The sequence below is a fragment of the Arachis hypogaea genome, chromosome 18 (genome assembly GCF_003086295.3).
Source record: "Arachis hypogaea cultivar Tifrunner chromosome 18, arahy.Tifrunner.gnm2.J5K5, whole genome shotgun sequence".
In the NCBI taxonomy this organism is placed as follows: Eukaryota; Viridiplantae; Streptophyta; class Magnoliopsida; order Fabales; family Fabaceae; genus Arachis; species Arachis hypogaea.
The window spans coordinates 53,322,999-53,395,087 of record NC_092053.1 but is presented as its reverse complement, the minus strand read 5'-3'; the positions used below and the strand labels follow the sequence as shown (position 1 = coordinate 53,395,087).

At 39.3% G+C, this 72,089-nt stretch overlaps 2 non-coding genes across 2 annotated transcripts; both read right to left on the bottom strand.

Moving 5' to 3' along the window:
* Nucleotides 1–1,537: 1,537 nt before the first annotated feature.
* LOC112773467 (small nucleolar RNA R71) lies at nucleotides 1,538–1,645 on the bottom strand. The gene has a single exon (XR_003188015.1). It is a non-coding gene; the product is annotated as a small nucleolar RNA R71 (small nucleolar RNA).
* A 37,237-nt stretch (nucleotides 1,646–38,882) lies between these two features.
* Nucleotides 38,883–38,990, bottom strand: LOC112773491 (small nucleolar RNA R71). The gene has a single exon (XR_003188038.1). It is a non-coding gene; the product is annotated as a small nucleolar RNA R71 (small nucleolar RNA).
* Nucleotides 38,991–72,089: the final 33,099 nt, after the last annotated feature.

The following is a 72,089-nucleotide window of genomic DNA, read 5'->3' as shown; positions in this document are numbered from 1 at the left end:
CTTTCATCATTAAAAATTCAAAAAAAAAATATCTTTCCCTTTTTCTTCTCATCAAATTCGAAAATTTGAGTTTACTTTTTCAAAAATTTTTAAAATCTTGTTATTTCTTATGAGTCAAATCAAATTTTCTATTTAAAAATTCTATCTTTTTTCAAATCTTTTTCAAAAATCAAATCTTTTTCAATTTCCTTTTAATATTTTCGAATTCCTTTTTAAAATTTTTCGAAATCTTTTTCATTTTTCTTTTAATGTTTTCGAAAATATTCAAATTAATTTTTAAAATCTTTTTCTTATTTTATTTTATAATTTTCGAAATTACTACTAGCATTTAATGTTTTGATTCAAAAATTTTTCAAGTTGTTACTTTCCTATTAAGAAAGGTTCAATCTTTAAATTTTAAAATCATATCTTTTAGTTTCTTATTAGTCAAGTAATCAACTTTAACTTCAAAAATCAAATCTGTTTAATTTTCTTTTCAAATCTTTTTTAAATTAAATTTTTCAATCATATCTTTCAATCATATCTTTTTCAAAATCAATTTCAAAATATTTTCTAACCTTTTATCTCTTTAAATTGATTTTCAAATCTTTTTTCAATCAATCCTATCTTTTTGTTTCAATCATATCTTTTTCAAAACTACCTAACTAATTCTCTCTCTCTAATTTTCGAAAATCACCTTCCTCTTTTTCAAAATTCCTTTTTAATTAACTAATTATTTTAATTTTATTTCTTTTCTAATTTTTGAATTTTATTTTAATTTCAAATTAAAAACAAAAATATTTTTATTTTAATTTATTTAATTTTCAAAAATTCTTCTCTCTCACCTCCTTCTAATTATTTATTTATTTACTAACACTCCTCTTCATCTAAGAATTCGAACTTACTCCTCACCCTTGTGTTTGGATTCTCCATCTTCTATTCATATCTTCTTCTACTCACATAAAAGAATCTCTATACTGTGACATAGAGGATTCCATATTTTCTTTTCTGTTTTCTTCTTTTTCATATTAGCAGAAACAAGGATAAGAACATTCTTGTTGAAGCTGATCCTGAACCTGAAACGACTCTGAAGAGGAAGCTAAGGGAAGCTAAAGCACAACTCTTTGGAGAAAATCTAAGTGAAAATTTCGAAAAAGAAGGAGACATGGCCGAAAATAATAACAATGCAAGGAAGATGCTTGGTGACTTTACTGCACCAAATTCCATTTTACATGGAAGAAGCATCTCAATTCCTGCCATTGGAGCAAACAACTTTGAGCTTAAACCTCAGTTAGTTTCTCTGATGCAACAGAACTGCAAGTTCCATGGACTTCCATCAGAAGATCCTTTTCAGTTCTTAACTGAATTCTTGCAGATCTGTGATACTGTTAAGACTAATGGGATTGATCCCGAGGTCTACAGGCTTATGCTTTTCCCGTTTGCTATAAGAGATAGAGCTAGAGTATGGTTGGACTCTCAACCTAAAGATAGCCTGGACTCTTGGGATAAGCTGGTCATGGCTTTCTTAGCCAAGTTCTTTCCTCCTCAAAAGCTTAGTAAGCTTAGAGTGGATGTTCAAACCTTCAGACAAAAGGAAGGTAAATCCCTCTATGAAGCTTGGGAGAGATACAAGGAACTAACCAAAAAGTGTCCTTCTGACATGCTTTCAGAATGGATCATCCTGGATATATTCTATGATGGTCTGTCTAAATTATCAAAGATGTCATTGGACCATTCTGCAGGTGGATCCATTCACCTAAAGAAAATACTTGCAGAAGCTCAAGAACTCATTGACATGGTTGCAAATAACCAGTTCATGTACACTTCTGAAAGGAATCCCGTGAGTAATGGGACGCCTCAGAAGAAAGGAGTTCTTGAAATTGATACTTTAAATGCCATATTGGCTCAGAATAAAATATTGACTCAGCAAGTCAATATGATCTCTCATAGTCTGAATGGATTGAAGGAATCATCCAATAGTACTAAAGAGGCATCTTCTGAAGAAGAAGCTTATGATCCTGAGAACCCTGCAATAGCAGAGGTGAATTACATGGGTGAACCCTATGGAAACACCTATAATCCCTCATGGAGAAATCATCCAAATTTCTCATAGAAGGATCAACAAAAGCCTCAACAAGGCTTTAATAATGGTGGAAGAAATAGGTTTAGCAATAGCAAACCTTTTCCATCATCCACTCAGCAACAGACAGAGAATTCTGAGCAGAATCTATCTAGCTTAGCAAATATAGTCTCTGATCTATCTAAGGCCACTATGAGTTTCATGAATGAAACAAGGTCCTCCATTAGGAATTTGGAGGCACAAGTGGGCCAGCTGAGTAAAAGAGTCACTGAAATCCCTCCAAGTACTCTCCTAAGCAATACAGAAGAAAATCTAAAAAGAGAGTACAAGGCCATAGCCTTACATGGTGTGGCCGAACCTACAAGGGAGGGAGAGGACATAAATCCCAGTAAGGAAGACCTCTTGGGGCGTTCAGTGACCAATAAGGAGTATCCCTTTGACGAACCAAAGGAATCTGAGGCTCATCTAGAAACCATAGAGATTCCATTGAACCTCCTTCTGCCCTTCATGAGCTCTGATGAGTACTCTTCTTCTGAAGAAAATGAAGACATTACTGAAGAGCAAGTTGCCAAGTACATTGGTGCAATCATGAAGCTGAATGCCAAATTATTTGGTAATGAGACTTGGGAAGATGTACCTCTCTTCCTCACCAATGAACTGAATGCATTGGACAGGCAGAAATTACCTCAAAAGAAACAGGATCCTGGAAAATTCTTAATACCTTGTACCATAGGCACCATGACCTTTGAGAAGGCTCTGTGTGACCTGGGGTCAGGAATAAACTTAATTCCACTCTCTGTAATGGAGAAACTAGGGATCTTTGAGGTGCAAGCTGCTAGAATCTCATTAGAGATGGCAGACAACTCAAAAAAACAGGCTTATGGACAAGTAGAGGACGTGTTAGTGAAGGTTGAAGGCCTTTACATCCCTGCTGATTTCATAATCCTAGACATTGGGAAGGATGAGGATGAATCCATCATCCTTAGAAGACCCTTCCTAGCCACAACAAGAGCTGTGATTGATGTGGACAGAGGAGAGTTGGTCCTTCAACTGAATGAGGACAACCTTATGTTTAAAACTCAAGGATCTCCCTCTGTAACCATGGAGAGGAAGCATGAAAAGCTTCTCTCACTGTAGAGTCAATCAAAGCCCCCACAGTCAAACTCTAAGTTTGGTGTTTGGAGGCCACAACCAAACTCTAAGTTTGGTGTTGAACCCCCACATTCAAACTCTAAGTTGGGTGTTGGGAGGTTCCAACCTTGCTCTGATTATCTGTAAGGCTCCATGAGAGCTCATTGTCAAGCTATTGACATTAAAGAAGCGCTTGTTGGGAGGCAACCCAATGTTATTTAATCATATCTATTTTATTTTCTCTTTCTTATTTCATGTTTTATTAGGTTGATGATCATGTGGAGTCACAAAAACTACTGAAAAATCAAAAACAAAATGAAAAAAATAGCATTGAAAACAGCACACCCTGGAGGAGAGCAGTCTGGCATTTAAATGCCAGAAACAAGCATCTGTCTGGCGTTAAACGCCAGAAATAGACACCAAGCTGGCGTTTAACGCTAGAAACAAGCATCTGCCTGGCGTTAAATGCCAGAAACAGGCTACATTTAGGCGTTTAACGCCAGAAACAAGCAGCAGTCTGGCGTAAAATGCCAGGATTGCACAGTAAGGGCATTTTACACGCCTAATTGGGGCAGGGATGTTAAGTCCTTGAAATTAGAGAAGAGGACCTCACTAAGAAAAGGATGGAGCAAATAAGAGATCATGGACCTCACCAAGAGCATTGCATCATCCTCCATGAAATTAGAGAAGATCAAAGAGCTATGAGGGAGGAGCAACAAAGACAAGGAAGAGACATAGAGGAGCTCAAAAGCACCATTAGTCCTTCAAGAAGAGGAAGACGTCACCCTCACTAAGGTGGACTCATTCCTTAATTTCCTTATCTATTTATTTGCTGTTTTTCAGTTTTTGAGCCTTATGTGTTATTTATGTTTGTGCCTTTACTACATGATCATTAGTGTCTAAGTGTCTATGCCTTAAAGTTATGAATATGAATCCATCACCTCTCTTGAATGAAAAATGTTTTAATTACAAAAGAACAAGAAGTACATGGTTTCAAATTCATCCTTGAATGAATGCTTGAACAGTGCATATGTCTTTTGAAGTTGTTGTTTATGAATGTTGAATATATTGGCTCTTAAAAGAATGATGAAAAAAGAGAAATGTTAAATGGCAAAAAAAAAAGAGAAAAAGAAAAAGGAAGCAGAAAAAGCCAAAAGCCCTTTAAACCAAAAGGCAAGAGCAAAAAGCCAATAGCCCTTAAAACCAAAAGGCAAGGGTAATAAAAAGGATCCAAGGCTTTGAGCATCAGTGGATAGGAGGGCCTAAAGGAATAAAATCCTGGCCTAAGCGGCTAAACCAAGCTGTCCCTAACCATGTGCTTGTGGCGTGAAGGTGTCAAGTGAAAACTTGAGACTGAGCAGTTAAAGTCAAGGTCCAAAGCAAAAACAGAGTGTGCTTAAGAACCCTGGATACCTCTAATTGGGGACTTTAGCAAAGCTGAGTCACAATCTGAAAAGGTTCACCCAGTTATGTGTCTGTGGCATTTATGTATTCAGTGGTAATACTGGAAAACAAAGTGCTTAGGGCCACGGCCAAGACTCATATAGTAGCTGTGTTCAAGAATCAACATACTGAACTAGGAGAATCAATAACACTATCTGAATTCTAAGTTCCTATAGAAGCCAATCATTCTGAACCTCAATGGATAAAGTGAGATGCCAAAACTATTCAAGAGGCAAAAAGATACAAGTCCTGCTCATCTGATTGGAGCTAAGTTTCATTGATATTTTAGAATTTATAGTATATTCTCTTCTTTTTATCCTATTTGATTTTCAGTTGCTTAGGGACAAGCAACAATTTAAGTTTGGTGTTGTGATGAGCGGATAATTTATACGCTTTTTGGCATTATTTTTTTACATAGTTTTCAGTATAATTTAGTTAGTTTTTAGTATATTTTTATTAGTTTTTAAATAAAATTCACATTTCTAGACTTTACTATGATTTTTTGTATTTTTCTGTGATTTCAGGTAATTTCTGGCTGAAATTGAGGGACTTGAGCAAAAATCAGATTTAGAGGATAAAGATGGACTGCAGATGCTGTTGGATTCTGACCTCCCTGCACTCAAAGTGGATTTTCTGTAGCTATAGAACTCCAAATGGTGCACTCTCAATTGAGATGAAAAGTAAACATCCAGGGATTTCCAGAAATATATAATAGTCCATACTTTGCTCGAGTTTAGACGACGCAAACTGGCGTTCAACACCAGCTCCATGCTGCATTCTGGAGTTAAACGCCAGAAACAGGTTGCAAAGTGGAGTTAAATGCCAGAAACAGGTTACAAAGTGGCGTTCAACTCCAAGAGAAGCCTTTACACGTGTAAAGCTCAATGCTCAGTCCAAGCACCCACCAAGTGGGCCCCGGAAGTGGATTTTTGCATCATTTACTCATTTCTGTAAACCCTAGTAACTAGTTTAGCATACATAGGACTTTTTACTATTGTATTTACATATTTGGATTATCTTTTGATCCTTTGATCACGTTTTGGAGGCTGGCCATTCGGCCATGCCTGGACCTTATCACTTATGTATTTTCAACGGTAGAGTTTCTACACTCCATAGATTAAGGTGTGGAGCTCTGCTGTTCCTCATGAATTAATACAAAGTACTACTGTTTTTCTATTCAATTTAAGCTTATTCCTTCTCTAAGATATCCATTCGCACCCAATAACATGATGAATGTGATGATTATGTGACGCTCATCATCATTATCAACTATGAACACGTGCCTGACAAACACTTCCGTTCTACATGCAAACAAGCTAGACTGAGTATCTCTTAGATATCTAATACAGAGGACCGAGTCCGAGATATTAGCATCTTCGTGGTATAAGTTAGAACCCATGGACGGCCATTCTTGAGATCCGGAATGTCTAAACCTTGTTTGTGGTATTCCGAGTAGGATCTGGGAAGGGATGGCTGTGACGAGCTTCAAACTCGCGAGTGCTGGGCGTAGTGACAAACGCAAAAGGATAGTAAATCCTATTCCAGTATGATCGAGAACCGACAGATGATTAGCCATGCAGTGACAGCGCATTGGACCATTTTCACAGAGAGGATGGGATGTAGCCATTGACAATGGTGATGCCCTACATAAAGCTTGCCATGGAAAGGAGTAGGAATGATTGGATGAAGACAGCAGGAAAGCAGAGGTTCAGAGGAACGAAAGGCATCTCTATACGCTTATCTGAAACTCTCACCAATGAATTACATAAGTATCTCTATCCTAGTTTATATTTCAATTATGTTTTGATTATCAAATCTCCATAACTATCTGAATCCGTCTGACTGAGATTTACAAGGTGACCATAGCTTGCTTCAAGCCGACAATCTCCGTGGGATCGACCCTTACTCACGTAAGGTTTATTACTTGGATGACCCAGTGCACTTGCTGGTTAGTTGTGCAGAATTGTGACAAAGTGTGATTCACGTTTGAGAGCACCAAGCCATTGGCGCCATTGTTGAAGATCACGATTTCGTGCACCAGGTTCGCGTGACTTGGGGTTAGTGGATTTAAATCCACGCGAACACGTGGGGCGCGTGATCGCGCGACTAGGGTGAAATAGGTTTGACGTGGTTGCGTGGTCGACACAATCGCGTGGTTTGGGTAAAAGATGGGTGACGCGGACATGTGAGGCACGCGACCGCGTCACTGAAAATTGTGCTAGACGCACACTTCCAGCGTTGTTTCAGCGCAACTCTCTGTCTCCATTAGGGGGCCTTAATATCCACGCGACGTGGATGCGTCGCTCACGCTTTCGCGTGGGATGAGTATTTTGCAAGTGACGCGTTAGCGTCAGGGACGTGAACGCGTGGGCCATTTGTGCTAAACGCACACCAGCCGCACAATTCCAGCCCAGATTTCTGGGCGTTGGATCTTTATGCCGATTTCCAGGTCACGCGTTCGGGTGAGTGACGCGGCCGCGTGGGAGGTATTTTTCGCAACTGGCGCGAACGCGTTAGCGACGCGGTCGCGTGGGTCAACTTGTGCCAAAGGCACGCCTCCAGCCATGCTTTCGTTTGACTTTCTGTTCGCTTTCCTTTTCTACCTAATGCACTTGTGATACGGACGCGTCAGCAACGCTGTCACGTCGCGTGCGATTTTTTTTTATATATGCAATTATGTAGTATGTAATGCTGATGCAAATGCTAAGAATAATATTCAGGTTCAATGAAAATAATATAATATAAAACCAAACAAAACGAAATAAAATTGAATCAGGAACAATCATACCATGGTGGGTTGTCTCCCACCTAGCACTTTTAGTTAAAGTCCTTAAGTTGGACATTTGATGAGCTTCCTGTTATGGTGCTTGTGCTTAAATTCATCCAGAAATCTCCACCAATGTTTGGAATGCCAACAGCCTCCGGGGTCCCAAACTAGGCATGTAAAGCTTTTGAGTAGCTTCAAACAGATTCTCAGGCTCCCGGGGTGACGAATGTCAGAATATTTTCCAAGATCCCAAACTTTGCTTTTAAATCCGCCTTTGTCTTGATCTATATTCTTCCATCCGAGCGGTTTAGAAATTGTATCCTCACCAAGATGACCAAACATCTTCCGAGACTCATTCAATTGAACTTGATACCAATCCTTGCACTTCGAATTAAAGCGTGAAACCTTATTGAATCTTGCATGCCAATTCTGAGTACGAGCCATTTCCCTCTTACTCTTAAAGCTGCAGAGAGCTCTAAGCTGGCCATCTGTTTCAAGCAAACCATATTCAAGTGGAAAAGTAAAGATAAAGGTTAAGGATTGTACCCACTTGAAGCTCGTATTAGGTGGTAATGGCCTTGGGATAGGTGTTTCCAGTGGTTCTCTAAGCTCTGCTCCCTTGTATTCTTTTGTGAATTCCTCCACTTCTTTGCAAAATTCTTCAATTGTAACTGCGTCTTGATCAAAGTCTTCTATGTCTTCCTCGCCACTCAAGTCATAAGTTGGAGGTTGAGAGAAATCTACCTCAACATCATCTTCGTATTCACTTGGATGAGGTTTTTCAGGCTCAAGGATTTCAGTTGCAGATGCAAGTTCATGACTAGGAGAGCTTGATTCATGATCATCACTGCCTGTGGAATCAATTTCTTGGTATGTACCGTCCAATTTTTCACAAGGTATATGCTTTGGAGGTTGTGCACTATCCTCCTTGGCATCCATTCCGAGCTTCTCGACGGAATCCTTTACAGTTCTTGATTCCCATGGAGGTTCAGCGTCTCCCAAATCTTCAACCACTTCTTCTCCTACAACTATTATGGCTTCCTCCAATTGTTCTAATACAAAGCCATGCTCCTCATTGTCCACCGAAGTTTCTAGTGTCTCCTTCATGCTACGCTCTTCTTTTGATTTTTCACATGTAGCCATGGGAGTACTTTGAGTGCTCAGATGTCGGGAAGCTATTATATTTACTACCTCGGTTAAGGCAGTAGTGAGTTACAGTACGTCCCTTTGCATCTTCGCTTGCCCTTGAAGAAGAACACGAAGTTTGTCGTTCATTCGAGGTTGGGGCGGATATGAGGTTTCATTGGTTGGAAGAGAGGGTTCATAATAAGAATGTGGTGGTTCTTGGGAGTAATTGGATTGGGATTGTGGTGGATAAGGGTCATATGATGGTGAATGGTGAAAAGGAATTTGTGAGTGTGGTGGTTCAAAGCTACATTTAGAGGATGGTCTATAAGCACAGGGTGGGGCTTGTTGGTAATTACAAGGTGGTCCACCATATCTATCAGCTTGGTATGCATTGTAGAGTGGTCCTTGCTTATGATATCTTGGAGGGTGTTGTTTCCTAGAGGGTTGATCAGATCCTCTTGGCTCCATCCATCTTTGATTGCTTAGACCTTGATGCATATTCCTGTTATAGCTTTCATTCCCTTCAACAAATTTAGAACCAAACTCAAAGCAAGAGGGGTGAGAATTCATAGTAGCTAATAGAAATAAAAGGGAAAAACAAAAACAAATAAACAAGTAAAAGAAAAATATTTACAATAACCAATAATAAGGCACACGTTTGCAATTCCCCGGCAACGGCGCCATTTTTGAAGAACGAATGATTGAGGGTTTAGAATTCAGAATAAATTCTCGTTGCAAGTATAGTTTCTAAACCGAGCAATCATCCTTTCTTACAAATGTTTTGGTTGTCACAAGTAACAAACCCAATAAAATTTATAAACCGAAGTATTCAAACCTCGGGTCGTCTTCTCAAGGAATTGCAGGGAGGTGTTCTTATTATTAGTTATGGAAAATAGTGTTTTTGGATTTTGAAAGGTTTGAACAAGGAAAATAAATTGCAGGAATTAATAAATTAATATCTAATAAAATTCTTGGCAAGGTATGAAAATTCGGAAGTCCTATCCTAGTTATCCTTATGAGAATTGAGTTTAATCCCACTTAGTTAATCTTTATGAAAGCAAAGGAAAGTCAAGTGGACTAATTAGTTAGATTCCCAAGTCCTAGCCAACTCCTAAGGAAAGACTAGAGTTAGTGGAATTCAATTTAATTAGAAAAAATAACAATTAACAATCACGATAAGTTTGATAACTCAAGAGCCTCTAGTTAATCAATTAAAGCCAAGAATATAAAAAGCTAAATAAGAATCATAAATCTGAAATACCTCAATTTATATCAAATAAAGAAAATCCTAACATGAATGGTTCATAAGCCAATTTGGCAACATAAGTAATTAAATAAAAGCATTAAAGTATCTGGAAGTAAAAGAGAAATATAAAGTAAAAAGAATATTGAACCTGAGAGTAAGTTGAAATAATAAGAAATCCTAATTCCTTTAAGAAGAATCCTAATCCTAAAACCTAAGAAAGGGGAGAGAACCTCTCTCTCTAAAAACTACATCTAAATTATGAAAAGTGAATAATCCCAAGGCCTCCTCCCTGAATGGATGCATTCCCCCACCTTATAACCTCTAATCTATGTTTTCTGGACTTAGATCTGGGCCAAAAGGGCTTCAGAAATCGCTGGGGGTGTTTTCTGCTGTTTCTGGTGTGTGGTGTCTGTCACGCGTGCGCGTGGGTCACGCGGTCGCGTCATTTGGGAGTTTTCCTTGTCACGCGTTCGCTTTAGTCACGCATACGCGTCATTTGCGTTCTTCTCAAGGCACACATCCACGTCAATCACGCGTTCGCGTCGCTGCCTTTTCACGCTGGGCACGCGGCCTCTTCGTCCATGCATTCGCGTCGCTGCCCTTTTCTTCAAAACTCCATTTTTGTGCTTTCCTTCCATTTTTTTATGTTTCCTTTCCATCCTTTAAGTCATTCTTGCCCTATAAAGCCTGAAAGCACTCAACACACAAATCACGGCATCAAATGGTAATACAGGATGATTAATTTTAATATTTCTAAAGCATAGGAAACATGTTTTTCACATATATCACATAATAAGAAAGGGAAAGTAAAACCATGCAAATTACATGAATAAGTGGGTGAAGGATTGAATAAATCACTTAAATTGAGCACAAAATACATCATAAAATATGGGTTAATCAACGCGCGCGCGTCAAGCACGCACACGCATGACGCTCGGCACGTGACCCACTTAAAGGCAAAATGCTGGGGGCAATTTCTGAGCTGTCCAGGCCCAAATCTAACTCGTTTCTGAGGGTATTTGATGCAGAAATGAAGATTGAGCAAATGGGGAGCACTTAGTTAGTCATGATGAGCCTTTAGTTAGTTTTTTAGAGAGAGAACCTCTTCTCTCTAGGATTAGGTTAGGATTAGGTTAATTTCTCTTAGATCTAACTTTGATTACTTGATTTCATCTTGTTTCCTTTACAACTTCTTGTTTCTACATCTTGATTCTCTTAGTTGTAGTGTTAATTTCCCTTTTTATGCTCTCTTTTATGTTGATGAACCATTGTTAGATCTTGATTTCTTCTAATGCAATTTTATATTTTCATGTCTTCTTTTATGTTCATCTTAATTGCTAGTGTTGATTTCTTGCTTATGATGGTCATGAATTTTGTTAATTCTTGCATTTTATGATGTTTACTTTTATTGCACTCTAGGTGTTTGATAGAACGTTTCCTCTTGTTTTTTAGTAGTTTCCTTTACTCTTGGCCTAGGCTAAGGGAATTGGGTAAACTTGAGTCATTGGGTCTAATGGAATTGGTGATTTGAGAACCCTTAGTGATCAATTTGATAACCATTGACTCTAGCCTACTACTAAGTCAATTAGTAGCTAGGTTGGGACTTATGGATTGATGTTGATCAAGCCATTTGATGTACTCCAAGTATAGGAGTAGATATTATGTACTTAAGGCTTTAGTTAGTAGACCTAATGAGCTCGGTTCCTCATAATTGTCAATACACGATTTGTAGATAAGGATGGTGATCTCAATTACCTATGTCTAGCAAAGAGTTCTTACCTTGCCTTTCTTTAATTCTTGTTATTTCACTTTCTCGTCATTTATATTTTCTTGTCAATTTCCAAATCAAACCCCCCTTGCATCTCCACAGCCAATAATTGACCACTTTATTGCGATTCCTTGTGAGATGACCCGGAGTTCAAATACTTCGGTTATAAATTCATTGGGGTTTGTACATGTGACAAAATCAAGTTTAATTTGATTTTAGGATTGACTATTGGTTTGGACTATACTAACAACGGAATTATCTTGTGGAATTCCGAACCGGTATAAATCCTTGTATCACTTATCTAAGAAGGTTAGCCCACACTACTATAAATACACTGGAGCACCCATGTATAACTCATACTCTGATTCAACTCAAAATAACTGCTTAAAGCCCATGCTAACTTAAGCATCGGAGTCTCTTGCAGGTACCACCACCCTCCGGTGATCAAGGATTAGCAGCACCTCCAAAGCCAACAAGTCGGACACAACAGTTCCGGCCACCGCAGCAGATCTCATCCGAGATCGACCTTCAGTTTCAGGTAACCCTCGGAACACCGGGCATGTCCTCGGCTTTCCATGCGAAAAGGTCGGAATTGTCCCTTAGGAACTTTATTAGTAGTTCCTTTAGGTCTTCTTTTAGGTTCGCACCTATGTTTGTTGTCATATCTATGGTGTCTCTGATTTAGGCCTATTCAGTCTCGCCTTCTGGTTGAGGACGAAATTCGTCACGGACCTGGGTTCCCCCTAGTTCAATGGTATTAGCTTCCTTTCCTTTGGGGTCGCCTTTTAGATTCAATCTTTCGTTATAGCAGCATCACGCGAGCTTTTGGTCTCCTTTGACGATGGCTATACCCTCTGGAGTTGGGAACTTCATACATAGGTGTCGAGTGGAGACTACTGTAGCAAGCTAGTTTAGTGTCGTCTGACCTATAAGGGTGTTGTATGCAGAATTCACGTCAACCACGATATAGTCTATGCTCAGTGTTCTGGAGTGGGTTCCCTTTCTGAAGGTCGTGTGCAGTGAGATGTACCTAAGTGGCGGAGCGTCTCCTAGCCCGAACAGGCTGTTGGGATATACCCTGAGCTCTTTTTCTTGTAGTCTGAGCTTATCAAAGGCGGATTTGAATAGGATATCCGCGGAGCTTCCCTGATCAACCAGTGTTCGGTAGAGGTTGGCATTAGCTAGTACGATGGTAATGACCACGGGGTCATCATGCCCAGGGATGATGCCCGCGGCGTCTTCTTTAGTGAAAGTGATAGTGGGGAGGTCGAGTGACCTGTCTCCTTCTCCGACATGGTATACTTCTTTGAGGTATCTTTTGCGGGATGATTTGGAGATTCCTCCTCCTGCGAATCCTCCGTTGATCATATGAACGTGCCTTTCTGGGGTGTGAGGGTGGTGGACCGGCAGAAGTTAACCAATTAAGAGATTTTAAATAAGAGAATAGTGTTGAACGTATAGCTCTTAACCAGCTAAGATCCGCCTCACCAATTTAAAAAGGGTTGTCACAAATTTTAGAAATAAAAATACTGGGAGTATGAGTCCCAGGTCGTCTCCCAACGAGTTGCAGGAAAGAGTGCTATTTTATTAACTAGAATGTTTCCGAAGGTTTTGAAAGTTGGATAATAATGAGCAATTGATTAATCATAAATCAGAGCAACAAAAATGAACTAAGAATAATTATTGATATTATAAATAAAAAGGCCTTGACTGGGGGAATGATTAATTGGAAGTTCTATCCTCTTTGGAATCTTCTCAAATGTAGTGTAAAGAGGTTGTTGTTTTCACTTAGTTAACCCTTACTAAATAAAGGAAAGTCAAGTGATTGAGCTAACTCTTACCCACAAATCCTAGTCCTCTCCCTTGGGAAGGTCTAGCATTAATAGGTACAGAATTAGCCAACAACGTCCGATTTAACTAGGCACTTGAGCATTCCAACTCAAGTGTCTCCTCTTAATCAACCCCCATGTCAAGTAGAAAATCTACTCCATTGACATGGAATTAATACTCATAAAAATATAAGAAGACATAATTAAACAAAATAAAATAGAGACTTAAAATTAATTAAAAATAAAAGTAACTTTATATATTAATAAACTCAAAATGTAACATACTTATTTGAATAGAGTCAATGATCAACTGAAAAGAGTAAAGGAATAAAGAAACAAACTAAAGTAGTGTCTTCACGGAGGTAATGGCTCTTCAACATCCACAATAAAAAGCAAAAGCATAAACTATCAATGTAACACTAATCTAGATTCAGATCTAAAACTGAAGTAATCCTAATGTGATGAATCTGAATGTGTGTGGATGCGTGTTGAGTCTCAGCATGTTCCCTAGGTTTAGTTTGTGTTTCTGGGCCAAAAACTGGGTCAAAATACGGCCCAAAATCGCCAGCGTATTCTGTTATTTCTGCAGATCGCACAGGTCACGCATACGTGTCGTCCACGCGTTCGCGTCAGTCAGCAATTTTTCTTGTCATGCGTTCGCTTCGTCCATGCGTTCCCGTCAGGCGTGCAGACTTCAATCTACGCGTTTGCGTCAGGCACGCGTTCCCGTTGCTGCGATTTCTTCATTTCGCACGCTCACGTGAGCCATGCGCTTGCGTCAGTGTTCGCTGGTCATCTCCTTGGTTTCTTGTGTTCCTTCCATTTTTGAAAGCTTCCTCTCCATTCTCTAAGCCATTCCTACCTTGTGAGGCCTGAAACACTTAACACACGGATCACGGCATCGAATGGTATAAAGGAGAATAAAAATACATAATTAAAAGATCTATAGGAAGCAAGTTTTCAACCATGGACAATTTTTGGGAAGGAATTGTAATACATGCAAATCATATGAATAAGTAGGTAAAGGCTTGATAAAACCACTCAATTAAACACATTTAAATCATAAAATAATGGTTTATCAACCTCCCCACACTTAAACATTAGCATGTCCTCATGCTTAGTTGAAGGAGATAAAGTAAATGAGTAGGGACATGTAAAACTCATGAAATGCAATGCAACCTATATATATATATATATATATATATATATATATATATATATGAATGCAACTATATGATTCTTGTTCACTTGGTTAAAAGTAAATAAGCTCTTCAAGACAAACATAAATCAAATTCCACTAATTCAGTTTATACAGTAAGAACAGATAAAAAATGCAAGAAGATAGCTCATGAAAGCAGGGAACATAGATTTTAAGCGTTGAACCCTCACTGATGATGTATGTGCACTCTAGTCTCTCAAGTGTATATCACTCTACTCTTCTCTAATTATGCTTTCTAAATTTTTTTCTTCACCTAATCAATCAACAACATTTAATATACCAATGCAAACATCATGAGGTCTTTTTAAGGTTGTAATGGGGCTAAGGTAAGGGTAAGGGTATATATATGGCTAAGTGAGCTACAAATTGAATCTTTAATTAGCCTAAGCTTTCACCTAACATACATATATTCTTTAGAATCATGCCTAGCTACCCATAATTCTCACTTTTTGCATTACATACTCATGCATCAACTTTCTTTTAATTTTTATCACATATGCATTGATCTTTGAACTTAACTTAACTTAGAATCGGGGTAATTTTGTCCCCTTATTTATTTAAATATTTATTGAATATTTTTGGAATATTTTTTTTTTCTTTTTTATTTTTTTGAACATGAAATAAACATAGCTTATCAATGCACATGGATTTTTAATTTTTATAGTTTCACATGAGTAGGTACCCAAATTCTCATTATTTTATCATGACACATTCCCTTATTAACCCTTGTTTCCACAATCTTCCCATACTCAATTAACACACAATTTCTATCTTAAGCTAACCAAAGATTCAATTGGGACATGTAATTGTTTTTCTACTTAAGGCTAGTAATGTGGTAAGATATAGAACAAAAGGGATTAAAAAGGCTCAAAGTGGCTAATCAAAGGTAATTTAAGGGGTAGGCTTATTTGGGATAAGTGAGCTAAACAATTAATGGCCTTAGTCATATGCAAGCATGTAACTGGTGCACGAAATTGTAAATCACACTTTTCATAATTCGTACCACTAACCAGCAAGTGCACTGGGCCGTCCAAGTAATACCTTACTTGAGTAAGGGTCGATCCCATAGAGATTGTTGGCTTAAAGCAAGCTATGGTTATCTTGTAACTCTTAGTCAGGATATCAATTATAATTATCAGTTGACTTGCAAATGAACAAGAGAGCATGGATTAAATAATACTTATTATGTAGTAATGGAGAATATATTGGAGTTTTGGAGATGCTTTGTCTTCTGAATCTCTGCCTTCCCCATGTCTTCTTCTTCACGCACGCAAGGTTCCTCCTATGGCAAGCTGTGTGTTGGTGGATCACCGTTGTCAATGGCTACCATCCATCCACTCAGTGAAAATAGTCCATGTGCGCTGTCACCGCACGACTAATCATCTGTTGGTTCTCACTCATGCTGGAATAGGATCCATTGACCCTTTTGCGTTTGTCACTACGCCCAACCCTTGTGAGTTTGAAGCTCGTCATAGTCATCCAATCCCTGAATCCTACTCGGAATACCACAAACAAGGTTTAGACTTTTCGAATTCTCAAGAATGCTACCAATTGATTCTAGCTTATACCACGAAGACTCTGATTAAGGAATCCAAGAGATACTCATTCAATCTAATGTAGAACGGAGGTGGTTGTTAGGCACGTGTTCATAGGTTGAAAATGGTGATAAGTGTCACGGATCATCACATTCATCATGTTGAAGTACGAATAAATATCTTAGATAGAAACAAGCGTGTTTGAATGGAAAAGAGAAGTAATTGCATTAATTCATCGAGACACAACAGTGCTCCTTACCACCAACAATGGAGTTTAAAGACTCATGCCGTCAAAAAAGTACAAAGTTCAGATCTAAAATGTCATGAGATACAAAATAAATCTCTAAAAGTTGTTTTTATACTAAACTAGTAACCTAGGTTTACAGAAAATGAGTAAACTATGATAGATAGTACAGAAATCCACTTCCAGGGCCCACTTGGTGTGTGCTCGGACTGAGACTTGAGCTTTACACGTGCCTAGGCTGTTTCTGGAGTTAAACGCCAGGTTGTAACCTGTTTTGGGCGTTGAACTCCAACTTGTAACCTGTTTCTGGTGTTTAACGCCAGAATAGGACAGAGAACTGACGTTGAATGCCAGTTTGTGTCATCTAAAATCGGGCAAAGTATAGACTATTATATATTGCTGGAAATCCCTGGATGTCTACTTTCCAACGCAATTGAGAGCGCGCCAATTAGACTTTTGTAGCTCCAGAAAATCCACTTTGAGTGCAGGGAGGTTAGAATCTAACAGCAGTCCTTTTTCAGCCTCTGAATCAGATTTTTGCTCAGGTCCCTCAATTTCAGCCAGAAAATATCTGAAATCACAGAAAAACACACAAACTCATAGTAAAGTCCAGAAATGTAAATTTTGCATAAAAACTAATAAAAACATAGTAAAAACTGACTAAGTCATACTAAAAACTACCTAAAAACAATGCCAAAAAGCGTATAAATTATCCGTTCATCACAACACCAAACTTAAATTGTTGCTTGTCCCCAAGCAACTGAAAATCAAATAGGATAAAAAGAAGAGAATATACTATAAATTCCAAAATATCAATGAAACTTAGCTCCAATCAGATGAGCGGGACTAGTAGCTTTTTGCCTCTTGAATAGTTTTGGCATCTCACTTTATCCATTCAAGTTCAGAATGATTGGCATCTATAGGAACTTAGAATTTAGATAGTGTTATTGATTCTCCTAGTTCAGTATGTTGATTCTTGAACACAGCTACTTTATGAGTCTTGGCCGTGACCCTAAGCACTTTGTTTTCCAGTATTACCACCGGATACATAAATGCCACAGTCACATAACTGGGTGAACCTTTTTAGATTGTGACTCAGCTTTTGCTAAAGTCCCCAATTAGAGGTGTCCAGGTTTCTTAAGCACACTGTTTTTTTTTTGCTTTGGACCTTGACTTTAACCGCTCAGTCTCAAGTTTTCATTTGACACCTTCACGCCACAAGCACATGGTTAGGGACAGCTTGGTTTAGCCGCTTAGGCCAGGATTTTATTCCTTTAGGCCCTCCTATCCACTGATGCTCAAAGCATTGGATCCTTTGTATTACCTTGCCTTTTGATTTTAAGGGCTATTGGCTTTTTGCTCTTGCCTTTTGGTTTTAAGAGCTTTTGGCTTTTTCTGCTTGCTTTTTCTTTTTCTTTATCTCTTTTTTTTCGCTATTTTTTTTTCTGGAAGCTTTTGCATTCACTGCTTTTTCTTGCTTCAAGAATCAATTTTTATGATTTTTTAGATTATCAATAACATTTCTCCTTTTTCATCATTCTTTCAAGAGCCAACATATTTAACATTCATAAACAACAAATTCAAAAGACATATGCACTGTTCAAGCATTCATTCAGAAAACAAAAAATATTGTCACCACATCAAAATAATTAAACTAATTTCAAGGATGAATTCGAAACCATGTACTTCTTGTCCTTTTGTAATTAAAACATTTTTCATTTAAGAAAGGTGATGGATTCATAGGATGTTCATAACTTTAAGTCATAGACTCTAATTTTTATTTATTATTTAATGGAAATAATATAAATTAAGCATAAAAGTAGACACTTAGCAATAAAAGAAAAGAAACTAAGGACATAAAGACAAATGACTCTAATTTTAATACTCATATACTCTAAAATAGATAAAAGGTTATCACAGAGTTAGGAGTCAACAACCTTTATTTTGGGAGGTAGATACCTCTTTAGTCTGTGGGGTGCTTGGTCCTTCAAGAGATAGCTTTTGGCGCTTTAGTTCCTTCAGTTCACGCCTTTGCTCTTCTTATTCCCTCAGCAGTTTGCAGAGCATGCTGTTTTGATTTTGTTGTTCTTCCTTCAGTTGATCCACAGCTTCTTACAACTTGGTAACAGATTCTTCTAGGCGCTCCCAGTATTCAATTTGAGGGATTTCTGGGAGGAACTCCTGTGCTCTCCTCTTGATGGGGTCGTCCTACACTTGTTGTCTTTCCATTGACTTTTTAGTGATTGGTTGCTCAACTGATACATACTCATCTACTCCCATCTTTACCCCAGTATCTTTACATAGCATGAAGATTAGGCTTGGAAAGGCCAATTTGGCATCTTTGGAGTTTTTATTTGCAATTGGGTAAAGCTCACAAGAAATCAGCTGATGAACTTTCACTTCTTTTCCCAACATAATGCAATGAATCATTACTGCTCTTTTAAGGGTGACTTCAGAGCGGTTGCTAGTGGGCAGTATAGAACGCCCAATAAAGTCCAGCCAGCCTCTAGCAATTGGTTTGAGATCTCCTCTCTTGAGTTGGTTTGGGACACCTTTGTGTTGGTTGTCCATTTAGTCCCGGGGAGGCATATGTCCTTTAGGATTTTGTCCAAGCTCTTATTCGATCTCATCATTCTCCTATTAAAGGAGTCCGGGTCATCTTGCAGTTGAGGCAGCTTGAAGATCTCCCTTATTTTGTCTTGGTGGGTGTGAACAATCTTCCCTCTGACCAGAGTTCGATAGTCATAGAATGCGGTTCCAGCTATTCTCTTCCTGTCTGTTTGCCATAGATTAGAGTAGAATTCCTGAACCATATTTTTTCCCACCTTTGTCTCAGGATTAGCTAGGATTTTCCAGCTCCTGTTTCGAATTTGCTCTTGGATCTCCGGATATTTGTCTTCTTTTAGATCGAATTTAACTTCCGGGATCACTGACCTTAGACCCATTATTTTGTAGTAATGGTTTGAATGTTCTTTGGTTAAGAACTTTCCTTGATTCCAAAGTGGTTTTGGAATATTCTCTTTCTTGCCTTTTGAGGTGGATTGTTTTCCCTTAGGAGCCATGATCTTGGTGGGTATTGGCTTAGTGATCACGGATAAACACACCAAACTTAGAGGTTTGCTTGTCCTCAAGTAAAAGAAAGGAAAGGAGAGGGATAGAGGGAGAGCCAAGTTCGAATTGGGGAAGAGAGGGGGAGGCCGAACGAGGATTTAAAGGGAAGGGGGGTGGGTTTTCGAAAATTTTTGAAAAAGATATGTTAGAAAATGTGATTTGGAAAAGATAAGTATGATAGGAAAAGATGTAATTTAAAATTAAAAAGATATGAAAGATATTTGAAAAAAAGATAGATTTGTTCTAGAAGTGTTGTGAGGATTTGAAAAAGATATTGATGAGTTTGAAAGAAATTTGAAAAAAATAGATTTGTTTTGAAAAAGATTTGAGAAGAGGTTGAAGAAGAATTGAAAAAGATTTAATTTTTGGATTAAGATTTTTTTTAAAAAAAATTTGGAAAGAAAAAGTTTGAAAAATGAAAGTATGGGAACATGTTTATGCAAGAAAAATGGATTAAAATATGAAAATTTGAAAAAAATCGAGTTGGGAACAAAAACTTCCTCCCCTCCACAATCCTGGCATTAAACGCCCAACTGCTGCATGTTTTGGGCGTTTAACGCCCCTCTGTAGCCTCTTTTGGGCGTTTAACGCCCAGTTGTTGCTTCTAGCTGGCGTTAAACGTTAGAATTCCTTTGTCACTAGGCGTTTTTCCTTAAATGCCCAGGACGCTGCAAGTATTGCGTTAAACGCCCAGAATGGTACCCATTCTGGCGTTTAACACCCAGAAAGGTATCATTACTAGCGTTAAACGCCCAGTAGATGCTTCTTTTGGGCGTTTAACACCCAATTGTACCTCTTACTGGTGTTTTCTTGCCAGTGAGCTCCTTTTCCTTGTTTTGTGCTCTGAATCCTTCTGTAATCCTGTGAACTTATGCAATTGATTTTTTACCTTGAAGATTATTAATATTGAACTTGTATAATTTAAAAATAAATAAAATGAAGAATAGAATAAAATAGAATAACAGAAAAAGTTTTGATAATGGATGGGTTGCCTCCCAGCAAGCGCTTCTTTATTGTCTTTAGCTGGACCTTGCTGAGCTTTTAATCTAGCTTCAGCCTTGAGCACTCTTGCTCAACATTGCCTTCAAGATAATGCTTGATTCTCTGTCCATTAACAATGAACTTCTTATTAGAATCAATGTCTTGAAGCTCTACATAGCCATATGGTGACATACTTGTAATCACATATGGTCCCCTCCACTGGGATTTCAGTTTCCCGGGGAATAGTCGGAGCCTAGAGTTAAACAGCAGAACCTTCTGTCCTGGTTCAAAGACTCTCGATGATAGCTTTCTGCCATGCCACCTTTTTGCTTTCTCTTTGTAAAGCTTGGCATTTTTGAAAGCAGTGAGTCTGAATTCCTCTAGTTCATTTAGCTGGAGCAATCTTTTTTCTCCAGCTAATCTGGCATCAAAGTTTAGGAATCTGGTTGCCGAGTAGGCCTTATGTTCCAGTTCCACAGGCAGATGATAGGCCTTACCATATACAAGCTGGTTTGGAGAGGTCCCTATAGGAGTCTTGAATGCTGTTCTGTAAGCCCACAGAGCATCATCCAAGCTTCTCGCCCAATCCTATCTACGGGTACTTACAGACCATTCCAGGATTCTTTTTAGTTCTCTATTAGAGACTTTAGCTTGCCCGTTTGTCTGTGGATGATATGGAGTTGCCACCTTGTGGCTAATTCCGTACCGGACCATAGCAGAGTAAAGCTGTTTATTGCAGAAGTAAGTTCCCCCATCACTAATTAGTGCTCTAGGGACACCAAACCTGCTGAAGATATGTTTCTAGAGGAACTTCAGCACTATCCTAGTATCATTAGTGGGTGTGGCAATGGCCTCTACCCATTTGGATACATAGTTGACTGCCACCAGAATATAAGTGTTTGAGTATGATGGTGGGAAAGGCCCCATGAAGTCAATACCCCATACATCAAACAACTCAATCTCCAAGATTCCTTGTTGAGGCATGGCGTAACCATGAGGTAGATTACCAGCTCTCTGGCAACTGTCACAGTTACGTACAAACTCTCAGGAATCTCTATAGAGGGTAGGCCAGTAGAAGCCACATTGGAGGACCTTGGTGGCTGTTTGCTCACCTCCGAAGTGGCCTCCGTATTGTGATCCATGGCAATGCCATAAGATCTTCTGTGCTTCTTCTCTAGGCACACACCTACGGATTATTCCGTCTGCACATCTCTTAAAGAGATAGGGTTCATCCCACAAGTAGTACTTTGCATCAGTAATTAATTTTTTCTTTTGTTGCCTGCTGTACTCTTTGGGTATGAACCTTGCAGCTTTATAGTTTGCAATGTCTGCAAACCATGGTATTTCCTGAATGGCGAACAAATGCTCATCCGGAAAGGTTTCAGATATCTCAATAGAGGGAAAGGACGCCCCTTCTACTGGTTCTATCTGGGACAGATGATCAGCCACTTGGTTTTCTGTCCCTTTTCTATCTCTTATTTCTATATCAAACTCTTGCAGAAGTAACACCCATCTTATAAGCCTGGGTTTTGAATCCTGCTTTGTAAGTAGATATTTAAGAGCAGCATGGTCAGTGTACACAATCACTTTTGATCCTACTAAGTATGATCTAAACATGTCAATGGCATAAACCACTGCAAGCAATTCTTTTTCTGTGGTTGTGTAATTTTTCTGGGCATCATTTAAAACACGGCTAGCATAATAAATGACATGCAGAAGCTTGTCATGCCTCTGCCCCAATACTGCACCAATGGCATGGTCACTGGCATCACACATTAGTTTGAATAGTGATGTCCAGTCTGGTGCAGAAATAACTGGTGCAGAAATAACTGGTGCTGTGACCAGCTTAGCTTTCAGAGTTTCAAACGCCTGCAGACACTCTGTGTCAAACACAAATGGCGTGTCAGCAGGTAGCAGGTTGCTTAGAGGTTTTGCAACTTTTGAAAAATTCTTTATAGACCTCCTATAGAATCCTGCATGCCCCAGAAAGCTTCTGATTGCCTTAACATTGGTAGGTGGTGGTAATTTTTCAATTACCTCTACCTTAGCTTAATCAACCTCTATTCCCTTGTTCGAAATCTTGTGCCCAAGGATAATCTCTTCAGTCACCATAAAGTGACATTTTCCCAGTTTAAAACCAGGTTAGTCTCTTGGCATCTTTTCAGAACTAGTGTCAGGTGATCAAGACAGGAGCTGAATGAGTCTCCATATACTGAGAAGTCATCCATGAAGACTTCCAGAAAATTTTCCACCATATCAGAGAAAATAGAGAGCATGCATCTCTGAAAGGTTGTAGGTACATTACACAGCCCAAATGGCATCCTTCTGTAAGCAAACACTCCAGATGGACATGTGAATGCTATTTTCTCTTGATCCTGGGGATCCACTACAATTTCATTGTAGCCTGAATAGCCATCCAAAAAGCAGTAATAATCATGACCTGCTAGTCTTTCCAGCATCTGGTCTATGAATGGTAAAGGAAAATGATCATTTCTGGTGGCTGTATTGAGCCTTCTGTAATCAATACACATGTGCCACCCTGTAACTGTTCTTGTAGGAACCAGTTCATTTTTTTCATTACAAACCACTGTCATGCCTCCCTTTTTGGGGACAACTTGGACAGGGCTCACATAGGGACTGTCAGAAATGGGATAAATAATCTCAGCCTCCAGTAACTTGGTGACCTCTTTCTGCACCACCTCCTTCATGGCTGGATTTAGCCATCTCTGTGGTTGAACCACTGGCTTAGCATCATCCTCCAATAGGATCTTGTGCATACATCTAGCTGGGCTTATGCCCTTAAGGTCACTATGGACCACCCAAGAGCTTTCTTGTGTGTCCTTAGCACTTGATGCAGTGCTTCCTCTTCCTGTGGATTTAAAGCAGAGCTTATGATCACCGAAAAAGTGTAACCTTCTCCCAAAAATTCATATTTCAGGGACGGTGGTAGTGGTTTGAGCTCGGGTTTAGGAGGTTTTTCCTCTTCCTGAGGAATTTCTAGAGGCTCTTTTATTCCTCTGAATCCTCCAAATCAGGCTGAGCATCTTTAAAGATGTCTTCTAGCTCTGATTCGAGACTCTCAGCCATGTTGATCTCCTCCATCGAAGAGTCAATAAAATAAACTTTCATGCAGTCTTTTGGTGTGTCTGGATGCCGTAAGGCTTTGACAGTATTTAACTTGAACTCATCCTCATTGACCCTCAAGGTTACTTCCCCCTTTTAGACATCAATGAGAGTTCGTCCAGTTGCAAGGAAAGGTCTTCCTAGAATGAGAGTAGCACTCTTGTGCTCCTCCATTTCCAGCACTACAAAGTCAGTGGGAAAGGCGAATGGCCCGACACTGCAATCATGTCTTCAATCACGCCTGATGGGTATTTTATGGAACCATCAGCAAGTTGGAGACATATCCAGGTTGGTCTGACTTCTTTAGTTAAACCAAGCTTTCTGATAGTGGATCCAGGTATTAGGTTGATGCTTGCCTCAAGATCACATAAAGCTGTCTTGGTGCAATTACCCTCTAATATGCATGGTATCATAAAGCTCCCGGGATCTTTAAGCTTTTCTGGAAAGCTTTTCAGAATGACTGCACTACATTCGTCAGTGAGGATAACTCTTTCAGTTTCTCTCCAATCCTTCTTATGACTCAAGATCTCTTTCATGAACTTGGCATAGGAGGGTATTTGCTCAAGTGCCTCTGCAAACAGAATCTTTATTTCAAGAGTCATGAGATAGTCTGCAAAGCGGGCAAATTGCTTATCCTACTCCTCTTTGCAGAGTTTTTGAGGATAAGGCATCTTGGCTTTGTATTCCTCAACCTTAGTTGCTGCAGGTTTATTTCCTACAGAGGTGGTTGGAGAAGCCTTTTTAGAGGGGTTGTTATCAGCACTTGTGTGTGTCTGATCCCTCACTGGCATTTGACTGCCAGGGTTAGAAGCTAGATTGGCGTTGGACGCCAACTCCTTACTTGTTTCTGGCGTTTGAACGCTAGAACTGAGCTTCCATTGGGCGTTTGATGCCAACTCTCTGCCTGTTTCTGGCGTTTGAACGCCAGAACTGTGCGTGGGTTGGGCGTTTAACGCCAGCCTTGCATCCCTTTTTGGCGTTTGAATGCCAGAGTTATTCCTCTTTGGGCTCTTACTGTCCTCAGAGGGATTTTGGACAATATTTTGCTCATCCTCTGTCAGTTGTTCTTTTCTTGGCTTCTTGCTGCTCTAAAGTGAGGTATTTAATGTTTTTCCACTTTTTAATTGAACTGCCTAGCATTCTTCTATTATCTGCCTTGATAGCTGCTGTTTTGTCTAATTCAATTGTGCTTCCATATTTTTATTAGCATTTTTAGTGTCTTGTAGCATCTCCTTGAATTCTGCTAGTTGTTTTGTTAGAAAACACAATTGTTGATTGAGTTCAGCAACTTGTTTTGGAGGACCAAGTTCAGTAGATACTGCTTTGGTTTCTTCTTGTATGGAGGACCCACTGCTTATGTACAGATGTTGATTTCTAGCAACTATATCAATAAGCTCTTGAGCCTCTTCAATATTTTTCCTCATGTGTATAGATCCACCAGCTGAGTGGTCTAGAGATATCTGAGCTCTTTTTGTAAGCCCATAGTAGAAGATGTCTAATTGCACCCACTCTGAAAATATTTCAGAGGGGCATTTCCTTAGCATCCTTCTGTACCTCTCCCAGGCATTATAAAGGGATTCATCATCCTCTTGTTTAAAGCCTTGGATGTCCAGCCTTAGCTGTGTCATCCTTTTTGGAGGGAAATATTGATTCAGGAATTTATCTGATAACTGTTTCCATGTTCTTATGCTTGCTGTGGGTTGGTTATTTAACCACCTTTTAGCTTGATCTTTTACAGCAAACGGAAATAGTAACAGTCTGTATACATCCTGATCTACCTCCTTGTCACGTACTGTGTCAGCAATTTGCAAGAATTGTGCCAGAAACTCAGTAGGTTCTTCCTGTGGAAGACCGGAATACTAGCAGTTTTGCTGCACCATGACAATGAGCTGAGGATTTAGCTCAAAATTGCTTTCTTTGATGGGAGGTATACAGATGCTACTCCCATATGCAGTAGTAATGGAGTTAGCATATGACCCCAGAGTCCTCCTAGACTGTTCATTTCCACTTAAGTCCATGATGGAGAAAGGGAGATGATGTGAATTGCAAGTAAAATATATTCTTAAATTTTTATTTTATGAAATTAAAAATAACCGAAAAAAATGAAATACAATAGAGTAAAATAATTATAAAATAAAATATAGATTTCGAAAATTAAAAGAAAAGGAAAATAAAAAAAAAGAAATTTGAATGTTGAATTGACTAATTAATTAAAAAGATTTGAAAATTTTTGAATATGATTTTCAAAAAAGATTTGAATTTTAAATTTTTAAAACTGAGATAAGATAAAATAGAAAGTTTTAAAATAAAAATACGAATTTTTAAAGGAAAATTTTGAAAATTAATTAAAATAAAGAGAAAAGATATTTTTGAATTTAACGAAGAAAGAGAAAAACACACACAAGACACAAGACTTAAAATTTTTAGATCTAATGTTCCTTTTTTTTGAAAATTTTGGAGGGAAAACACCAAGGAACACCAAACTTAAAAATTTTAAGATCAAAATACAAAGAAGACTCAAGAACACCTTGAAGACTCACAAGAACAACAAGAATAAAATTCAAAAAGTCAAGAACATAAAAAGAACACCAAACTTAAAACTTTTTAGAAAACTAAAAATAAATTTTCGAAAATTAAAGAAAAATAACAAGAAAATACCAAACTTAAAAGTTGACACAAGATTTAATTAAAGAAAAATTATTTAAAAAAAACGTTTTAAAAAGAAGATAGCCAATTACCAAGAACATAAGCACAATGCTCTAGCCAATTGAGCTATAAATTTAACGTGTTTTAATACGGTATTTAATAAATAATATTTTTTTTTTGAAAACTGATATTTTGAAAAATCACAAGAAAAACAAGAAGAGACACAGAACAATTTGAAGATCAAGGAAGAACAAGAACATGCAATTCAAAAACTGAAAGACAAAGAAAAGCATGCAATTGACACCAAACTTAAAACATGACACTAAACTCACAGAAAAACTAAAAATCAATAAAGAAAAATAATATTTTTAAAAAAAGAAATTTTGAAAAGAAAATAAAAGACTCTGACCCAAAAGACAAAATTTTCCTAATCTAAGCAACAAGATTCACCGTCAGTTGTTCAAACTCAAACAATCCCCGGCAACAGCGCCAGAAACTTGGTGCACGAAATTGTAAATCACACTTTTCACAATTCGTACCACTAACCAGCAAGTGCACTGGGTCATCCAAGTAATACCTTACGTGAGTAAGGGTCGATTCCACAGAGATTGTTGGCTTAAAGCAAGCTATGGTTATCTTGTAACTCTTAGTCAGGATATCAATTATAATTATCAGTTGACTTGTAAATGAACAAGAGAGCATGGATTAAATAATACTTATTATGCAATAATGGAGAATATGTTGGAGTTTCGGAGATGCTTTGTCTTCTGAATCTCTGCTTTCCCCCTGTCTTCTTCTTCACGCACGCAAGGTTCTTCCTATGGCAAGCTGTGTGTTGGTGGATCACCGTTGTCAATGGCTACCATCCGTCCTCTCAGTGAAAATAGTCCATGTGCGCTGTCACCGCACGGCTAATCATCTGTCAGTTCTCACTCATGCTGGAATAGGATCCATTGACCCTTTTGTGTTTGTCACTACGCCCAACCCTTGTGAGTTTGAAGCTCGTCATAGTCATCCAATCTCTGAATCCTACTCGGAATACCACATACATGGTTTAGACTTTCTGGATTCTCAAGAATGCTGCCAATGGATTCTAGCTTATACCACGAAGACTCTGATTAAGGAATCCAAGAGATACTCATTCAATCTAATGTAGAACGGAGGTGGTTGTCAGGCACGCGTTCATAGGTTGAGAATGGTGATGAGTGTCACGGATCATCACATTCATCATATTGAAGTACGAATAAATATCTTAGATAGAAACAAGCGTGTTTGAATGGAAAACAGAAGTAATTGCATTAATTCATCGAGACACAGCAGAGCTCCTCACCCCCAACAATGGAGTTTAGAGACTCATGCCGTCAAAAAATTACAAAGTTCAGATCTAAAATGTCATGAGATACAAAATAAATCTCTAAAAGTTGTTTTTATACTAAACTAGTAACCTAGGTTTACAGAAAATGAGTAAAATATGATAGATAGTGCAGAAATCCACTTCTGGGGCCCACTTGGTGTGTGCTGGGGCTAAGACATGAGCTTTACACGTGCTTAGGCTGTTTTTGGAGTTAAACAATAGGTTGTAACCTGTTTTGGGCGTTGAACTCCAACTTGTAACCTGTTTCTGGCATTTAACGCCAGAATAGGGCAGAGAACTGGAGTTGAACGCCAGTTTGTGTCATCTAAACTCGGGCAAAGTATAGACTATTATATATTGCTGGAAAGCCCTGGATGTCTACTTTCCAACGCAATTGAGAGCACGCCAATTGGACTCCTGTAGCTGCAGAAAATCCACTTTGAGTGCAGGGAGGTCAAAATCCAACAGCATCTGCAGTCCTTTTTCAGCCTCTGAATCAGATTTTTGCTCAGGTCCCTCAATTTCAGCCAAAAAATACCTGAAATCACAGAAAAATACACAAACTCATAGTAAAGTCCAGAAATGTAAATTTTGCATAAAAACTAATAAAAACATAGTAAAAACTGACTAAGTCATACTAAAAACTACCTAAAAACAATGCCAAAAAGCGTATAAATTATCCGCTCATCAGTAACATATTAAACATTGGACATATAGGATGAAACAAAATAAAGATCACAATCATAGAGAAGTAAACACACAAGAATAAAATATTCATGGTTAAATAATGTAACCATGTGAATAAGCTCAAGTTTCACAGGTTGTGTGTTCTTAGCTTCTTAAATTATGTTCCAAATACAACTTCAAACAAATTTAACATAATAGTTTTGATTTAAATTAGTGAAATTTTTCAAAAATAGGATCTTAGAAGAAACTTATTATTTTCAATCAAGTAGAACATGCATGCAAATAACCTATTTCTATGCAATCTATCCTATTCTACAAAAGAAAAACTAACTAAATATCCTATTTTACTGGTGTTTAGGGAAGAGAATTTACCTCCGGAAGTCAGGTACTGACCGACCTCCCCACACTTAAGGCTTTGCACCGTCCTCGGTGCCATCTGTCAGGAACAACAGGGGGCTGGTAGCAGTATCTCCACCATCGGGACCGTCATGGCTCCCTGTACTGGTAAATGAAGTGGAGTCTGGGGTGTCTGGGTCTTTGTCAGGTTTGTAGTATCCCAGAAGTAGCTTAAGGTATGTGAATCGGCACTGGTTACGGCGCTCTCTTAACTTTGCTTTGTGTTCCTGCCGATCCAACCTTTCAAGTATTTGATGGAGCAGTTGGTTTGTTGTAGGTGCTTGTGGTATGGAAGAAGAGGGGATGTCCTCTGCTGGTTCTGTGCTCCGGTTGATAGTGGCTGTTGGAGGTCTGATATATTTCCCGTTAAGGACGTGATGATCATCCCATGTAAGCATGGCTTTGGTGTCCTCAGCCCTGTAGGAGACTCCGACTGCTGAGACGAGATTTGAAACCAAGGCAGGAAAAGGTAAGTTGCCCGCAATTTGTACGTGTCCCATAGCATCCTGAATGTGTCTTGGTAAGTTTAGAGGCTGGTCTATAAGGATACACCAGAGTAAGACTACCATGTCTACAGTGAAGGAGGACTCTTGAGTGCTCAGAAAGACGAAATGAGACATAATCTGTGCCCATACTCGAGCCTCCAAGGTAAGTGCTAAAGCCGATATGCCCTTAGGTCGAGAACGATGGTATCCGTAGATCCATCTGTTGTCAAGTTGTGCTATAACTCTGAGAACGGCGTCCCAGTCAAATTGGTATATCTGGCGCTTGAGTGAGGCTTCTTGGAATGCGTCCAATCCTTCTGGAGCAGGGGGAAGATCTAAAGCTTGTTGAATGGCCTCTTCAGTTATGGGGACTTGCTTCTGACGAACATAGACAGACTGCATGGTTAGCATGTGAAAGTTGGAGTAGAATTCTACTACCCATGAGAGATTAACCTGTCATTGCTATCTCCGTAGGAATCCCCATTGTCTTCATTCGATGGGGGCTCAACAAAGTCAGCAATGTGGGTTGGGAGGATGAGAAGGTGCTCATTGTTATAGTTTCTTGCTGCCAGGATGGGGACCATCTGCTCACAATAGCAGTTGGGAAACCGCGCAATGTCCTTTGCTGGGAAAGTTTTTTCTTTTCTATCTACCTTAATGATCCTCTTGATTCGTTTTGTTGAGGGTTTCACCGCTGTGGAAGATGGCTCTGCCACTAATGCTCTTTTTGTTCCTCTCCTTGCTGGTGGTTTGGAAGTAGCTTTCTCTTTGCCTTTCTTGGTGGCCATCCTGAAAAAGGAAAAAAGAAAGTAATATGTAAAGCCAAGGGTTCGAGCAAGGGAGCGAACAATATGGGTGGTAATCCATGCATGATAAATAAGTATGTCGTTAACACATGGTCTAGACTACATGTGAAAAGTTCATCAAAGGTAATATAGTAAGTGCATGTGATGGCAATTAAATGCAAGATGTTTATTGGCATGCCGGCAAAGGCATGAGTAGCATAGATGAAGCATTCAATGTCCAAGTTAGATTACCACATCATTCAAACTAACAATCTGTTTGTATGGACAATTATATTTTAATCAATAAAATATAAAAGGGATTTTGTGAAAAACAGGCATTAAAGTAGTAGGATAACATAAAAGTAGTGCATAATGCCATACGGGTTTTTTCACAAATACATAGCATGCATGGTAAATATGTTTTTGAAAATATAAAATAGAACATGCAAGTAACCCTTTAAAAGGTAATATTAATTGTCAAACAATTCCATAATAATCCACAAGCAAAATATAGAAATAAATAATGACCCAAATAAATTTCCAACACCAATTAAAGGAATAAAAAAAAGGAAAAAGAAAATATGGATAATGAAAGTAAAAAGAAAAATAAATAAGAAAACATGAATAAAAGAAAAAGAATAAGAATGAAAAAGTAAAGAAGGAAGAAGAAAAGAACCTTGATAATGGATGTGAAAGAGAAAAAGGGGAGAAGAAAAAATTGAGAAAGAATAGAGAAGGAAGAAGAGAGAAGAAGGAAGTAAGGAGGAATAATAAAAATTAGGATTTGCGGAAGAAAAGATAAGATATTTTGGCTGAGCTGGATAAGCTGTGCGCCGCATATGACGCGGACGCGTGAGTGACGCGGTCGCGTGGGGTGCGGTGTTTTCAAGTGATGCGAATGCGTGGGGCTCGCGGTCGCGTGAGTTGATTTGTGCTATTGGCGCGAGAGCACCCTCGTGTTCGTGCAACTCTCTATTTGAAACCTATTTTGCCAAAATTTAAGGTGACGTGATCGCGTGGGTGACGCGATCGCGTGAATGGCCATATTTTGAAAACGACGCGAATGCGTGGGTGACGCGATCGCGTGATAGGGCTGGTGCTTCTAGCATAATTCCAGCCCCACTCCATCATAACTCTCTGCCATATACCTCTTTTACGTCGATTTTTATGGGCACGCGTTCACGTGGGTGACGCGGACGCGTGGGAGGCTTATTTTCCAAATCACGCGGTCGCGTCGGTAACGCGGTCGCGTGGGCCTGTTTGTGCCTAAGGCATGCCTCCAGCCACGCTTTTGTGTGACTTTCTGTTCAGTTTTCTTTTCTTCCTAATGCACTTGTGATGCGAACGCGTCAGCGACGCTGCCGTGTCGCGTGCATTTTTTTTTTGAATATGCAGAATGCTAATGTAAACTATATGCAGCTATATGCAGGGATGATGAGAAGAGTCATTAACATCGGAAAAATAAAATAAAGTGAAAATAAAGCTAAGACTAAAACGGAACGATCATACCATGGTGGGTTGTCTCCCACCTAGCACTTTGCTTTTACGTCCTTAAGTTGGACGCTCTTTAGGCACATTCTGCCTCTGTTGGTGGGTCTTCCAAGAGGAAGACCTCTAGTTCCTTGTGATCCATCATCTTTTCACCATGATAAAGATTCAGGCGATGTCCATTGACCTTTAGAAATTTGGAGCTAGAAGGATGACTGATGAGCGGATAATTTATACGCTTTTCGGCATTGTTTTTACAGAGTTTTTAGTATGATTTAGTTAGTTTTTAATATATTTTATTAGTTTTTAAATAAAAATCACAATTCTGGACTTTACTATGAGTTTGTGTGTTTTTCTGTGATTTCAGGTATTTTCTGACTGAAATTGAGGGACTTGAGCAAAAATCTGATTCAGAGGCTGAAGAAGGACTGCAGATGCTGTCGGATTCTAACCTCCCTGCACTCTATGTAGATTTTCCGGAGCTACAGAAACTCAAATGGCACGCTCTTAATTGCGTTGGAAAGTAGACATCCAGGGCTTTCTAGCAATATATAATAGTCCATACTTTTCACGAGTTTTGACGACGCAAACTGGCATTCAAACACCAATTTTCTGCCCTATTCTGGCGTTAAACGCCAGAAACAAGTTGCAAATCTGGCGTTTAACTCCAAAAGAAGTCTCTATACATGAAAGCTCAATACTCAGCCCAAGCACACACCAAGTGGGCCCAGAAGTGGATTTCTGCATCATTTACTTATTTTCTGTAACCCTAGTTACTAGTCTAGTATAAAAACTACTTTTAGTGATTTATTTTATATCGCTGGATAATCTTTTGAAAAATTTGGTGTTTTAAGATCACGTTTAGGGGCTGGCCATTCGGCCATGCCTGGACCTTGTTCTTATGTATTTTCAACGGTAGAGTTTCTACACACCATAGATTAAGGTGTGGAGCTCTGCTGTTCCTCACGAATCAATGCAAAGTACTATTGTTTTTCTCTTCAACTCAAGCCTATTTCTTCTCTAAGATATTCATTCGCACACAAGAACATGATGAATGTGATGATTATGTGACGCTCATCACCATTCTCACTTATGAACGCGTGCTTGACAAACACTTCCGTTCTACATGAAAACAAGCTTGAATGCATATCTCTTAGCCTTCTGATTTACGATCGGAGTCTTCGTGGTATAGGCTAGAATTATTGATGGCCATTCTTGAGATCCGGAAAGTCTAAACCTTGTCTGTGGTATTTCGAGTAGGATCTGGGAAGGGATGGCTGTGACGAGCTTCAAACTCGCGAGTGTTGGGTGTAGTGACAGATGCAAAAGGATCACTGGATCCTATTCCAACATGATCGAGAACCGACAGATGATTAGCCGTGCGGTGACAGCACATTTGGACCATTTTCACTGAGAGGACGAGATGTAGCCATTGAGAACGGTGATGCCCAACATACAGCTTGCCATGGAAAGGAGTAAGAAGGATTGAATGAAGGCAATAGGAAAGCAGAGATTTAGAAGGAACAAAGCATCTCCATACGCTTATCTGAAATTCCTACCAATGAATCACATAAGTATCTCTATCCTATTTTATATTTTAATTATGTTTTAATTATCAAAATCCCATAACCATTTGAATCCGCCTGACTGAGATTTGCAAGATGACCATAGCTTGCTTCATACCGACAATCTCCGTGGGATCGACCTTTACTCACGTAAGGTTTATTACTTGGACGACCCAGTGCACTTGCTGGTTAGTTGTGCGAAGTTATGAAAACCAACTAAGATTATGAACGTGCGTATTAAGTTTTTGGCGCCATTACCAAGGAATGAACAGTCACGATTTCGTGCACTAATGACGTAGGTGGAAAACTCTGTATGGTTCTGCCTTTTCTACCCTGTAGGGACCTTCCCATCTTGATCTCAGTTTACCTGGCATAAGCCTCAGCCTGGATTTATATAGAAGAACTAGCTCCCCTGGTCTGCATTCTTTCCTTTTTATATGCTTGTCATGGATAGCCTTCATCTTTTCTTTGTATCTCCTAAAGTTTTCATATGCTTCTAGGTGAAGGTTCTCCAGCTCTACTAGTTGCAGATTTCTTTCAGCACCAGCTTCCTCAAAATTCATGTTGCACTCCCTCACAGCCCAGAAAGCCTTGTGTTCCACCTCTACTGGAAGGTGGCAAGCTTTTCTGTATACCAGGCGGAACGGGCTCATCCCAATGGGTGTCTTGTATGCTCTTCTATATGCCCAGAGTGCGTCTTGTAGCCTAGAACTCCAGTCCTTCCTATGAGGTTTTACTATCTTTTCCAGAATACGTTTAATCTCTTTGTTAGAGACTTCTGCTTGCCCATTGATTTGGGGATGGTAAGCTGTTGCTACTTTGTGAATTATACCATGCTTCTTCAGTAATCCTGTTAGTCTCCTAATACAGAAGTGGGTGCCTTGATCGCTCACGATTGCTCGTGGTGATCCAAAGCAACAAATAATATGGTTTCTAACAAAGAAAATAACAGTGTTAGCATCATCAGTACGGGTAGGAATTGCTTCCACCCATTTAGAAACATAATCTACAGCGAATAGTATATAAAAGTAACCATTAGAATGTGAAAATGGACCCATGAAGTCAATGCCCCAAACATCAAAAATTTCACAGAAAAGCATAATCTATTGAGGCATTTCATCCCTCTTGGATATATTACCAAACCTTTGGCATGGGGAATAAGATTTACAAAATTCAGCAGCATCTTTAAAAAGAGTAGGCCATCAGAATCCACAGTCTAGGATTTTTCTAGCTGTTCTTTGAGGGCCAAAATGTCCTCCACCCTCAGATGAATGGCAGGCCTCTAAAATGGAATGGAATTCTGATTGAGGCACACACCGTCTAATTACCTGGTTAGCACTACATCTCCATAAATATGGATCATCCCATATATAATATTTGGACTCGCTTTTTAGCTTGTCTCTTTGATGCTTAGTAAAATTTGGAGGGAAAGTGTGGCTAACTAGATAATTAGTTACAGGTGCATACCAAGGAACTACTTCAGATACTGCATGTAAACTATCAAATGGGAAATTATCATTTATAGAAGTGGAGTCATCCTTAATGTGCTCAAGGCGACTCAAGTGGTCTGCCACTAAATTCTGGTTACCACTCCTATCTTTAATTTCTAAATCAAATTCTTATAGCAGTAGTATCCAACGTATTAGCCTTAGTTTGGACTCCATTTTAGCTAGTAAATATTTTAGAGCTGCATGATCTGAGTACACTACTACCTTAGTACCAAGTAAATAGGCTTGAAATTTATCCAGAGCAAAAACAATAGCAAGAAGCTCTTTTTCAGTAGTAGTATAGTTAGATTGAGCAGCATCTAAAGTTTTAGATGCATAAGCGATTACAAAAGGGTCCTTACCTTCGCGTTGAGCAAGCGCCGCTCCTACTGCATAATTGGAAGCATCACACATAATTTCAAATGGCTGGCTCTAGTCTGGTCCTCTCACTATTGGGGCTTGAGTCAAGGCAATTTTCATCTTATCAAACGCTTGCATACAATCCTCGCTGAACTCGAACTCAATTTCCTTCTGCAGTAATCTGGATAAAGGCAATGCTACCTTACTGAAGTCCTTAATAAATCTCCTATAAAAACCTGCGTGGCCAAGGAATGAATGGACTTCCCTCACGGAGGAGGGGTAAGGTAAACTAGAAATAACATCCACCTTTGCTGGATCTACAGAAATGCCAGTATTAGACACAATATATCCTAGTACAATTCCTTGTTTCACAATAAAGTAACATTTTTCAAAATTTAATACGAGGTTTGACAAACACACCTGTCTAATACTCGAGATAAACTATCCAGGCAAAGGCTAAATGAATCATCATATACGCTAAAATCATTGATGAGCGGATAATTTATACGCTTTTTGGCATTGTTTTTAGTATGTTTTTAGTATATTTTAGTCACTTTTTATTATATTTTTATTAGTTTTTATTTAAAAATCACTTTTCTGGACTTTACTATGAGTTTGTGTATTTTTTTGTGATTTTAGGTATTTTCTGGCTGAAATTGAGGGACCTGAGCAAAAATCTGATTCAGAGGCTGAAAAAGGACTGCAGATGCTGTTGGATTCTGACCTCCCTGCACTCGAAGTGGATTTTCTGGAGCTACAAAAGCCCAATTGGTGCGCTCTTAATTGCGTTTGAAAGTAGACATCCTGGGCTTTCCAGCAATATATAATACTCCATACTTTGCTCAAGATTTGATGGCCCAAACCGGCGTTCCAAGTCAGCTTAAGAATTCTGGCGTCAAAACGCCAGAACTGGCATAAAAGCTGGAGTTAAACGCCCAAACTGGCACAAAAGCTGGCGTTTAACTCCAAGAAAAGTCTCTACACATGAAAGCTTCAATGCTCAGCCCAAGCACACACCAAGTTGGCCCGGAAGAAGATTTCTGCATTAATTACTTATTTGTGTAACCCTAGGCTATTAGTTTTCTATAAATAGGACCATTTGCTATTGTATTTTGATCTTCGGATCGATCTTGGTTCTTCTGGTTCCCTCTCTGGGGCCGAAGCCAATGACCTCCATTATCACTTTTGTATTTTCAACGATGGAGTTTCTACACACCATAGATTAAGGTGTGGAGCTCTGCTGTTCTTCATGAATTAATGCAAAGTACTATTGTTTTTCTATTCAACTCAAGTCTATTTCTTCTCCAAGATATTCATTCGCACCCAAGAACATGATGAATGTGATGATTATGTGACACTCATCACCATTCTCACCTATGAACGCGTGACTGACAACCACTTCCTTTCTACATGCAAACAATCATGAATGTGTATCTCTTGGGTTTCTAATCTAAGATTGGAACCTTCGTGGTATAGGCTAGAATTATTGGCAGCCATTCCTAAGATCCGGAATGTCTAAACCTTGTCTGTGGTATTCTGAGTAGGATTTGGGAAGAGATGATTGTGACAAGCTTCAAACTCGCGATTGTTGGGCGTGTGACAGATGCAAAAGGATCAATGGATCCTATTCCAACATGATCAAGAACCGACAGTGACAACAGTGATTATGTTTTCACTGAGAGGACGGGAAGTAGCCATTGACAACAGTGATGCCCAACATAAAGCTTGCCATGGAAAGGAGTATGAATGATTGGAAGAAGGCAATAGGAAAGCAGAGGTTTAGGAGGAATAAAGCATCTTCATACGCTTATCTGAAATTCCAACCAAAGAATTATATAAGTATCTCTATCTTTAGTTTATATTTTATTTATCTTTTAATTATCAATTCTCCATCACCATCTGAATCCGCCTGACTGATATTTACAAGGTGACCATAGCTTGCTTCAAGCTGACAATCTCCGTGGGATCGACCCTTACTCACGTAAGGTATTACTAGGACGACCCAGTGCACTTGCTGGTTAGTTGTGCGGAATTGTGACAAAGTGTGATTCACGTTTAAGAGCTCCAATTCCTTTGGTGCCATTGTTGATGATCACAATTTCGTGCACCAAGTTTTTGGCGCTGTTGCCGGGGATTGTTCGAGTTTGGACAACTGACGGTTCATCTTGTTGCTTAGATTAGGTACTTTTCTTTTTATTTTTCAGAATTTTTAAGAATGAATTCTAGAGTTTCAAGGTGATGTTCTTATCATCACAAAAGCTGATTGATTCTCATCAATTTAGCTGCTGAATGTAATGTCCTGCTGAAGCTTGGCCAGCTATGTCTAATATTTTTAGACTGAAGCTTTAGACTAACATTGCATGATTCCTGGAATTCTTATTAAAAAGTTTTGAATCTCTTTATTCTCTTTTCTATATAATTTTCAAAAAATCACAAAAAAAAAATTTTAAAATCATAAAAATAAAAAATATTTTATGTGTCTTAGTGTCAATTCTTAAGTTTGGTGTCTTGCATGCATTGTTTATTTGATCTTAGTTGCATTTTTATTGTTTCTCATCATTAAAAATTCAAAAATATTTTCAAAATTGTGTCTTTTCAAGTTAATAATATAGAGAATTGAAGATTTAGAACATTCGGCAGAGGAATTAAATAGAAAAAGCTGGGCGTTCAAAATGCCCAGTGAAAAAGGAAAACTGGCGTTTAAACGCCAGCCAGGGTACCTGGCTGGGCGTTTAACGCCCAAAAAGGTAGGATTTTGGGCGTTAAACAGTAGAATGGATGCCATTCTGGGTGTTTAATGCCAGGATGACACAAGAGGGAAGATTTTGTTTTTAATTCAAATCTTTTTCAAATTTTCATAATTTTTCAAAATTAAATCTTTTTCAAATCATATCTTTTCAAAATCAATTTCTTTTCAATTTTTTTATTTATTACTATTTTCGAAAATCCTTGCTACAATTAATAATTTAATTCAAAATTTTCTAGTTGTTACTTGCCTATTAAGAAAGAATCAAAAGTTTTAATTCTAGAATCATATCTTCTAATTTCTTGTTAGTCAAGTAATCAACTTTAATTTTAACTTTCTCTTTTTAATTTGATCTTCAATCATATCTTCTCAATCATATCTTTTCAATCACATCTTTTTCAAAATTAATTTTCAATCATATCTTTTTAATTTCTAATTTCAAAATCTTTTTCAAAAATCACTTTATTTCTTTCCCAATCTTAGTTTTCGAAAATCATCAATCAAATTTTCAAAAATTTCTTTTAATTATTTTAAAATCTTTTAATTAATTTTCAAAAATTCTTCCCCTCTTCTCACATCCTTCTATTTAAGGGACTAACACTCCTCCTCAAGGTGCAATTCAAACTATATCCCTCTTGATAAGTTTGAATTCTCCTCTCTTTACCACCTCCTTCTATTCTTCTTTTCCTCTGACACCTCAAGGAATCTCTATACTGTGACATAGAGGATTCCCTACTTTCTTGTTCTCTTCTCTTTCATATGAGCAGGAGCAAAGATAAAGGCATACTTGTTCAAGCTGATCCTAAACCTGAAAGGACCTTGAAGAGAAAGCTAAGAGAAGCTAAAGCACAACTCTCTCTAGAGGGCCTAACAGAGCTCTTCAAGGAGGAAGAAGCCATGGCAGCCGAAAACAACAATGCTAATAATGCAAGGAAGGTGCTGGGTGACTTTACTGCACCTACTCCCGACTTCTATGGGAGAAGCATCTCAATCCCTGCCATTGGAGCAAACAACTTTGAGCTTAAGCCTCAATTAGTTTCTCTGATGCAACAGAATTGCAAGTTTCATGGACTTCCATTGGAAGATCCTCATCAGTTCTTAGCTGAATTCTTGCAAATCTGTGACACTGTCAAGACCAATAGGGTTGATCCCGAGGTCTATAAACTTATGCTTTTTCCTTTTGCTGTAAGAGACAGAGCTAGGACATGGTTGGACTCACAACCTAAAGAAAGCCTGAACTCTTGGGAAAAGCTAGTCAATGCCTTCTTGGCAATGTTCTTTCCACCTCAAAAATTGAGTAAGCTTAGAGTGGAAGTCCAAATCTTCAGACAGAAGGAAGGTGAATCCCTCTATGAAGCTTGGGAAAGATACAAGCAATTGATCAGAAGGTGCCCTTCTGACATGCTTTCAGAATGGAGTATCATAGAAATATTCTATGATGGTCTGTCTGAACTGTCCAAGATGTCATTGGACAGCTCTGTTGGAGGATCTCTTCATCTAAAGAAGACGCCTACAAAAGCTCAGGAACTCATTGAGATGGTTGCAAATAACCAATTCATGTACACTTCTGAAAGGAACCCTGTGAATAATGGGACAAATCAGAAGAAAGGATTTCTTGAGATTGATACTCTGAATGCCATACTGACTCAGAATAAAATATTGACCCAACAAGTCAATATAATTTCTCAGAGTCTGTCTGGAATGCAAGCAGCAACAGGCAGTACTAAGGAAGCTTCCTCTGAAGAAGAAGCTTATGATCCTGAGAACCCAGCAATAGAAGAGGTGAATTACATGGGAGAACCCTATGGAAACACCTACAATCCTTCATGGAGAAATCATCCAAATCTCTCATGGAAGGATCAACAGAGACCTCAACAAGGTTTCAACAACAATAATGGTGGAAGAAACAGGTTTAGCAATAGCAAGCCTTTTCCATCATCTTCTCAGCAACAGACAAAGAATTCTAAGCAAAGCCACTCTGACTTAGCAACCATTGTTTCTGATCTAATCGAAACCTCTCAAAGTTTCATGACTGAAACAAGGTCCTCCATTAGAAATTTGGAGGCACAAGTGGGTCAGCTGAGTAAGAAAATTACTGAACTCCCTTCTAGTACTCTCCCAGGCAATACAGAAGAGAATCCAAAGAGAGAGTGCAAGGCCATAAACACGTCTCACATGGCCGAATCTGGAGAGGAGGAAGAGGCAGTGATCTCCACTGAGGAAAACCTTAATGGACGTCCACTGGCCTCCATGGAGTTCCCTGATGAGGAACCATGGGAATCTGAGGCTCACACAGAGACCATAGAGATTCCATTGAATTTACTTCTGCCATTCATGAGCTCTGATGAGTATTCTTCCTCTGAAGAGGATGAAGATGTTACGGAAGAGCAAGTTGCTAAGTACCTTGGAGCAATCATGAAGCTAAATGCCAGGTTGTTTGGTAATGAGACTTGGGAGGATGAACCTCCATTGCTCATTGAAGAACTGGATGACTTGACTAGGCAGAAATTACCTCTGAAGAGACAAGACCCTGGGAAATTCTTAATCCCTTGTACCATAGGCACCATGACCTTTGAGAAGGCTCTGTGTGACCTGGGGTCAAGTATAAACCTTATGCCTCTCTCTGTAATGGAGAAGCTAGGGATCATTGAGGTACAAGCTACTAGAATCTCACTAGAGATGGCAGATAATTCAAAGAAACAGGCTTATGGACTTGTAGAGGATGTCTTGGTAAAGGTTGAAGACCATTACATCCCTGCTGATTTCATAATCCTAGAGACTGGGAAGTATACGGATGAATCCATCATCCTTGGTAGACCCTTCCTAGCCACAGCAAAAGCTGTGATTGATGTTGACAGAGGAGAATTGATCATTCAAGTGAATGAAGACTCCCTTGTGTTTAAAGCTCAAGGATATCCCTCTGTAACCATGGAGAGGAAGCACGAAGAGCTTCTCTCAATACATAGTCAAACAGAGCCTCCACAGTCAAACTCTAAGTTTGGTGTTGGGAGGCCACAACCAAACTTTAAGTTTGGTGTTGAACCTCCACATTCAAACTCTAAGTTTAGTGTTGGGAGGTTCCGACATTACTCTGAACATCTGTGAGGCTCCATGAGAGCCCACTGTCAAGCTATTGACATTAAAGAAACGCTTGTTGGGAGGCAACCCAATCTTTACTGTTCTTTGTTAAATTTCTATTTTCTTTTGTTATTTCATGTTTTCTGTAGGTTGATGATCATGTGAAGTTACAAAAACAATTAAAAAAGCAAAAACAGAAGGAAAAATAGAATTAAAAACAGAACACCCTGAAGGAGAAACTTACTGGCGTTTAAACGCCAGTAAGGGTAGCAGAATGGGCGTTAAACACCCAGCCTGGCACCATTCTGGGCGTTTAACGCCAGAAATGGGCACCAAACTAGCGTTTAACGCCAGGAATGGGTAAGAAGCTGGTGTTAAATGCCAGAAATGGGCAGCAGCCTGGCGTTTAACGCAAGGATTGGCAGCAAGGGGCGTTTTGCATGCCACTTGGTGCAGGGATGAGATATCCTTGACACCTCAGGATCTGTGGACCCCACAGGATCCCCACCTACCCCCACCTCTCTCTCTCTTCTTCACCCATTCACCAATCACCTCAATACCTCTTCCCCAAAAACCCCTCACCTATCAAATCCCACCATTCTCTTCACCACTCACATCCATCCTTCATAAAACCCCACCTAACTCACCATTCAAATTCAAACCACTTTCCCACCTAAACCCACCCATAATGGCCGAACCATACCCCCCTCTCTACTCCTATATAAACCCATCTTCACTCCTTCATTTTCACACAATACACACACACTACTTCTCCCCCTTGGCCAAAACACAAAGCCCCCTGCATCTCCTCTATTTCTTCTTCTTCTACTCTCTTCTTTCTTCTTTTGCTCGAGGACGAGCAAACCTTCTAAGTTTGTTGTGGTAAAAGCTAAAGCTTTTTGTTTTTCCATAACCATTTATGGCACCAAAGGCCAAAGAAACCTCTAGAAAGAGAAAAGAGAAGGCAAAAGCTTCCACGTCCGAGTCATGGGTGATGGAGAGATTCCTCTCAAGGGTGCATCAAGACCACTTCTATGAAGTTGTGGCCAAGAAGAAGGTGATCCCCGAGGTCCCTTTCAAACTCAAAAAAGGTGAATATCCGGAGATCCGACATGAGATTCGAAGAAGAGGTTGGAAAGTTCTCACCAACCCCATTCAACAAGTTGGAATCTTAATGGTTCAAGAGTTCTATGCCAATGCATGGATCACCAAGAACCATGATCAAAGTGTGTACCCGGACCCAAAGAATTGGCTTACAATGGTTCGGGGGAAATGCTTAGATTTTAGTCCGGAGAATGTAAGGTTGGCATTCAACTTGCCCATGATGCAAGGAGATGCACACCCCTACACTAGAAGGGTCAACTTTGATCAAAGGTTGGACCAAGTCCTCATGGACATCTGTGAAGAGGGCGCTCAATGGAAGAGAGATTCAAGAGGGAAGCCGGTTCAACTAAGAAGGTATGACCTCAAGCCTGTGGCTAGGGGATGGTTGAGTTCATCCAACGCTCAATCATTCCTACTAGCAACCGATCTGAAGTAACTATAGACCGGGCTATCATGATTCATAGCATCATGATTAGAGAGGAAGTAGAAGTTCATGAGGTTATATCCCAAGAACTCTACAAGGTGGCGGACAAGTCCTCTACTGTGGCAAGGTTAGCCTTCCCTAATCTCATTTGTCACCTCTGCAATTCAGCTGGAATTGACATAGAAGAAGACATCCTCATTGATGAGGACAAGCCCATCACTAAGAAAATGATGGAGCAAACAAGAGATCCCACTCATGGACAAGAGCATGAGGAAACTCCTCATCATGAAATCCCTGAGATGCCTCAAGGGATGCATTTTCCTCCACAAAACTATTGGGAGCAAATCAACACCTCTCTAGGAGAATTAAGTTCCAACATGGGACAACTAAGGGTGGAGCACCAAGAGCATTCCATCCTCCTCCATGAAATTAGAGAAGACCAAAGAACCATGAGAGAGGAGCAACAAAGGCAAGGAAGAGACATTGAGGAGCTCAAGCACTCCATAAGATCTTCAAGAGGAAGAACAAGCCGCCATCACTAAGGTGGATCCGTTCTTTAATCTCCTTGTTCTTTATTTTTTGTTTTTCGAATTTTTATGCTTTATGTTTATTTATGTTTGTGTCTTTATGATCACTAGTGTCTGAGTGTCTATGCCTTAAAGCTATGAAAATGAATCCATTACCTTCCTTAAATGAAAAATGTTTTTAATTGAAAAAGAAAAAGAAGTGCATGAATTTCAAATTTTAAAACAGTTTAGTTATTTTGATGTGGTGGCAATGCTATTATTTTTCTGAATGAATGCTTGAACAGTGCATATTTTTGATATTGTTGATTCATGAATGTTAAAATTGTTGGCTCTTGAAAGAATGATGGGAAAAGGAGAAATGTTATTTGATAATCTGAAAAATCACAAAATTGATTCTTGAAGCAAGAAAACGCAGTGAAAAGCTTGCAGAAAAAAATATATATATGCGAAAAAAAAGAGGCGAAAAAAAGAGAAAAAAAAAGAGACAAAAAGAAAGAAAAGCAAGCAGAAAAAGCCAGTAACCCTTTAAACCAAAAGGCAAGGGTAAAATAAAAAGGACCCAAGGCTTTGAGCATCAGTGGATAGGAGGGCCCACAGGAATAAAATCCTGGCCTAAGCGACTAAACCAAGCTATCGCTAACCATGTGCTTGTGGCGTGAAGGTGTCAAGTGAAAACTTAAGACTGAGCGGTTAAAGTCGTGGTCCAAAAGCAAAAAGAGTGAGCTTAAGAGCTCTGGACACCTCTAATTGGGGACTCTAGCAAAGCTGAGTCACAATCTGAAAAGGTTCACCCAGTTATGTGTCTGTGGCATTTATGTATCCGGTGGTAATACTGGAAAACAAAATCCTTTGGGTCACGGCCAAGACTCATAAAGTAGCTGTGTTAAAGAATCAACATACTTAACTAGGAGAATCAATAACACTATCTAGATTCTGAGTTCCTATAGATGCCAATCATTCTGAACTTCAAGGGATAAAGTGAGATGCCAAAACTGTTCAGAAGCAAAAAGCTAAAAGCCCCGCTCATTTAATTAATACTGATCTTCATAGATGTTTTTGGAATTCATTGTACTTTCTATTCTTTTTATCCTATATGATTTTCAGTTGCTTGGGGACAAGCAACAATTTAAGTTTGGCGTTGTGATGAGCGGATAATTTATACGCTTTTTGGCATTATTTTTAGTATGTTTTTAGTATATTTTAGTCACTTTTTATTATATTTTATTAGTTTTTATTTAAAAATCACTTTTCTGGACTTTACTATAAGTTTGTGTGTTTTTCTATGATTTCAGGTATTTTCTGGCTGAAATTAAGGGACCTAAGCAAAAATTTTATTCAGAGGCTGAAAAAGGACTGCAGATGCTGTTGGATTCTGACCTCCCTGCACTCGAAGTGGATTCTCTGGAGCCATAGAAGCCCAATTGGCTTGCTCTTAATTGCGTTGGAAAGTAGACATCCTGGGCTTTCCAGTAATATATAATAGTCCATACTTTGCCCAAGATTTGATGGCCCAAATCGGCGTTCCAATTCAGCTTAAGAATTCTAGCGTCAAAACGCCAGAACTGGCATAAAAGCTGGAGTTAAATGCCCAAACTGGGATTATTGAAGTTCAGTTCAATTAGCAAGATAGCGATTATCAGTTATGTTTGAGTTTGATAATGTTGAGTTACTGATTTCTTAACCAAGACCAAAAGGGAAAAAAGTAAGATTGCTGGAATAAAAATGTCCTTAGATGGAAAGCAATGGTAACACAAATTAAAGAGAAAGCAATCACTAACTGAAATACCTCAAATAATCATTAATTCAAATCATAACATGGAAAGGGTTCATATGCCAAATTGGCAATATTTATAGATACGAATAAAAGCATTAAAGTGAAAGTAGCATAGAAACATAAATTAAAGTAAATACTAAACCTGGATCGAGAGTTACTCTTAAAAACTAAGAGAAGTCCTAAATCCTAATCCTAAGAGAGAGAGGAGAGAACCTCTCTCAAACTAAATCTAGATCATAGAAAGTGAAAATTGGCGAGCTCCCTTTGAATGGATGCATTCCTACACTTTATAGCCTCTAATCTGTGTGTTCTGTACTTGGATCTGGGCCAAAAGGGCTTCAGAAATCGCTGGGGGCATATTCTGTGAATTCTGGTATGTGGCCTCTGTCACGCGTCCGTGTGGGTCACGCAGTCGCGTCATTCGGAGCATTTCCTTGCCACGCGGTTGCGTCAGTCACGCGTCCGCGTCATATACGTTCTGCTTAAGGCACGCGGTCGCGTCAGTCATGCGGCCGCATCGCTGCTTCTTTGCTTCTGGCATGCGATCGCGTCAGTCATGTGATCGCGTGGATGCCAGTTCCTTCAAGAACTCCGTTTCGCACTTTCTTTCCATTTTTGTACGTTTTCTTTTCCATCCTTTTAGTCATTCTGCCTTAGAAAATCTGAAACTACTCAACACACTAATCACGGCATCGAATGGAAATAAAGGTAATTAAAATAATTAATTTTAAAGCTTAGAAAACATGTTTTTCACATACATCACATAATAAGGAAGGGAAAGTAAAACCATGCAATTAATATGAATAAGTGGGTGAAGGATTGAATAAATCACTCAAACTAAGCACAAAATAACTCATGAAATATGGGTTTATCAACCTCCCCACACTTAAACAATAGCATGTCCTCATGCTGAATCCAAGGTAAAGAATAAGGTAAGGTTAAAGTGGTGGAATGTTATGCAATGCAACCTATTCTAAATGCATCTACCTAAATGAGTCATGAAATTCTAATTTATCCACTCATATATAAAGCTTACATATAGTTAATTTAATTCACATTCTCAAGGAGTCATATGCATATATATATATAGCCAACCCTTAAATAATAAAGCACTTCTGCAAATGATATGGGAAAGAAAAATATTGTACAAACTTGCAAAACAATTAGTAATTTAAGCATAGATATATGTTGATGAGCTATTGAACCCTCACTGGATTTTGTGTTTACCCTCTAGTCACTCAGTGTTTATTGGGTTTATTCACTCTACTTTTCTTTTTATTCTTACTTTCTATAACTTTGTTCTTCATCTAACCAATCAACAATTATAGAGTATAGTCATACCAAAAATTATGAGGTCTTTACTTAAGGTTGTAATGGGGCTAAGGTAAAGGTAAGGATATATGTATAAGGCTAAGTGAGCTAATAAGTGAATCCTTAATTAGACTAAGATCTCACCTAACATACATATTTAGTAAAACATAACTTCTTTACCTATTTTCCCATATTTTTCCACTTGTTGTTACATGCTCATGCTTCAATTTTTTTATTTTTATCCCATGTGCATTTATTTTGCATTGGGGAATTTTGTATCCCTTTTATTAATTGCCGAAAAATAACTTCTTTTTTTTCTTTTCTTTTCTTTTTTTTCTTATGCACATGGTGACTTAACTTTGATTTCTCATGAGCATGCTTCCCAAAGTTTCTGAGTTATTTTATTTCTTTCAACTTTTTCTACCTTTTGTTTCTATCATCCATGTTCCCAATAGGTTTCCCACATTTTAATCTATTCATAATTTTCTATCTTAAGCTAACCAGGGATTCAACTTGGGATTTTATTTTTTTTTTCCGCTTAAGGCTAGTAGTGTGGCTAAATAGAATAAAAGGGATTTTAAAGGCTCAAGGGGACTTACAAGGGTGATGTGAAAGGTAGGTTATTTTGGGGTAAGTGAGCTAAAATCAAATGATGGCCTCAATCATTTTTTTGGTATGTATCTATATTCTATGTTCTATAATTGGACATATAGATTAAAGCAAAGTAAAGGACATCAGAATAAAAAGAAGCGAAACACACAGGAATGAAATTATGGTTTGAATATAACCATACAATTAAGCTCAAGACTCACAGGCTGTGTGTTCTCTAACTCAAGCATCATATATCATTCATATATGTTATGCAGGTTTAGTTAAAAATTCCCATTATTCTCATAAAAAAATTATTTAGGGTAGCCTTTAAAGTTTTAATGTTCCTCCTTGATGAAATGTTGTCAACTTAACTATATGATGTAATGCTATATATACAAGGTTTATGGATTTAAATCTGTTATGTTCAATTTTCTAGCTTACTACCTTTTTATGTTTTTCAATTTAAACTATGCTATCTTATGCTAAAAAGGGTAAACTATACTAATTAATCCACTAATAAGTCAGAATTGCAAACTAAACTAAATAACTAAAATAAACTAAATAGCTAAAATACAAACTAAAAATGCAAAATGCTGAAATAGAGTAAAAATACATAAAAGTAGCAATGTATAAGTACTCAGAAAATAACAGTAAAAAGAAAAATACAGAAAAATATCCAAAATAAAAGAAAAAAGAGATGTAGTGGTTCACCAAAATAAAATGCCAGAGATGGTGACCTCCCCACACTTAAAATGAAGCATCGTCCCTGATGCTCAGTCAAGCCGGGTGTGAAGGGTGTCATCACTGGTAGGGATGGTAGCTGGAGGCTCTGTGGTGGTGGTGGGCTGAGGATTTGGCTGCTGTAGAGGAGGGGCTAACTGGATCGGGATCTCTGGATCTGCAGCCTCAATCTGATGTGGGACCTCCTGATGTGGTGTAGCCTGCTCTGTGCCTGCCTGCTGATGGGTCTCCGCCTGGGATTGAGTCTCCTCCTCGTGCTCATCCTCCTCCTCCTCTGATGGCTCTGATGGTGTGTCGGGCTCGGAGGGGATGTCACCACCCTGTCGGATCATCAGCTTTAGATGCGAATAGTGTCGCTAGCTGTGACACTCTAATCTCTCATACCGGCGCCGGTTACGGCGCTCCATCTGATCAAGCTGTCGGAATAGGCGGTGCACGAGGCGGTATACGGGCTCAGAGGCAGGTGGAGGTGCAGTGGTGGCAGCAGGGGCAGCAGGGGCAGCTGTAGATGAAGAGGGTCCAGCAGACGGTGGGGCTGTCTCATCAGTAGCAGTGAAGGGTGGTGGTTTGTAGCCCAAAGCTAGGAAGTTCCTGCTGTGAGGAATGATCTTCCTGCAGTCCGCCACTGGTGGTCTCTCGTCGGCATCCTCCCATGGCACGTTAGCTCGACGGCCTAGCTGTGTAACCAGATAAGGAAAAGGGAGGGTGCCTCGGACGTGGACCCTGGCCATATAATGCCGGATAAAGTGTGGCAGATAAAGGTCCTTACCCTCCATCACACAACATAGGAGGGTGATCATAGCAGCCGGGATCTCCGTCTCATGAGTACTCGGCATCACATAGTTGCTCAAGATCTGGTGCCATAACCGAGCCTCATCATTTAAGTACGCCCTCTTGATCCCTCTAGGCATGGTGGTGTCCTGACCCATCTCCCAAGGAACAGTCGGGTCAAGAGCTATCCGTGCCTTCACAGCATCCCAATCAAACCGCATCAGGCTCATGTCCTCCTCAGCCTTTTGATAACCATCAGGCTGATCGGACTTGGCTGGGAGCCGGAGAATGTCCTCTATGGCCTCCTCAGTGACCAGAATCTGCTTTCCTCTCAGGTTCACTGCATCTAGGGTAGTGATGTAGTAATTGCAGTAGAATTCCCTGACTCAAGATGCATTGACCTCTGTCAGTGCTCTCTCCAGAAATAACCAGCCCCTTTGCTTGATTTTCTCAGTGGTGTACTGATGGAGTGCTTTTGGAATCTTCAGAGTTCTCTCCAGGTATAGGTTCCTGGAGTTTGCAAATGCCGGATACTTCATCTCACAGTATCGGTTTGCAAATTTTATTGAATCATTTGCAGGGAGCAGCTGGTCAGCTTTTTCCTGCTGTATAAAGTTCTTCTCCCGCCATGAGGAATCATGCATTAGATCAATGATGGACTGGGAGGAATCTCCTCTTTTGCACTTGCTAGTAGCCTTGCCTTTGCCTTTCCTCTGTGAGGCAGACATCCTGAAAGATGGAAAACCAGGATATATAAAAATAGGAAAGCAATTAGGCATATAGTCAAAGAAAACACAAAGTGGCAAGGGAGAATTAGAATGAGGTAAATGAGTGAAGTAAATGTGCATTAAGGATTGTATAGTAATTTAAAAGTTTGAAAGGAAGAATTTACAATCCAAAATGTAACAGAATTCATGTTAAATAGAAAAATTGTCAATATGCCATGGTTAGAAAGTTAGAGGAGGGTGAAAAAAGTCAGAAAAGAGATTTTAAAAAGTTAGTATGGTTAGAATTTGAAAGAGGAGTTTGTAAATTAAAATTAGTGAGGCAGTAAAATGTGGGTTAAAGTAAGTGGCATAAAGAAAATATTCCACGAAACAAGGATTCACAATTATGACTAGAAATAACTCATAACCGAACAAGGAAAACAGGGTGATGTTGATTCAAATTGGAATAAAGAAAGTAAAAATTGGAATCAGAATATCACAAATGTAGTTTAGAAACCGGGAAATCAAAGAGGATAAGAAAGTCTACCATGGCATTCATGAAATGGTTTGGTTAAAGCGGAGGACAACTGAGTTCAAATTGCCAAACCAAAACATGAATGACAACATTTTACAAAAAATTTGGGCAGCATTCCAGCTAAAATTGGATTATCCCAGAAAATAAACAACAACAAGGCAGTTCATATGAATTAAAAAAACTTGCTGCAGTTACCTATAATTAATATAAACATGAAAATTCAGAGTAACAAGCAGCAAATGCAGGAAATCGCAGCATATGAACAAGGTCACAATAACAGCAGAATTGTAGATTTGATAAAACAAAAACATGAACAGCGCAAGTAAACAGACCTAAATCCACTAACAATAGCCTAGGCTACCTAACAACCTAAAATCCACTACAACATGCATATCTAACTAGCCTAAACATGAACATAAAATGGAAAAAATAAGAATAACTGCGAACGGATAAAAGGGATTGCGTGTTGCAGAACCTGGAAGGCTGAATAATGAGAGTAGGCAGAAAGGTGGCTGGGTGGTGGTGATGGTAGCGTCCGGTGGTAAGCATGGCAGCTGGCGGTGGTGGGCACAGCGGTGCGACTGTTTGGCAGGGAGAAGGTGATGGGATATTTTAGCGGAGAAACGAATTTCTCCAAAACACCCAAATCTAACCGGCAAATGCACCGGTTCGCATCAAGTAATAAAACTCACGTGAGTGAGGTCGATCCCACAGGGATTGATGGATCAAGAAACTTTAGTGGGTGATTAGTTTAGTCAAGCTAACATTAAATGATTTGAGTGACAATTGAAGCCAACAGAATGTAAACTTGCAGGAATTATAAAGTGCAGAAAGTAAAATTGCAAGTAACTTAAAGAGCAAGAAAGTAAAATAGCTGAAACTTAAATTGCAAGAAATATAAATTGCATGAAAGTAAAGGGGACTGGGTGCAGGGAAATTAAATGAAAGCAGTAACTCAAAGCTTAGAACAATTGGAAAGTTAAATTGCAAGAAGAATAAAGGAAATTAGGTACTGGGATTCATGAAATCAAACACGGAAGTGTAAATAAAAATCAAACAGAGAAATGAAAGATGCAGCAGGTTCAACAGATTTGGAAAATCACTTTAAAATCAAAACAGAGAGCAACTTGGCTCAATTGCAAAATCTAAATGAGAGGTTGAAGATCTCAGGGGTTGGATGAGACTAGAGACCAAGTCTAGATCTCAATTCCTTCCTTGATCCAACAGAGAATAATTGCAGAAGAAAATAGAGAAGAAAGCAGTAAAGAGAGTTTTGATTCAAATCACAATTCACTGAAATTATGTAGACAAGTAAACAGAGAGAATTCTCAAGGTGAGATTGAAACAGAATTTCTTCAATTCTCAACCCAAGATTCAAAACAAAAATGAAAACTAAGAGAGAGAGTTCTGTATTCCTAATGCTCCCTAGTGGAGCTCGCCCCCTATTCTCTCTATTCGGGCTTACTTTCTAAAATGAGAATGATGCCTTATATAGGCATTTTTACAAAATGAAAATGAAATTCAAAACAAATTACAATTAAATGAAATTCCTATTTTATCTATCTCTTGTGCCTTTGAGTGATGACAATTGGGCCCTTGCTCTTGATGGAATTGGGTTGATAGAGGCCTTGGTTGATTGCTCTTGGAGTTTGGAGAAGAACCGAATTGAACCGGGTTGGAATCATGAAAGCTTGAGTAAAAGTTGGAGTAAAAGTTAGGGTCTAACTTTTGCTCCAACTTTTCACATCAGCACCCTTCCTTGCTGATACCAACGTTGGGGCAAAAGTTAGGGGTCAAACTTTTGCTCCAACGTTGGCCCCCGTGTGTGCATGTGTGGGGTGCTACTTTGTCCTCTTGTCAACGTTGCCAATTTCATGCCAACAATAAACTATTATATATGGTTGGAAAGCTCTGAATGTCAGCTTTCTAACCCAATTTGAATCACCTCAATTGGACATCTACAACTCAAGTTATGCCCCTTTGAAGAGGACAAGGTCGCTGGCTTTGGTGTGCAGCGTTTGAGGCGACGTTTGCCTCCAACGTGGGCGAAAACGCCAGATTTTGGAGACTCAAACACATTGTTCACCCCATACTATTATACGTTGTTGGAAAGCCCTGAATGTCTACTTTCCAATGCCGTTGGAAGCGCATCATTTGGAGTTCCACAGCTCGAGTTATACTCCGTCGAAGGTGCAGAGGTCAGTTGGCCTCACTGCAAGTTGCCACCATATTCCTTTATGCACATTTTGGGGCAGTTTTCTCCCTCAATTTTAGTGTCCATCATGCAGTGCCATATATGCCTGGAAAGCTCTTGATTCCTACTTTCCATTGCTTTTTGAATCACCTCATTTGGAGCTCTGTAGCTCAAGTTATTCTTGTTGGAAGTATACCCCTTGTATGCCTTGTGGCGCCAACGTTAGCCAAAAAGTTAGAGGCTAACGTTGGCGCAAACTTTTTCTCTTCCAGGGTGTGTTTTTCTCATGCCAACGTTAGCCACAAAGTTATGGGCTAACGTTGGCGCAAACTTTTGGTGGCCAGGGGGTGTTTTTCTCATGCCAACGTTAGCCACAAAGTTAGGGGCTAACGTTGGCGCAAACTTTTGGTGCCCAGGGAGTAACTTTCATGTGCCAACGTTAGTCCAAAAGTTAGGGGCTAACGTTGGGGCTAACTTTTCACCTAAAAGTTTGTGCAAAAGTTTGAGGCTAACTTTTGGTCCAACTTTTTGCTTCCTGGTTCATTTTCACTTGTTCCATTGTCCTCTCTTCCTCCTAGCCAATCCTTCTTGCTTCAACCTTTCTCCAAGCTTTCTTCACCTATCATTAATCAACCAAACACATCAAAGCTATGCTCAAAATCATGAGATATTCATTCTTTCATAATATGTGACAATTATAGCATAAAACCTCATGAAATTGCATTAATTCATACATGGTTGATTAAATCAAAGGAATCATGAAAATCTACCCAATTGGCTTGCTTATGGCTTAAGAAAGTGCATAAAACCTTTTGAAAACAAATGAAAAAGCATAGAAAAACATGACATGGTGACATGTCATCACAACACCAAACTTAAACCTTGCTTGTCCCCAAGCAAGAAAAGAATCATGCAATAGAGATTGACAATCCAAGGTAAGAAGAATAGCAACTCAATGTTCATGGTAAGCTAGTTTTCTAAGCATGCTACAATCACAAAAGAAATGTAAATGATTGATGCTTCCATCTAGCTCAATTTATGAAATCTTTCTCTTATAATTCTTCCTTGAAACAAGCTTTTGATTTTCTTATTTAGCTTCTCCTTTTGGGTGCTTTGCCCCATGAGTTGATAACAAAGCTACGACTTCTAAATGCTTTGTTTTCAAGTATTACCACTTGATACATAAGCACCACAAGCATTTGATTAGAGGACTTCATTAAGCTCATTTTTTTTCTTTTCTTTTCTTGACTCTCTAATCGTTGATGCTCAGAGCCTTGAGCTTTGAGGGAGTGCTTTTGCACTTTGAGCCTAACCTTGACTTCTAAGTGTTTTGTTTTCAAGCATTTGGCTTGATACATAAACACCACAAGTACTTAACAAATGAATTGCCATTGGTACTCAGAGCCTTCAGCTTTCTCATTCTTTCCCTTTTTCTTTTCTTGCTTTATTTTGCATTTGCTTCTTCAAGGTTTTCATGTTTTTAAAAGATTTCACAAAATGTTATAGATGAAAACTTCAATTAAATAAAATCCAATGCAATTGAGCAACAATTAATCATACTAGCTTTCCAATACTTGTATGCACATGCTAAACTCTTCTTTAGTTCCTCGTTTGTTTATGATCATGATGCTTTACTGCTTTTGAATTCACAAAACTCAAGTTGGTAATCACAATGGCATGGCAACATGTTATAAATCAATATTCAAGCTATGCTTTATTCATACACACATGTAAACAGAAAAGATGAAGACAATCATGCATTTTAAGCGCTGGAAACAAATGAGGAGAAAAGGAACTTTATAACCTTGTAGTTCATCTTCATTATTGTTGTCCTTTTTCCTCTATTCTTCCTCCTTCCCTTGCCAAACTCAGACTGCTTGCTCATCCTCAAGCAACAATTAGAACAATGGCTAGGGGCTAAGATGGATCATGAATGTCTTACACAATGAAAAGCTAGTAGTACATGTGTTCTAAGCAAGCAAAATTAAAGATAATAATCAAGGCATAAGAGACAGAGACATTGTGATTGCAAACTTAAGAAGGTGAGCATAATACTTTGCATAAAGAATAAGTGGCACACCAAACTTAGTGTGACACTTTCACTTGGAATTGATGCAAGTATCTTGCAAGGATTGGAAGCAAATTTTGTTGCATAGCAACACCAAACTTAGAATGCAATCCTATGTCAATTTATTTGAACTAAAACTAAACAAAAGAAACTGTTATATGTTAAATACAATCACCAAATGAAGAGTCTGTTATGAATAAGGATGTCTTGGTGATGTATTAACAAAAGCAGTTAATGAAGGAAAGCATTAAAAACAAGTAAATAAATGAAACAAAGGAAAAACAAAAATTATCCAACTAAGAAGAAAAATAACACTGTAAAAGGCAATATGGTTATGTAGAAAAGTGATGTTGCTGGATTGATTTGCATAGAAAAATAGGTGGCACACCAAACTTAGAATCTTGGTGTGTCACTTTCATGTAAAATTGATGCAATCATCCATGAAGATGGAAAACAGTTTGTTGCATGGCAACACCAAACTTAGAATGTAACCATATGCCAATTTATTGAAATTTAAACAAAGCAAGGAAAAGAAATGTACCTACTGTCTACCTATTCTTTACTTTCTTCCTCTTCTTCCAATTTGTTAAGAGAAATGACTTCAAAGGAGGAGAAGTTTCAGCTACTGTCCCTTGCCTTGGCTTTTCCTCAGCAAGCTTTCTTTTGCAAATGGCTTGATTGATCTTGCTTGCTGGATTAGGGATAGGATTGGTGCTCTTGTTAGTTGCCTTCACTTCTTTGAATCCATGTCTTGGTTGCTGTGTGATTATTGGAGTTTTGTATTCATCCAGAGCCTTTTGAATCGGTGGTTCCATGAACTCTTTCTCACTTGAGTGTAAATTTTCTGGAATGACTTCCTCACTTTCTTGCTCCTCCACTTCCTCTTTTACACTCAACATTTGTTTTAATAGCTCTATCATGGAGGAGGTTTGTTGATCTTCCCAACATTTCTTCATCTTCTCTTCATATTTTTCGATCACAGATTCAAGGGAAGTTTGTAAGGGTTGTGAATGTTCATGTTCCTTTATCACCTCAAGAGCAGTTTCAGGTTCCACTACTTTCACCACCTCTTCTTTTTTTGCAATTTCACTTGACACAGGGACCTTGCATTCTTGTTTTTCCATTTTCTCCTTCCTTGCATTCAACAATTGGCCTGCCATCACTTCCATGTTTTTAAGGGAGTTTTCTAGTTCTTTATGGTATTTCTCTTCCTCCTCCGCAAATCTTTTGATCATGGACTCAATCTTTGAGAGGCTTTGGTTCATGGAAGTTTGTGTGGGTGGTGAGTTTTGACAGAGGCTTTCTGTTGAAGCGTGGTCAAGTGATGATATCTTCGGATGAATATCATATGGAGCACTAGAATTCCCTTCCCAGCCACTATTAGAGTCATGACTTGCATCATTTTGTGGTGGAGAGAAATATCCCATATGATTTTCTTTCTCATCTTGTGGTTCTGAAGCATGGCTCCATGAATTGGAGAGCCCAGAATTGGTATTTTCTTGGTGATATTCCCTGCCACCATTAGAGATTGGTGATGGTGGGTGATATCCCATAAAATTTTGTTTGACCAAATGATGAGTTGAACTCCATTTGTATTTTACAAACATCAATGAAAATTGAAATTACTCATATCAGAGATGAGAATTTCTTAGTGAGGCAAAAACACAAACACCTTGGTTTCAGCTTAGAACAGAGAACAAAAATAAAGAAAATGCTTGATCTAGACTTCTCACCCACTTAATCATTGTTGATCTAATCAATCCCCGGCAACGGCGCCAAAAACTTGATGGGATATTTTAGCGGAGAAACGAATTTCTCCAAAACACCCAAATCTAACCGGCAAGTGCACCGGGTCGCATCAAGTAATAAAACTCACGTGAGTGAGGTCGATCCCACAGGGATTGATGGATCAAGCAACTTTAGTGGGTGATTAGTTTAGTCAAGCTAACATTGAATGATTTGAGTGACAATTGAAGCCAACAGAATGTAAACTTGCAGGAATTATAAAGTGCAGAAAGTAAAATTGCAAGTAACTTAAAGAGCAAGAAAGTAAAATAGCTGAAACTTAAATTGCAAGAAATATAAATTGCATGAAAGTAAAGGGGACTGGGTGCAGGGAAATTAAATGAAAGCAGTAACTCAAAGCTTAGAACAATTGGAAAGTTAAATTGCAAGAAGAATAAAGGAAATTAGGTACTGGGATTCATGAAATCAAACACGGAAGTGTAAATAAAAATCAAACAGAGAAGTGAAAGATGCAGCAGGTTCAACAGATTTGGAAAATCACTTTAAAATCAAAACAGAGAGCAACTTGGCTCAATTGCAAAATCTAAATGAGAGGTTGAGGATCTCAGGGGTTGGATGAGACTAGAGACCAAGTCTAGATCTCAATTCCTTCCTTGATCCAACAGAGAATAATTGCAGAAGAAAATAGAGAAGAAAGCAGTAAAGAGAGTTTTGATTCAAATCACAATTCACTGAAATTATGTAGACAAGTAAACAGAGAGAATTCTCAAGGTGAGATTCAAACTGAATTTCTTCAATTCTCAACCCAAGATTCAAAACAAAAATGAAAACTAAGAGAGAGAGTTCTGTATTCCTAATGCTCCCTAGTGGAGCTCGCCTCCTATTCTCTCTATTCGGGCTTACTTTCTAAAATGAGAATGATGCCTTATATAGGCATTTTTACAAAATGAAAATGAAATTCAAAACAAATTACAATTAAATGAAATTCCTATTTTTATCTATCTCTTGTGCCTTTGAGTGATGACAATTGGGCCCTTGCTCTTGATGGAATTGGGTTGATAGAGGCCTTGGTTGATTGCTCTTGGAGTTTGGAGAAGAACCGAATTGAACCGGGTTGGAATCATGAAAGCTTGAGTAAAAGTTGGAGTAAAAGTTAGGGTCTAACTTTTGCTCCAACTTTTCACATCAGCACCCTTCCTTGCTGATACCAACGTTGGGACAAAAGTTAGGGGTCAAACTTTTGCTCCAACGTTGGCCCCCTTGTGTGCATGTGTGGGGTGCTACTTTGTCCTCTTGTCAACATTGCCAATTTCATGCCAACTATAGACTATTATATATGGTTGGAAAGCTCTGAATGTCAGCTTTCTAACCCAATTTGAATCACCTCAATTGGACATCTACAACTCAAGTTATGCCCCCTTGAAGAGGACAAGGTCGCTGGCTTTGGTGTGCAGCGTTTGAGGCGACGTTTGCCTCCAACGTGGGCGAAAACGCCAGATTTTGGAGACTCAAACACATTGTTCACCCCATACTATTATACGTTGTTGGAAAGCCCTGAATGTCTACTTTCCAATGCCGTTGGAAGCGCATCATTTGGAGTTCCACAGCTCGAGTTATACTCCGTCGAAGGTGCAGAGGTCAGTTGGCCTCACTGCAAGTTGCCACCATATTCCTTTATGCACATTTCGGGGCAGTTTTCTCCCTCAATTTTAGTGTCCATCATGCAGTGCCATATATGCCTGGAAAGCTCTTGATTCCTACTTTCCATTGCTTTTTGAATCACCTCATTTGGAGCTCTGTAGCTCAAGTTATTCTTGTTGGAAGTATACCCCTTGTATGCCTTGTGGCGCCAACGTTAGCCAAAAAGTTAGAGGCTAACGTTGGCGCAAACTTTTTCTCTTCCAGGGTGTGTTTTTCTCATGACAACGTTAGCCACAAAGTTATGGGCTAACGTTGGCGCAAACTTTTGGTGGCCAGGGGGTGTTTTTCTCATGCCAACGTTAGCCACAAAGTTAGGGGCTAACGTTGGCGCAAACTTTTGGTGCCCAGGGAGTAACTTTCATGTGCCAACGTTAGTCCAAAAGTTAGGGGCTAACGTTGGGGCTAACTTTTCACCTAAAAGTTTATGCAAAAGTTTGAGGCTAACTTTTGGTCCAACTTTTTGCTTCCTGGTTCATTTTCACTTGTTCCATTGTCCTCTCTTCCTCCTAGCCAATCCTTCTTGCTTCAACCTTTCTCCAAGCTTTCTTCACCTATCATTAATCAACCAAACACATCAAAGCTATGCTCAAAATCATGAGATATTCATTCTTTCATAATATGTGACAATTATAGCATAAAACCTCATGAAATTGCATTAATTCATACATGGTTGATTAAATCAAAGGAATCATGAAAATCTACCCAATTGGCTTGCTTATGGCTTAAGAAAGTGCATAAAACCTTTTGAAAACAAATGAAAAAGCATAGAAAAACATGACATGGTGACATGTCATCACAAGGAGGGAGTGATGGGGTTATGGGAAGGGATGGGGGAAAGGGGTTGTGTTGCTGGTTGAAGGGGGTGCGGTTGGACGGTGGCGGCGTCGTGTGGTGGTGCGGGGGGAAACAGTGGCGGAGGAGGATGGAGGAAAAAGAAAGAAGAAGAAAGAAGGGAAAAGGAGGGAGGGGGGTAGGTGGCGGTGGCGTCTGGGTGGTTGGCGGCTTCCAGGTGGTGGCGTGGAGTTGGCTTGGTGGTGGTTGGTGCTTGGAGGAGGAGAGGGGGGAAAAAGGGTTGGGGAGCTGCGCAACGAATAGGGTTCGCGTGGCTAGGGGGAGTTATACTTTGAAATCCACGCGGCCGCGTGGGGCACGCGGTCGCGTGGTGGGGGTGAAAACGGAGGTGACGCGATCGCGTGTGTCGCACGATCGCATGGGAGGGGTAGAAGAGGGGGTGACGCGATCGCGTGGGTCGCGCGATCGCGTCGCTGGAATTTGTGCTAGACGCACGACTCCAGCGTCGTTTCAGCGCAACTCTCTGTCTCCTCCTAGGGTGTTGTGCAATCCATGCGACGCGATCGCGTCGCTCACGCGGTCGCGTGGGATTGGTTTTATGCATGTGACGCGATCGCATTGGGCATGCGATCGCGTGGGCTAATTTGTGCAAAATGCACAAGGGCCGGACGATTCCAGCCTAACTTTCTGTACGTTGGATCTTTACGCCGATCTCCAGGGCATGCGGCCGCGTGGGTGACGCAGTCGCGTGGATAGTGTTTTCGCAATATGACGCGATCGCATGGGGCATGCGGTCGCGTCGTGCACCCCTTTTTTTATATGTATGATAAATGCAGAATGCAATGATTAATATGAGTGCTATGCATGATTCAAGGTTCAATAAAGTAAAATGAAAAGGAAATAAAAACTAAAACAATTAACAAGAAATAAACTGAAAAAGAAGTGACCATACCATGGTGGGTTGTCTCCCACCTAGCACTTTTAGTTAAATTCCTTAAGTTGGACATTGGAGGAGCTTCCTGTTATGGCGGCTTATGTTTAAATTCGTCCAAAAATCTCCACCAGTGCTTGGAATGCCAATAGCCTCCGGGATCCCAAACTAGGCATGTAAAGCTTCTGAACAGCGCCATTTTGAAAGAACTAAAGATTGATGGTTTAGAAGTTATAACGAATACTCGTTGTAAGTATAGTTACTAAACCAAGTATTCAAACCTCGGGTCGTCTTCTCAAGGAATTGCAAGGAAGTATGTTCTTATTATTGGCTATAAAGGTTATAATCAGGGTTTAGAGGGTGAGAAGCTAGTGATTTAAATGACAAGTAAAGTAAATGGCAATTAAAATAAATAAAACTGTAAAGCAAACTTTTGGCAAGGTAAGAGAAATTGGAAGTCCAACTTAATTATCTCTCTCAACAATAATGAAAGTTGAATCTAAATTCCACTTAGTTAACCTTTACTAAAGCAAAGGAAAGTCAAGAGACTAATTAGTTTGACCTTCGAATCCTATTTAATTCCTAAGAAAAAGTTGGGATTATTAAAGTTCAGTTCAATTAGCAAGATAGCGATTATCAGTTATGTTTGAGTTTGATAATGTTGAGTTACTGATTTCTTAACCAAGACCAAAAGGGGAAAAAGTAAGATTGCTGGAATAAAAATGTCCTTAGATGGAAAGCAATGGTAACACAAATTAAAGAGAAAGCAATCACTAACTAAAATACCTCAAATAATCATTAATTCAAATCATAACATGGAAAGGGTTCATAAGCCAAATTGGCAACATTTATAGATACGAATAAAAGCATTAAAGTGAAAGTAGCATAGAAACATAAATTAAAGTAAATACTAAACCTGGATCGAGAGTTACTCTTAAAAACTAAGAGAAGTCCTAAATCCTAATCCTAAGAGAGAGAGGAGAGAACCACTCTCAAACTAAATCTAGGTCATGGAAAGTGAAAATTGGCGATCTCCCTTTGAATGGATGCATTCCTACACTTTATAGCCTCTAATCTGTGTGTTCTGTACTTGGATCTGGGCCAAAAGGGCTTCAGAAATCGCTGGGGGCGTATTATGTGAATTCTGGTACGTGGCCTCTGTCACGCGTCCGTGTGGGTCACGCGGTCGCGTCATTCGGAGCATTTCCTTGCCATGCGGTCGCGTCAGTCACGCGTCCGCATCATATACGTTCTGCTTAAGGCGCGTGGTCGCGTCAGTCATGCGGCCACGTCGCTGCTTCTTTGCTTCTGGCACGCGATCGTGTCAGTCATGCAATCGCGTGGATGCCAGTTCCTTCAGGAACTCTGTTTCGCACTTCTCTTCCATTTTTGTACGTTTCCTTTTCCATCCTTTAAGTCATTCTGCCTTAGAAAATCTGAAACTACTCAACACACTAATCACGGCATCGAATGGAAATAAAGGTAATTAAAATAATTAATTTTAAAGCTTAGGAAACATGTTTTTCACATACATCACATAATAAGGAAGGGAAAGTAAAACCATGCAATTAATATGAATAAGTGGGTGAAGGATTGAATAAATCACTCAAACTAAGCACAAAATAACTCATGAAATATGGGTTTGTCACCTACTTCACACTTTCTCTCTGCAAGTAAAGCTAAGCCCACTACGGAAGATAACTGCTTCAAACTCAAGATCCAAAGGCCCATATCCAAGACTTGAAGAATCAACTAGAAGATCAGAAGAGTAATATATTTAGGGGTAGTTTTTAATTAGAAAGTAGCTTCGGGGAGTGAGGAATTTTGAGAACTATTCTCTGTAATATTTTACTTTCTCTGCACTTCTAGTTTACTTTTCATAATGTATTTTTCATCTTTGTTTTCCATTTCCAGAGCTATGAACAACTAAACCCCTTTCATTGGGTTAGGGAGCTCTGTTGTAATTTGATGGATCAATACTAATTTTCATTACTCTTCTTCTATCTTTTCTCTTGATTTTACTAGAAAGCTTTCAATCTTCATCCAATTGGGTAGTTATCTTGGAAAAGAAGCTATTCATACTTGGATCTCTTCTGAACCTTGGAAGAGGAATGAAGAGATCATGCTAGAAATGCTTTCTCATGTTGGACCAAAGTGGGTTTGGTTGGGTATGGTGACTATAATCCTACCAACACTTGATTTGGGAATGCATGTCGTATAATCAGGGACCATACTTCATCTCTTCTCATGAGCAATTGACCAAGAAATTGGCTATTGATCAAGATTTGAGAGATTGAATTACCAAGGAATTGGAATTTGATCACTTAAGATTGCCAAGGAGATCAATGAATGCATTGATTGAGGAAGAGATGAAAATGAACTTGATCCGGAGAATGCAACATCTCCTAAGCCCAATGAATCCCCATTTCTGATCTTACCCATTCTCTTTAATTTCTACAATTTACTTTTATGAGCATCTTCCCCATTCCCATTTTACAATTCTGCAATTTACTTTCAGCTCTTTACTTCCAGCATTTACATTTTTTGCTTATTACTTTCCCGCCATTTAATTTCCTGCAACTCTCAAACCAAATTCTGCTTCGCTCAACTAGAACATTCCTCTAATTAAAGTTGCTTGACCAATCAATTCATGTGGGATTCGACCTCACTCTATTGTGAGTTTTTACTTGACGATAATTCGGTATACTTGCCGAAGGAAAATTGTTGAGAGACAAGTTTCCGTGCTATCATTGGAAAGCTAGTATGATTAATTGTTGCTCAATTGCATTGGATTTTATTTAATTGAAGTTTTCATCTAGGACATTTTGTGAAATTTTTTGAAATCATGAAAACCTTGAAGAAGCAATTACAATTAAGGCAAGAAAAGAAAAAGGGAAAGAATGAGAAAGCTAAAGGCTCTGAGTACCAATGACAATTAATTTGTTAAGTACTTGTGGTGTTTATGTATCAAGCAAAAAGCTTGAAAACAAAACACCTAGAAGTCAAGGCTAGGCCCAAGTGCAAAAAGCACTCCCTCAAAGCTCAAGGCTCTGAGCATCAATGATTAGATAGTCAAGAAAAGAAACAAATGAGCTTAATGAAGTCCTCTAATTAAATACTTGTGGTGCTTATGTATCAAGTGGTAATACTTGAAAACAAAGCACTTAGAAGTCGTAGCTTTGTTATTGGTGCACGAATTGTGAATCACACTTTTCACAACGCGTACCACTAACCAGCAAGTGCACTGGGTCGTCCAAGTAATACCTTACGTGAGTAAGGGTCGAATCCCACAGAGATTGTTGGTTTGAAGCAATCTATGGTTATCTTGTAAATCTTAGTCAGGAAGTCACTTATATTAATCAGTTGAATTGCTAACAAATAAAAGAGCATGGATTAAAGGTTACTTGTTATGTAGTAATGGAGAATAAGTTGGAGTTTTGGAGATGCTTTGTCATCTGAATCTCTGTTTTCCTCTGTCTTCTAATTCACGCACGCACGTCCTTCTATGGCAAGCTATATGTAGGGGGTCACCGTCGTCAATGGCTACATCCCATCCTCTCAGTGAAGAATATGCTCACATGCTCTGTCACAGCACGGCTAATCATCTGTCGGTTCTCGATCATACTGGAATAGAATTCTTCATCCTTTTGCGTCTGTCACTAACGCCCAGCACTCGCGAGTTTGAAGCTCGTCACAGTCATTTGATCATTGAATCCTACTTGGAATACCACAGACAAGGTTTAGACTTTCCGGATTCTCATGAATGCCGCCATCAGTTCTAGCTTATACCATGGAGATTCTGATTAAGGAATCTAAGAGATACTCATTCAATCAGATATAGAACGGAGGTGGTTGTCAGGCACACGTTCATTGTTTGAGAATGGTGATGAGTGTCACGGATCATCACCTTCATCACAGTTAAGCGCGAATGAACATCTTAGATAGGAACAAGCGTGTTTGAATAGAAAACAGAAATACTTGCATTAATACATCGAGACACAACAGAGCTCCTCACCCCCAACAATGGAGTTTAGAGACTCATGCCGTCAGAAAATACAATGTTTTTGATCTGAAATGTCATGAGATACAAAATAAGTCTCTAAAAGTTGTTTAAATACTAAACTAGTAGCCTAGGTTTACAACAAATGAGTAAACCATGATGGATGATGCAGAGATCCACTTCTGGGGCCCACTTGGTGTGTTCTGGGGCTGAGATTTAAGCAATCCACGTGCAGAGGCCATTTGTGGAGTTGAACGCCAGTTTTTGTGCCAGTTTGGGCGTTCAACTCCAGCTTTTGATCCTTTTCTGGCGCTGGACGCCAGAATTGGGCAGAGAACTGGCGTTGAACGCCAGTTTACGTCGTCTATCCTTGTGCAAAGTATGGACTATTATATATTGCTGGAAAGCCCTGGATGTCTACTTTCCAACGCAATTGGAAGCATGCCATGTCGAGTTCTGTAGCTCCAGAAAATCCACTTTGAGTGCAGGGAGGTCAGAATCCAACAGCATCAGCAGTCCTTTTTCAGCCTGAATCAGATTTTTGCTCAGCTCCTTCAATTTCAGCCAAAAAAATACCTGAAATTACAGAAAAACACACAACTCATAGTAAAGTCCAGAAATATGTATTTTTCCTAAAAACTAATGAAAATAGACTAAAAACTAACTAAAACATACTCAGAACTATATGAAATTAACCCCAAAAAGCGTATAAAATATCCGCTCATCACAACACCAAACTTAAACTGTTGCTTGTCCTCAAGCAACTAGACAAATAAAATAGAAGACTAATAGGTTGAGAAGCAATAATATCTCAGAGTTTTTGAGTGAAGCTCAGATTCTAATTAGATGAGCGGGACTAGTAGCTTTTTGCTTCTGAACAGTTTTGGCATCTCACTTTATCCATTGAAGCTCAGAGTGATTGGCATCTATAGGAACTTAGAATTCAGATAGTGTTATTGATTCTCCTATTTCAGTGTGATGATTCTTGAACACAGCTATTTTATGAGTCTTGGCCGTGGCCCTAAGCACTTTGTTTTCTAGTATTACCACCGGATACATAAATGCCACAGACACATAATTGGGTGAACCTTTTCAGATTGTGGCTTAGCTTTGCTAAAGCCCCCAATTAGAGGTGTCCAGGGTTCTTAAGCACACTCTTCTTTTTGCTTTGGACCTTGACTTTAACCGCTCAGTCTCAAGTTTTCACTTGACACCTTCACGCCACAAGCACATGGTTAGGGACAGCTTGGTTTAGCCGCTTAGACCAGGATTTTATTTCTTTAGGCCCTCCTATCCACTGATGTTCAAAGCCTTGGGATCCTTTTTATTTTCCCTTGCCTTTTGGTTTTAAGGGTTATTGGCTTTTTTCTCTTGCCTCTTGGTTTTAAGAGCTTTTGGCTTTTTCTGCTTGCTTTTTCTTTTTCTTTCTATTTTTTTCTTTCGCCTATTTTATTATATATATATATATATTTTTTTTTCTGCAAGCTTTGTTCTTTGCTGCTTTTTCTTGCTTCAAGAATCATTTTTATGATTTTTCAGATTATCAATAACATGTCTCATGTTCATCATTCTTTCAAGAGCCAACATATTTAACAGTCTTAAACAACAAATTCAAAAGACATATGCACTGTTCAAGCATTCATTCAGAAGACAGAAAGCATTGCCACCACATGTTACTAATTAGAATTTTTCTTATTAAAAACTCGAAATTTTATTGACTCTTATTCAAAAGATCTACTATTTTATTCATGTTTGCTGATGATGAGAAAAATAGACTATAACTTAATTAGAGATAAAATCAAAATAGATACTAATTACTACTAATGATCATGTAATGAAGACACAAACATAGATAAGCACTTAACATAGAGAAAACGAAAAACAGAGAAAGTAAGAACAAGGAACGAGTTCACCTTAGTGATGATGGCATTTCCTTCTTGAGGAACCAATGATGTTCTTGAGCTCTTTTATGTCTCTTCCTTGCCTTTGTGGCTTGATTCCTAGTGATTTTTGGTATTTCTATCCTCAGTTGCTTCCAATAATTATGTGGAGGGAAGTGCATCCCCTGAGGTATCTCAGGGATCTCTTGATTTACAGCCACATGTTCTACCACTGAGCTATTGATCCTTCACATAATTGTTTTACCACACCAAACTTAGAATGTTGCTTGCCCTCGAGCAAAAGAAGAAGGAATAGATGAAGAAGAAGATGTGGAAAAAAAAAACTAGGATTATGAGGAGGGAAGGTGGGGATCCCGTGGGGTCCACAGATCTTGAAATGATCCTGTGAGGTCCACAGATCTTGAGGTGTCAAGGCATTTACATCCCTGCACCAATTTAGGCATGCAAAATGCCCTTGCACACAACTCTGGGCGTTCAGCGCCAGGTTGGTGCCTATTTTGGGCGTTCAACGCCCATTTACTAGCCATTTATGGTGTTGAACGCCAGAACCATGCTTGTTCTGGGCGTTCAGCGCCAGGATGTTGCCCATTTTGGGCGTTCAGCGCCAGAACCATGCTCTGTTCTGGCGTTGAACGCCAGACAGGTGCTTCCTCCAGGGTGTGATTTTTCTTCTGCTGTTTTTGATTCCATTTTCAATTTTTAATATTTATTTTGTGACTCCACATGATCATGAACCTAATAAAACATGAACCTAATAAAAGTTGGGTTGCCTCCCAACAAGCGCTTCTTTAATGTCCTTAGCTGGACCTTGCTGAGCTTTTAATCTAGCTTCAGCCTTGAGCATTCTTGCTCAATGTTGCCTTCAAGATAGTGCTTGATTCTCTGTCCATTGACAATGAACTTCTTATCAGAATCAATATCTTGAAGCTCCACATAACCATATGGTGATACACTTGTAATTACGTATGGTCCCCTCCACCGGGATTTCAGTTTCCCGGGGAATAGCCTGAGTCTAGAGTTAAACAACAAAACCTTCTGTCCCGGTTCAAAGATTCTGGATGACAGCTTTCTGTCATGCCACTTTTTTTATTTTTCTTTATAAAGCTTGGCATTTTCGAAAGCTGTGAATCTGAATTCCTCTAGCTCATTTAGCTGGATCAATCGTTTTTCTCCTGCTAGTTTGGCATCAAAGTTTAGGAATCTGGTTGCCCAGTAGGCCTTATGTTCCAGTTCCACGTGCAGGTGACATGCCTTACCATACACGAGTTGGTATGGAGAGGTCCCTATAGGGGTCTTGAATGCTGTCTTGTAAGCCCACAAAGCATCATCCAAGCTCCGTGCCCAATCCTTTCTACGGGTATTTACTGTCCGTTCCAGGATTCTCTTTAATTCTCTATTAGAGACTTCAGCTTGCCCGTTGGTTTGTGGATGATATGGAGTGGCCACCTTGTGGCGAATTCCATACCGAACCATGGCAGAGTAAAGCTGTTTATTGCAGAAGTGAGTGCCCCCATCACTGATTAGTACTCTAGGGACACCAAACCTGCTAAAGATATGTTTCTGGAGGAACTTGAGCACTATTTTAGTATCATTGGTGGGTGTGGCAATAGCCTCAACCCATTTTGATACATAGTCAACTGCCACCAGAATATAAATGTTTGAGTATGATGGTGGGAAAGGTCCCATGAATTCAATTCCCCATATGTCAAACAACTCAATTTCCAAGATTCCTTGTTGAGGCATGGCGTAACCATGAGGCAGATTACCAGCTCTTTGGCAACTGTCACAGTTATGTACAAACTCTCGGGAATCTTTATACAGTGTGGGCCAATAGAAGCCACATTGGAGGACCTTGGTGGCTGTTCGCTCACCTCCGAAATGGCCTCCATATTGTGATCCATGGCAATGCCATAGGATCCTCTGTGCTTCTTCTCTAGGCACACACCTACGAATTATACCGTCTGCACATCTCTTAAAGAGATAGGGTTCATCCCACAAGTAGTACTTTGCATTAGTAATTAATTTCTTCTTTTGTATCCTGTTGTACTCTTTGGGTATGAACCTTGCAGCTTTATAGTTTGCAATATCGGCAAACCATGGTGCTTCCTGAATGGCAAATAAATGCTCATCAGGAAACGTCTCAGAGATCTCAAGAAAGGGGAGGGACGTCCCTTCCACTAGCTCTATCCGGGACAGATGATCAGCCACTTGGTTCTCTGTCCCTTTTCTGTCTCTTATTTCTATATCAAACTCTTGCAGAAGCAATACCCATCTGATGAGCCTGGGTTGTGAATCTTGCTTTGTGAGTAGATATTTAAGAGCAGCATGGTCAGTATACACAATCACTTTTGATCCTACTAAGTATGATCTGAACTTGTCAATGGCGTAAACCACTGCAAGTAATTCTTTTTCTGTGGTTGTGTAATTTTTCTGTGCATCATTTAGAACGCGACTGACATAATAAATGACATGCAGAAGCTTGTCATGCCTCTGTCCCAATACTGCACCAATGGCATGATCACTGGCATCACACATTAGCTCAAATGGTAACGTCCAGTCTAGTGCAGAAATGACTGGTGCTGTGACCAGCTTAGCTTTCAGCATTTCAAACGCCTGCAGGCACTCTGTGTTAAACACAAATGGCGTGTCAGCAGCTAGTAGATTGCTTAGAGGTTTTGCAATTTTTGAAAAATCCTTTATAAACCTCCTATAGAATCCTGCATGCCCCAGAAAGCTTCTGATTGCCTTAACATTGGCAGGTGGTGGTAATTTTTTAATTACCTCTATTTTTGCTTGATCCACCTCTATTCCCTTGTTTGAGATTTTATGCCCAAGGACAATTCCTTCAGTCACCATGAAGTGACACTTTTCCCAGTTTAAAACTAGGTTGGTCTCTTGGCATCTTTTCAAAACAAGTTTCCGGTGATCAAGACAGGAGCTGAATGAGTCTCCATATACTGAGAAGTCATCCATGAAAACTTCCAGAAATTTTTCCACCATATCAGAGAAAATAGAGAGCATACAACTCTGGAAGGTTGCAGGCGCATTACATAGCCCAAATGGCATCCTTCTATAAGCAAACACTCCGGATGGACATGTGAATGCTGTTTTCTCTTGATCCTGGGGATCTACTGCAATCTGGTTATAGCCTGAGTAGCCATCCAAAAAGCAGTAATAATCATGACCTGCTAGTCTTTCTAGCATCTGGTCTATGAATGGTAAAGGAAAATGATCCTTTCTGGTGGCTGTATTGAGCCTTCTATAGTCAATACACATGCGCCACCCTGTAACTGTTCTTGTAGGAACCAGTTCATTTTTTTCATTATGAATCACTGTCATGCCTCCCTTTTTTGGGACGACTTGAATAGGGCTCACCCAGGGGCTATCAGAAATAGGATAAATAATCCCAGCCTCCAGTAATTTGGTGACCTCTTTCTGCACTACTTCTTTCATGGCTGGATTTAGCCGCCTCTGTGGTTGAACCACTGGTTTGGCATTATCCTCCAATAGGATTTTGTGCATGCATCTAGCTGGGCTTATGCCCTTAAGGTCACCTATGGACCACCCAAGAGCTGTCTTGTGTGTCCTTAGCACTTGAATAAGTGCTTCCTCTTCCTGTGAATTTAAAGCAGAGCTTATGATCACTGGATAAGTATCACCTTCTCCCAGATATGCATATTTCAAGGATGGTGGTAATGGCTTGAGCTCGGGTTTAGGAGGTTTTTCCTCTTCCAGAAGAAATTTCAGAGGCTCTTTCATGTCCTCTGAGTCCTCCAAATCAGGTTGAACATCCTTAAAGATATGTTCCAACTCTGATTCGAGACACTCAGCCATGTTGATCTCTTCTACCAAAGAGTCAATAAGATCAACTTTCATGCAGTTTGTTGATGTGTCTGGATGCTGCATGGCTTTGACAGCGTTCAACTTGAACTCATCATCATTGACTCTCAGGGTTATTTTCCCCTGTTGGACGTCAGTGAGGGATCGTCCAGTTGCTAGGAAGGGTCTTCCTAGAATGAGAGTAGCACTCTTGTGCTCCTCCATTTCCAGCACAACAAAGTCAGTGGGAAAGGCGAATGGCCCAACTCTGACAATCATGTCTTCAATCACGCCTGATGGGTATTTAGTGGAACCATCAGCAAGTTGAAGACATATCCGGGTTGGTTTAACTTCTTCAGTTAAGCCAAGCTTCCTGATAGTGGATGCAGGTATTAGGTTGATGCTTGCCCCAAGATCGCATAAAGCTGTCTTGGTGCAATTACCTTCTAATATGCATGGTATCAGAAAACTCCCAGGGTCTTTAAGCTTTTCAGGAAAGCTCTTCAGAATGACTGCACTGCATTCTTCAGTTAGGAGAACTCTTTCTGTTTCTCTCCAATCCTTTTTATGACTCAAGATCTCTTTCATGAACTTGGCATAAGAAGGTATTTGCTCAAGTGCTTCTGCAAATGGAATCTTTATTTCAAGAGTCCTGAGATAATCTACAAAGCGAGCAAATTGCTTATCCTGCTCCTCTTTCTGGAGTTTTTGAGGATAAGGTATCTTGGCTTTATATTCTTCAACCTTAGTTGCTGCAGGTTTATTGCCTACAGAAGTGGTTGAAGAAGCCTTTTTAGAGGGGTTGTTATCAGCATTTGTGTGTGTTTGATCCCTCACTGGCGATTGAGTGCCAGAGTTGGAAGCTGGAGTGACACTGGACGCCAGCTCCTTGTCTGCTCCTGGCGTCTGAACGCCAGAACTGTGCCCATTTTGGGCGTTCAGCGCCAAGTCTTGCCCATTTTGGGCGTTCAACGCCAGATCCTTGCCCATTTCTGGCGTTGAACGCCAGTCCTGCCTTGTTTCTGGCGTTGAACGCCAGTCCTGAGCATGATCTGGGCGTTCAGCGCCAGCCTTCCACCAATTTTCTGGCGTTTTAGTTCCAGAATTACTTTTCCCTGGGCTCTTACTGTCCTCAGGTGAATTTTGGGTGGTTTGCTCATTTCTTAGCCTTTTGCTGCCTTGAGGTGGGGTATTTAATGTTTTCCCACTTCTTAGTTGAACTACTTGGCATTCTTCTGCTATTTGCCTTGACAGCTGCTGCTTTGTTTGCTTAAACTGTTCGTCCATATGTATATTAGCCATCCTTGTCTCTTGTAACCTGTCTTTAAATTCGGCTAACTGCGTTGTTAGGAAATCCAATTGCTGATTGAATTCAGCAGCTTGTTCTACAGGACTGAGTTCAGCAGTTGCTGTTTTAACCTCTTCTTTCATGGAAGGGTCACTGCTTAGGTACAGATGCTGATTCCTGGCAACTGTATCAATGAGCTCTTGAGCCTCTTCAATTGTCTTTCTCATGTGGATAGATCCACCAGCTGAGTAATCTAGAGACATCTGAGCTCCTTCTGCAAGCCCATAGTAGAAGATGTCTAACTGAACCCACTCTGAAAACATTTCAGAGGGGCATTTTCGTAGCATCTCTCTGTATCTCTCCCAGGCATCATAAAGAGATTCATTATCTCCTTGTTTAAAGCCTTGGATGTCCAGCCTTAGCTGTGTCATCCATTTTGGGGGAAAGTATTGATTCAGGAATTTTTCTGTCAGCTGTTTCCATGTCCTTATACTGGCCTTAGGTTGGTTATTCAACCACCTCTTAGCTTGATCTTTTACAGCAAATGGAAACAGTAATAGTCTGTAGACATCCTGATCTATTTCTTTATCATGTACTGTGTCAGCAATCTGTAGAAACTGTGCCAGAAACTCTGTAGGTTCTTCCTGTGGAAGGCCGGAATACTGGCAACTTTGCTGCACCATGATAATGAGCTAAGGATTCAACTCAAAGCTACTGACTCCAATGGAGGGTATGCAGATACTACTCCCATATGAAGCAGTAGAGGGGTTAGAATATGACCCCAGAGTCCTCCTGGACTGTTCATTTCCGCTTAGGTCCATGATGGAGAAAGGGAGATGATGTAAAATAGAGAAAATATTTTTATTTATTTATTTATTAATTTATTTCGAAAATAAAATAAAAATAAATAAAAGTGGGTGAAGATTTTCGAAAAATTGAGGAGAGAGAAAGTGGTTAGGAAGTTTTGAAAAAGGTTTTAAATTTTGAAATAAAAATCTGAATTTTAGAAATAGATTTCGAAAATTTGCTTTTAAAACAGAGAGAAAAGATATTTTTGAATTTAAAGAGGAGAGAGAAAACAATAAGATAGCACAAGATTTAAAATTTTTAGATCTGATGCTCCTTGTTTTCGAAAATTTTTTTAAGGGAAAAACACTAAGGAACACCAAACTTAAAAATTTTAAGATCAAGACACAAGGAAAACTCAAGAACACTTTGAAGATTCACAAGAACACAAGAACACGAAGGAAGAACACCAAACTTAAAATTTTTAGAAAACCAAACAAAAATTTTCGAAAAACACAGAGAAATCAACAAGAAAACACCAAATTTAAAGTTTGGCACAAAATTTAATAGAGAAAATATTATTTTTGAAAAAGATTTTAAAAAGAGTGTACCAAACTGCCATGGGCTTAGACTAACGCTCTAGCCAATTGGGCAGTAAATGTAACACTTGTTTTAAAGAAGGATATTTTTAACCAAGAACAATAATAAGAGACTCTAAACCGAAAAGAAAAATTTTCCTAATCTAAGCAACAAAATAATCCGTCAGTTGTTCAAACACGAACAATCCCCGGCAATGGCGCCAAAAAGTTGGTGCACGAATTGTGAATCACACTTTTCACAACGCGTACCACTAACCAGCAAGTGCACTGGGTCGTCCAAGTAATACCTTACGTGAGTAAGGGTCGAATCCCACAGAGATTGTTGGTTTGAAGCAATCTATGGTTATCTTGTAAATCTTAGTCAGGAAGTCACTTATATTAATCAGTTGAATTGCTAACAAATAAAAGAGCATGGATTAAAGGTTACTTGTTATGTAGTAATGGAGAATATGTTAGAGTTTTGGAGATGCTTTGTCATCTAAATCTCTGCTTTCCTCTGTCTTCTAATTCACGCACGCACGTCCTTCAATGGCTACATCCCATCCTCTCAGTGAAGAATATGCTCACATGCTCTGTCACAGCACGGCTAATCATCTGTCGGTTCTCGATCATACTGGAATAGAATTCTTCATCCTTTTGCATCTGTCACTAACGCCCAGCACTCGCGAGTTTGAAGCTCGTCACAGTCATTCGATCATTGAATCCTACTTGGAATACCACAGACAAGGTTTAGACTTTCCGGATTCTCATGAATGCCGCCATCAGTTCTAGCTTATACCACGGAGATTCTGATTAAGGAATCTAAGAGATACTCATTCAATCAGATATAGAACGGAGGTGGTTGTCAGGCACAGGTTCATGGTTTGAGAATGGTGATGAGTGTCACGGATCATCACTTTCATCACAGTTAAGCGCGAATGAACATCTTAGATAGGAACAAGCGTGTTTGAATAGAAAACAGAAATACTTGCATTAATTCATCGAGACACAGCAGAGCTCCTCACCCCCAACAATGGAGTTTAGAGACTCATGCCGTCAGAGAATACAATGTTTTTGATCTGAAATGTCATGAGATACAAAATAAGTCTCTAAAAGTTGTTTAAATACTAAACTAGTAG